We start from the raw sequence: 72089 nt of genomic DNA, 5'->3' as shown, positions 1-72089 counted from the left end.
CCTGTCAGCAACACAGTGCTTCAGCAGAAAAAAAAAAAAAAAAAAAAAAAAAAGCCATAGATTCTAGGGATTCCAGGGGTCTAACAACATAATACGATGACCAAAGATCCAGACAGTATCTTTCCTTTTACAGCAAGAACCCTCATTAGAGTATTGTGTAGTTTGTTCCCCAATCTTTAAAAAATGAAAAAAAAAAAAGGTTATCGAGCTAGAGAGAATTCAGAGACAAGCAACAATGATAACTAACTTTATTGCATAGGATCTACTTTCCCTCCTGTTACATTGAATCAAGGCTAGAAAAGGAATGGCTTGAGAACCTGATAGATTTGGGTGTCAAAAGTGAACTGAATGAGATGGATAAGATTTGAGATGTCAAAAAGAGATTTAGGTGTTCATAACAAAAAAAAAATGCCCTGGCCATCCTGATAACAATGCTCTGGAGAGGCCCACAGAGGAGATCTGGAATCTTCTTCAACCTGGAAGTACCTGTGCCCCCAAAGAGACACAAGAAGGCTGTGTCGGGGAAGGAGTGGAAGAGAGGGGTTCCCGGCTGCTCCATTTTCTGGGGCACCTATGGAGTCAGGCTCCAGAAGAGAACGACATGGCAGAGTCAGAGGAGCGAGGAGCTGCTCTCACAGGAGGACGGGGACTGATGAGGAAACTCACCTCTTGAGAGTTGATACTGATGATGGCTAGTGAACACTGTGAGGAACTGTGCCAGATGGCTTCGTTCCTGAGAGGAGAGACAGGAGGGGAAGGACAGAAAGAAAATGTGTGACCTGCAGACTGCAAATGCTGGAGCTAGACTAAGGTTCAAGACACTACCGCCTCTCAGCCCACATTCCTCCTCCTCAACAGAATCGTCGTGTGGCTTAGGGACTCTCCGGGTAACATCCAAAGCACACCAGAAAAGCACCGTCTGGGCCCTGCTAAAACATAGAAGAGGAAAACAAACATTTCAGTGTTCATATGACAGACCCTAAACCTAGTCCTCCAGTACTTGTTCCCTCATCTAACGCTCCCTTCAACCCTAGAAATAGAGTCTGCATCTTTATCTTTTACATGTGAAGCTTGGAGAGTTGGTCGCTTGACCAAAGTCAAAAAGTTGGGAAATGACAGAACTGAAATTTGAACTCGTTATTTGTCTGGCTCCAGATTCTATAGTCACTGAGATAATTAGCCAGATGGATTTTTAAGGCCCTGAACCATTCGCCTATGTTTACTACCAGAATATGTGTTTCTACGTGTTCTTTTCATTCGAGGCCCAAAAGAAAATAGGTAGCAAAGAGAAGACTGTTTTAGAAGATGAGATGCAAGGCTTTTTAACACAGACGGAACTTCTCGAAAGTGCTCAGATTTTTTAAGTTAGCTCTCTTGGGTGTTCTTTTTAATATGCATGTCACAGTTGATAAGGTGTCAGCAGGAAGGAATCATGTAATACTTACGGCAGACATCTGAAGAACATAATTGCTCCAGCTGACATGTGTGACTGCTCTTTCATTATCATGTCAAGAGGACAGTTCTGCTTATAAATTGTTTGCAGTGAAAATAAAATAGGAAGCCCTTGCTTAAAGTTTATTGTAGCCTTTTAGAGAACATAATTATAATTACAAAGTGTTCTTCCTTGGTGTGAATATTTTATTTGTTCTTCAGAGGACTTCTTTTAAGATCAGAAAAGACAATGTTTTTTCAGCAGAAGATGTTAAGGGTAAAAGTTCCATTCATGGAAACTTTACTTGAGTGTTCAACCAGATTTTCTGAAAGGCCTAAGTATACAGGGCTTGCTGTGCACCCTTGCAGAGATTAAGAATATCCTAGCATGTTGCCTTGCTGAAGTTCCCCTAGGATATCAAGGCCTCAAACTAATCTTCAGGACTGGCAACAGTCTACAGTAGAAATTAAAGTAGGGCCAGGCGTGGTGGCTCACGCCTGTAATCCCACCACTTTGGGAGGCTGAGGTGGGCGGATCACCAGGTCAGGAGATGGAGACCATCCTGGCTAACACAGTGAGACCCCATCTCTACTAAAAATACAAAAAATTAGCTGGGGTGGTGGTGGGCGCCTGTAGTCCCAGCTACTCAGGAGGCTGAGGCAGGAGAATGGAGTGAACCCGGGAGGAGGAGCTTGCTGTGAGCCGAGATTGCGCCACTGCACTCCAGCCTGGGCGACAGAGCAAGACTCCGTCCTAAAAAAAAAAAGAAAGAAAGAAAGAAAAGAAATTAAAGTTAAAAAATTTTATATTTATTATAGTCAGGACAAGGACTGCTCCAACTCCGCAGAAATAAAACAGTCAAGCCAGGGAGAGACTTTCACACCTGTTAGTGATCCCCGGAATAGTTAACCCCAAAGATCAGATGTTGGGTCCTCAGTGTGAATCGATTTAAGATTATGCTCAGTATTTATACAATCTTCGGAATTAGAAAGGGCTTGGAGGTTACCTTTTTCAATGCATCATCTTGTAAATGAAGTGACTAAGTTCTAAGAGATCATGTGCCTTGCCTGCAGTTAAACTGCCTACGAGGGACATAAACAGGAAGCAGACCCAGGGCTCCTAACTCTAGCTCCAATCATCTTTCATCTAAAGATCATGAAGCACTGGATATCTGGGAGAAGACAAAGGGGGAAACAGGAATCAGGAAAAATATGAAATATGTCTCTGAGACCCCTCACCTTTCTATTCTGTTCTCTGTGTTCAATAAAATGAGAAGATGGAAATGCATGTGGAGGATTTCTGTGGAACCAGCATTGTAGTGGTGTTTATCATACTGTTTGCATTATGGTAGGAAAGACCAAGTAGAAGCCTCTAAAACTGCCCCCGTCTTAGCCAAAACAGCAAGTCAGAAACAAACAATATTGTATCCCAAGAGGAATTTCAAAGATTCATATTACCCTGAAAGACTTAAATGAAATAGTGGCACTTTCCATCAAATCTCCTCTCAATGTTTTGGCACTTGAGAAAACCAGATGAAAAGTAGCAGAGGAGACTACCATGAGCCTAATCAGGTGTGAGCCCCAACTGCAGATGCTGTTTCCGGGTATGGTACCTTTATTAGAGCAAAACAATATGGCCTGAGGCACTTGCTATGTCACTATTATTCTGGTAAATATACTTTTCTCTATCTCCATCAACGGAAAGGATAAAAAGTAACTTGACTTCACATGGTAGGAACAGATTTATACTTTAACTATCCTGCCCAAGGGCCAACCTAACTCTTCTGCTCTCTGTCAAAACATTATCTACAGGAAACTTGATCATCTTGACATTACACAGAACGTATTAGTGTTCCTCCACATCAATAACAACACACTTAATAGATTAATGTAGCAAATACTTTGGATGCCCTGGAAAGATACATTATGGTGGACGGTGCAAGGAAAACCCTAGGAAGATACCACAGCTTGCCATATTAGTGAGGTTTTAAGGAGTGCAGTGGCCTGGGGTACACCATTACAAGCTGGGGGTAGTATATATCACATTCAAAAATATTATCAGTGTATTTCACAGCTGTCCCATGCATCAGGTGACTTGGAGACTGATAGTTTTGTGTGGGATGCAGACTGTGGTGCAAGTTACCTTACCACTCAGGTTGTATGACTAAGGTGCTAATGTTGCTAAAGATAACCACAGCAAGATATCACGGATGTCTAAAGTCTTTGGCAAGCCCAAATTGGAAAGGGAATGTACAAATTCCAAGTATTTCTGAGCTCAGTCATACCTTCTGCAGCAGAAAACTACTTATCATTTGAAAAATAGTTCTTGGTATGCTGCTGGGCCTTGGTAGAGATAGATAAGTCATGATAAAACAAGTTGAACAGAGTGCTTCCAAAATCCAAAGAGACCATCAGCTGTTTAGTATATGAGGTAAGCATTGAACAGAGTGCCTAGACTTGTATCGTTTTACTACAGTTTCTATTCCCTTCAAACTTTATATTCTATAAAAATTGAACTTGTCCATAATGAGAAGATATGTTTCAAGGTGCTCCCGCCCCCTCTTGCACTGCAGGGTAGTGGGAAGACCTCCTAGAAGTGGCAAAAGAAAGTAGCTGAGAACCATAATGGGTTGGCCAAAATCTTCAAACTATTATATACCTTGCTAATATCCTTCCCTTCAGAACTCATGCACCACTAATTGTCTAAATCAAACAAGATTACTTTTTATTTTATGGTATTCCATGATATTTTACTTATTTATACGGACACAAATATACACACTCCCACAAATACGTTTTGTCTTCCTGTCTAGACTGAAGGACCTACTCAAATGCCCCTTGTAGGGTCCTGATTCGGGCTGAGCAGGTATCGGTGTGTGATAAAAGTATGTTGCTTGACTGCTGGGCAGGTGAACCTTCTCATTGTTCCTTCTTGCCACACTCAGCTTGTTCATTTCACACAGCGAAGCATGAACTACTTCTCTCCAGTACTTTTTTCCCCCCACAGTTTCATGGACGCTTCTTCTCTAATCGAATCAGACTTTTCTTAGGTAGAGAAAACTACTGTTTTGTGAGGAAAAATGCAAAAGAGCCCCAGGTTCTCATGACTTCATGAGATAATCTGCTCTGCCCTGCAGCTGTCTTATCCACTCTGGCTAGCCTGGGCGCCCTGCCTTCCTCATAGATCTTTGTGTTATACACCTTGGGAGGAATCTGTGGTTGTGTGGGGTCAGGAAGGAAAACTATCAAAGTTGAGAAAAATGGTCAAAAAAAAAAAACCCCATACATATTTAATCCAGACATTCTATGTTCCACACCTAGCAACTGGGGTAAGCATTGATAGTTTACAAGTAAATGATATGGGGTAGGGGGAAAGTTTCTTCCACATGACTCCACATTTTCCTGTAATCAATATTCCTGGTCTATTTCAGCAGTGTTCATGTCACAGACTTCCTGCCTCCAAGAGTGGCTCTTGCTCTTGCTATATTTGCTCTCACCATTTTCAAAATTAAAGGGCTCTATTTTTATTCTAGACCTGCCTTCCTCCCCCTCTCACCAGATTGCTTGGAATATAATCTGTCAAGAGGGAAAAAAAAACCTGCTTTCTCCACCCTCAGTATCACTAAGCCTCTCATCATTGTTAACCTAAGTGGACAACAGGCTTGCTTTGCATATATTGAACTCTAGGCAGGATGAGGTCCCTGGGGCTCAGCACGTGTGGTACAGTTCGTTGCCAACTTTCTGGCTAACTTAGGTTCCCTTTAGTAAAGGATTCACCACCTAAATAGCCTCATCTTTGAGGACCTACAAAAAAACAATCACTCTCATGGGTTTCCTTTAACACCAGGTATTTTTAATCCTTGGAGAAAAAAATCTAAGAACTTCAGCTCTACTACTCTAAAAGCAATGGTAATTCTCAGAAATACTGTTTCAATCATTAGATAATAGATACAATTAGAGCTGTATTATTAAGTGTTAAAGGCACAATGTACAAAAATGCTCCCTACTCAACTAAAGAAAGTTCTGACTTTTGGCTGAAACCCAATACACCTACCTTTTGGTATGTTAGGACAATCAGCATCCACTGAAAAGGTACCTTGTTGTGGATGAATGGCAATAAATCTTGGATTCACTGGAACTCCAAATATGCCAGAATTTGGGGAGCCCAGAAACTTTTTCAGAAAAAAAGAAAATCACAGTGAAACATATCTCAGTTAGACACTCTACATAAGTCAAACACATTTTTTCTCTAACTGTGGTAGCAGGAAATAGAAACTCCCTCAAATTGCCTCAAGTAATACTGGACTCATGGAAAGAATAAACAAGCACAGGACCCCCAGCTGTGATGTGTTCACAAAACAGTAGACCTCTCCCTCTCTGTGCTCAGGATGCCACTAGATGCAGAGAGATGATTTTGACTTGCTCTATCTCAGAGCTTCTAGACCAATGAAATCCTGGAGTTGAGGGGAAAAAAAAAACACCTGTATTTAACTATATTTTAGAACTGAGGCAAGATAGTGCTCAGCAGTTAAGTACTTGGGTTTAGGAGTTATTCAGAACTGGACTCAAGTTTAGCTCTACTACTCACTAGCTGGTGGTTGTGGGCAATTAACTAAAATTCGTATTATTTCAATAGGTTTTTGGGAAACAGGCAGTGTTTGGTTACATGAATAAGTTGTTTAGTGGTGATTTCTGAGATTTTGGTGCACCCATCACCCAAGCAGTGTACACTGTACCCAATGTGTAGTCTTTTATCCCTCACCACCCCCAACCCTTTCAATTGAGTCCTCAAAGTCCAATGTATCATTCTTATGCTTTTGTGTCCTCATAGCTTACCTCCCACATATGAGTGAGAACATAAAATGTTTAGTTTTTCCATTCTTCAGTAACTTCACTTAGAACAATAGTCTCCAATTCCATCAAGAGTGCTGCAAATTCCATTATTTAGTTCCTTTTCTTGGCTGAGTAGTATTCCATGGTATATATGTACCACGTTGTCTTTATCCGCTGATTGATGGGCATTTGGGCTGGTTTTGTATTTTTGCAGTTGCAAATTGTGCTGCTATAAACATGCATGTGCAAGTATCTTTTTCATATAATGACTTCTTTTCCTCTGGGTAGATACCTAGTAGTGGGATTGATGGATCAAATGGCAGATCTACTTTTTTAGTTCTTTAAGGAATCTCCACACTCTTTTCCACCGTGGTTGTACTAGTTTACATTCCCACCAACAGTGTAAAAGTGTTCCCTTTTCATTACATCCATGCCAACATCTATTATCTTTTAATTTTTTAATTATGGCCATTCTTGCAGGAGTAAGGTGGTATCACATTATGGTTTTGATTTGCATTTTCCTGATAATTAGCAATGTTGAGCATTTTTCCATACGCTTGTTGGCCATTTATATATCTTCTTTTGAGAATTGCCTATTCATGTCCTTAGCCTACTTTTTGATGGGATTATTTGTTTTTTTCTTGCTGATTTGTTTGAGTTCTTTGTAGAATCTGGATAAGAGTCCTTTGTCAGATGTATAAATTGTGAAAATTTTTCTCCCACTCTGTGGGTTGTCTGTTAACTCTTTTGATTATTTCTTTTGCTATGCAGAAGCTCTTTAGTTTAATTAAGTCCCACCTATTTATCTTCGATTTTGTTGCATCTGTTTTTCAATTCTTGGTCATGAGGCCTTTGCCTAAGCCAATGTCTAGAAGGGTTTTCCTGATGTTATATTCTGGAATCTTTATGGTTTCAAGTCCTAGGTTTAAGTCTTTGATTCACCTTGAGTTGATTTTTGTATAAGGTGAGAGGATTCAGTTTCATTCTCCTACATGTGGCTTGCCAGTTATCCCAGCACCACTTGTTGAATAGGGCGTCCTTTCCCTACTTTATGTTTTTGTTTGCTTTGTCCATGATCAGTTGGCTGTAAGTATTTGACTTTATCTCTGTGTTCTCTATGTAGTTCCATTGGTCTACATGCCTATTTTTATACCAGTACCATGGTGTTTTGGTGACTATGGCCGTATAGCATAGTTTTAGGTTGGGTAATGTAATGCCTCCAGATTTCTTTTGCTTACTCTAGATTTGACTACGTGGGCTCTTTTTTCATATGAATGTTAGGATTGCTTTTTCTAGTTCTGTGAAGAATGATGGTGGTATTTTGATGGGAATTGCAATGAATTTGTAGATTGCTTTTGGCAGTATGGTCATTTTCACAACATTCATTCCACCCATCCATGAGCGTGGGATATGTTTCCATTTGTTTGTGTCATCCATCATTTCTCTCAGCAGTGTTTTGTAGTTTCCCTTGTAGAGGTCTTTCATGTCCTTGGTTAGCTATAGTCCTAAGGTTTGGGGTTTTTTGGCAGCTATTTTAAAAGGGGTTGAGTTCTTTATTTGATTCTCAGCTTGGTCTCTGTTGGTGTATAACAGGACTACTGATTTGTGAACATTAACTTTGTATCCTGAAATTTTGCTGAATTCATTTACCAGTTCTAGGACTTTTTTGGATGAGTCTTTAGGGTTTTTGAGGTATATGATCATGTCATCAGCAAATAGTGAGAGTTTAACTTCCTCTTTACTGATTTGGATGCCCTTTATTTCTTTCTCTTGTCTGGTTGCTCTGGCTAGGACTTCCAGTACTGTATTGAAGTAGTGAAAATGGGCATCTTTGTCTTGTTCTAGTTCTCAGGGGAAAATGCTTTCAACTATTCCCTGTTCAGTATAATGTTGGCTGTGGGTTTGTCATAGATGGTTTTTATTACCTAAAGATATGTCCCTTCTATGCCAATTTTGTTGAGGGCTTTCATCATAAAGGGATGCTGAATTTTGTCAAATGCTTTTTCTGCCTCTATTGAGATGATCATGTGATTTTTAACTCTATTTATGTGGTGTATCACATTTATTGATTTGTGGATGTTAAACCATCCCTGCATCCCTCGTATGAAACCCACCTGATCATGGTGGATTGTCCTTTCAATATGCTGTTGGATTTAGTTTGCTAGTATTTCGTTGAGGATTTTTGCATCCATGTTCAGCAGGGATATTGGTCTGTAGTTTTCTTTTCATGTTGTGTCCTTTCCTGGTTTTGGTGTTAGGGTGATACAGGCTTCATAGAATTATTTAGAAAGATTCTCTCTTTATCTTTGGAATAGTGTCAATAGAATTGGTACCAATTCTTCTTTGAATATTTGATAGTATTCAGCTATGAATTCATGTGGTCCTGGACTTTTTTTTTTTTTGGTAACTTTTAAATTACCATTTCAATCTTGCTTCTTGTTGTTGGTCTGTTCAGAATTTCTGTATCATCCTGGTTTAATCTAAAAGGGTTGTATATTTCCAGGAATTTATCCATCTCCTCTAGGTTTTCTAGTTTATGTCCATAAAGGTTTTCATAGTAGCCTTGAATGATCTTTTGTATTTCTGTGGTATTGGTTGTAACATCTCCCATTTTGTTTCTAATTGAGCTTATTTGGATCTTCTATCTTCTTTTCTTGGTTAACCTCACTAATGGTCTATGAATTTTATTTATTTTTTCAAAGAAGCACCTTTTTGTTTTGTTTTATTTATCTTTTGTATTTTTTTGTTTGTTTGATTGTTTCCATTTCATTTAGTTCTGCTCTGATCTTTGTTATTTCTTTTCTTCTGCTGTGTTTGAGTTTGGTTTGTTCTTGTTTCTCTAGCTCCTTAAGGTGTGACTTTAGATTGTCTATTTGTGCTCTTTCAGACTCTTTGATGTAGGCATTTAAGGTATAACTTTTCCTTTTAGCACCATTTTTGCTGTATCATGGAGGTTTTGATAGGTTGTGTCATTCAGCTCAAATAACTTTTTAATTTCCATCTTGATTTCATTGTCGACCCAATGATCATTCAGGAGGTTATTTAATTTCCATATATTTGCAAGGTTTTGAGGGTTCCTTTTGAAGTTGATTTCCAATTTTATTCCATTATGGTCTGACAGAGTACTTGATACAATTTTGATTTTCTCAAATTTACTGAGACTTGTTTTGTGGCCTATCACATGGTCTATCTTAGAAAGTGTTTCATGTACTGATGAATATAATGTATATTCTGCATTTGTTGGGGAGAATGTTCTGTAAATTTCTGTTAAGTCCATTTGTTCTAGGGTATTGTTTAAGTCCATTGTTTCTTTGTTGACTTTCTGTCTTGATGACTTGTCAGTGCTGTCAGTGGAGTATTGAAGTCCCCTACTATTATTGTGGTATCATCTATCTCATTTCTTAGATCTAATAGTACATTTGGGAGCTTCAGTGTTAGGTGCATATATATTTAGAATTGTGGATATTTTCCTGTTGGACTAGTCCCTTTATCATTATATAATGTCCCTCTTTGACTTTTTTACCTGCTGTTGCTTTAAAGTTTGTTTTGTCTGAGATAAAAATAGCTACTCCTGCTTACTTTTAGTGTCTATTTGCATAGAATATATTTTTCCACCTCTTTCCTTAAGTGTGTGTGAGTCCTATGTGTTAGGTGAGTCTCTTGAAGACAGTAGAAAGTTGGTTGGTGAATTAGGATCCATTCTGTATCTTTTAAGTGGAGCATTTAGGCCATTTACATTCAACATTAGTATTGAGATGTGATGTACTACTCTATTCATCATGCTATTTGTTGTCTGAATACCTTCATTTTCTTTTTCAGTGTGCTGCTATTTTATAGGTCCTGTGAGATTTATGCTTCAAGGAGGTTCTATTTTGGTGTTCAAGAATTTGTTTCAAGATTTAGAGCTTCTTTTAGCAATTCCTGTACTGATGGCTTGGTAGTGGCAAATTCTCTCAGCATTTGTCTGAAAAAGACTGTCTCTTTCATTCCTTTATGAAGCTTAGTTTCACTGGATATAAACTTTTTGGCTGATAATTGTTTTGTTTAACGAGGCTAAAAATAGGACTCCAATCCCTTCTAGCTTGTAGGGTTTCAGCTGAGAAATTTGCTGTTAACCTGATATGTTTTCCTCTATAGGTTACCTGATGCTTTTGCCTCACATATCTCAAGATTTTTTCCTTCATCTTGACTTTAGATAACCTGATGACTATGAGCCTAGGTGATAATCTTTCTGCAATGAATTTCCCGGGTGTTCTTTGAACTTCTTGCATTTGGATGTTGTTATGGTTTGCTGTGTCCACACCCAAATCTCATATTGAATTGTAGTTCCCATAATCCCCACGTGTAATGGAAGGGACCCAGTGGGAGGTAATTGAAGCATGGGGTAGTTTCCCCCATGCTATTTTTGTGATAGTAAGTTCTCATGAAATCTGTTGGTTTTATAAGGGTCTTCCTCCTTTGTTCAGTTCCCATTCTTCTCCTTCCTGCCACCATGTGAAGAAGGATGTGTTTGCTTCCCCTTCTGTCATAGTTATAAGTTTCCTGAGGCCTCCCCAGCCCTGCAGAACTGTGAGTCAATTAAATCTCTTTTCCTTATAAATTACCCAGTCTCAGACAGTTCTTTATAGCAGTGTGAGAATGGACTAATACAGTAAATTGATATCAGTAGAGTGGGGTGTTGCTTTAAGGATACCTCAAAATGCGCAAGTGACTTTGGAACTGAGTAACAAGCAGAAGTTGGAACAGTTTGGAGTGCTCAGAATAAGATGGGAAAATGTGGGAAAGTTTGGAATGTCCTAGAGACTTGGAGGGTTCAGAAGACAGGTGTGGGAAAGTTTGGAACTTCCTAGAGACTTGTTGAATGGCTTTAACCAAAATGCTTATAGTGATATGGACAATGAAGTCCAGGCTGAGGTCATCTCAGATAGAGATGAGGAACTTCTTGGGAACTGGAGTAAAGGTGACTTGCTATGCAAAGAGACTGGCAGCATTTTGCACCTGCCCTAGAGATCTGTGGAACTTTGAGAGAGATGATTTAGGGTATCTGGCAAGGAAATTTCTAAGTAGCAAAGTGTTCAAGAGGAAGCAGAGCATAAAAGTTTGAAAAATTTGCAGCCTGATGATGCAATAGAAAAGAAAAACACATTTTCTGGGAAGAAATTCAAGCCTGCTGCAGAAATTTGCGTAAGTAATGAGGAAAATGTCTCCAGGACATGTCAGAGACCTTCACAGCAGGTGTTGAGTGCCTGTGGCTTTTTCAGCCACATGGTGCAAGCTGTCAGTGAACCTACCATAATAGGGTCTGGAGGAATGTGGCCCAGAGACCTCGGAGGGAAAAATAATTTTGTGGGCCAGGCCAGGGCCCCGTGCTGTGTGCAGCCTCAGGACTTGGTGCCCTGCTATCCAGTCACTCCAGCCATGGCTAAAAGGGGCCAAAGTACAGCTCAGGCCATTGCTTCAGAGGGTACAAGCCCCAAGCCTTGGCAGCTTCCATATGGTGTTGAGCCTGCAGTACACAAAAGTCAAGAATTAGGTATGGGAACCTCCACCTAGATTTCAGAGGGTGTATGCAAACACCTGGATGTCCAGGCAGAAGTTTGCCGCAGGGGCAGAGTCCTCATAGACAGCCTCTGCTAGGCCAGTGTGGAAGAGAAAAATAGAGTTGGAGACCCCACAGAAAGTCCCCACTGGGGCACTGCCTAGTGGAGCTGTGAGAAGAGGGCCACCATTCTCCAGACCCCAGAATGGTAGATCCACCAACAGCTTGCACTATGCATCTGGAAAAACCACAGGCACTCTAGGCTAGCCTGTGAAAGCAGCTGAAAAGGGGGCTGTATCCTGCAAAGCCACAGAGACAGAGCTGCCCAAGGCTATGGGAGCCCACCTGTTGCATCAGCATGACCTAGATATGAGGCATGGAGTCAAAGGAGATCATTTTGGGTTTAATGACTGCCCTATTGAATTTTGGACTTGCATGGGGCCTGCAGCCCCTTTAGTTTTGGCCATTTTCTCCCATTTGAAATGGGTATATTTACCCAATGCCTGTGTCCCCATTGTATCAAAGAAGTAACTAATTTGCTTTTGATTTTACAGGCTCATAGGTGGAAGCAACTTGCCTTTCCTCAGATGAGACTTTGAACTTGGACTTCTGGGTTAATGCTGGAATGAGCTAAGATGTTGGGGGACTATTGGAAAGGCATGATTGTGTTTTAAAATGTGAGCACATGAGATTTTGGAGGGGCCAGGGGCAAAATGATATGGTTTGGCTGTGTTCTCACCCATATTTCATTTTGAATTATAGTTCCCATAATCCCCACATGTCATGAGAAGGACCTGGTGGAAGGTAATTGAAGCATGGGGGCAGTTTCCCCCAAGCTATTCTCATGATAGTAAGTTCTCATGAGATCTGATGGTTTTATAAGGGTCTTCCCCCTTCACTTGGCTCTCATACTTCTCCTTCCTGCCACCATGTGAAGAAGGATGTGCTTGTTTCCCCTTCTATCATGATCATAAGTTCCCTGAGGCCTCCCCAGCCCTAGGGAGCTATGAGCCAATTAAACTTCTTTTCCTTATAAATTACCCAGTCTCAGGCAGTTCTTTATAGCAGCAGGAGAATGGACTAACACAGATTTATAGATCTCTAGCAAGGCTGGGGAAGTTTTCCTCGATTATTCCCTCAAATATGTTTTCTAAATTTTAGATTTCTCTTCCCCTCAGGAACACCAATTATTCTTAGGTTTGATTGTTTCACGTAATTCCAAACTTCTTGGAGGCTTTGTTCTTTTTTTTTATTATTATTCTTTCTTTTTTGTCTTTGTGGGATTGGGTTAATTCGAAAGCCTCATTTTCAAGCTCTGAAGTTCTTTCTTCTACTTGTTTGACTCTATTGCCAAGACCTTCCAGTGAATTTTGCAATTCTGTAAGTGTGTCCTTCATTTCCAGAAGTTGTGATTGCTTTTTATTTATGCTATCTATTTTACTGACAAGTTCTCCATTCATATCCAGTTTTTTTTTTTTTTTTTTTATTTCTTTAGGTTGGACTTCACATTTCTCTGATGCCTCCTTGATCAGCTTAATAGCCAACTTTCTGAAGTCTTTCTCTGGCAATTCAGAGATTTTTGTCTTGGTTTGTATCCATTGCTGGTTAGCTAGTATGATCCTTTGGGAGTGTTAAAGAACTTTGTTTTGTCATATTACCAGAATTATTTTTCTTTTTCCTTCTCATTTGGCTAGACTGTGTCAGGATGAAGACCTGAGACTCAAGGGCTGCTGTTTAGATTCTTTTGTCCCACAAGGTGTTCCCTTGATGTGGTGCTCTCCCCTTTCTTCTAGGGATGGGGCTGTCTGAGAGCCAAACTGCAGTGATTGTTATTTACCTTCTGGATCTAGCCACCCAGTGGAGCTACTGGGCTCCAGGCTGGTACTGGGGAATGTCTACAAAGAGTCTTGTGATATGATCTGTCTTCAAGTCCCTCAGCTGTGAATACCAGCACCTGCTCCAGTGGAGGTAGCAGGGGACTGAAGTGGACTCTGTGAGGGTCCGTGGTTCTATTTTTGTTAAGTTATGCTGGTTTTGTGTTTGTTGGCCTCCAGCCAAGAAGTGGTGCTTTCAGGAGCATATCAGCTGCGGTTGTACAGGGAGATACAAGCTTGCCCTAGGGTCAGGCAGTAGGTGGGGCCATATAGCTCCCAGGAGATTATGTCCCTTGTCTTTGGCTACCAGGGCAGGTAGAGAAAGACTAATCAGGTGGGGCAGGGTTAGGTGTGTCTGAGCTCAGACTCTCCTTGGACAGGGCTTGCTGTGGCTATCGTGGGGGATGGGAGTGTGGTTTTCAGGCCAATGGACTTCTGTTCTCTGGGGATTATGACTGCCTCTGCTGCAACACACAGGTCACCAGGGAAGTGGGAGAAAGGCAGCAGTCACAGGCCTCACCTAGCTCCCACAGAGCCCACAGCCTGAAAGGCCAGTCTCACTCCCACCGTGCCCACCCAGTAGCACCAAGTTTATTTCCAGGCAGCCTGTGAGCAGAGCTGAGAACATGCCCGAGGCTACAAACCTCCAAGCTGAGAAAGCAAGCTGACTCACGGTTCCTCAGCTGTCCCACGGAGCCCGCAGTAGCCATCCACCTCCCTCAAAGGGTCTGTGGATTCTCTTGGCTTTCCTGGTATGTTTCTGTGGTAGTTCTTGGAGCAAAAGTTCATGATGTGAGTCTCCATATGTTGTTCTGTCCATCCAAGTGGGAGCTGCAAGTTAGTCTTGCCTCCTAGCTGCCGTTTTTCCTTGGTCCTCTTGCAACTAAAATTCTTTAAACCAATGCATCCTCTTCTAGAAAAAAATGAGAATTGAATAAAATTATTTAACCAAATGGCTCAGTCATAATAAATATTCAGTAAATGTTAGCTAATTTTGATTATAAAATCTAGTTTCCTAAATTTATGAATGAGAAATATAAGGTCAGAGAGGTAAAGTGAACCAGCTGAGGGTATATTACCTGCATACTCACATAGATAAGTCTTGAACTGTGAACAGTGAAACACAATAATTGAGTAAAGTCTTTCCTTTAAAAGATAAAACTCATTCCTTGTCCTATGTTATAGGCAAATAAATAGATGTTCCAAACAAGAAAAAGTAAACCACATCTATTGAGTGTTTTCTGTTTCCCAGACCCTGATCAGAGACAAACTGTCAAGCAAACATATGAATGAACCATAGACCTGTCTTAAAGCAGTTAAAATTTACCTGGACAGACAAGGGATAATCTTAATCAACTAATAAAGCATTTTCTAAGCAAATGCCAGATATGTGGAGCAGGTCAAAGGGTTGTCTAAAAATGAGGGAGTGAAACATCTAATTCCCCGGAACAGTCAGAGAAAGCTTCTTGACAAGACTGTTTCTGTTTTGGTTTTTTGTATTTTTTTTCTTTTTTTTAGATGGAGTTTCACTCCTGTTGCCCAGGCTGGAGTGCAATGGCACAATCTCAGCTCACCACAACCTCTGCCTCCCGGGTTCAAGTGATTTTCCTGCCATGGAGTTTCTGAGTGGGCAGCCAAGGAAAGAAGGAAGGAAAAAATATGAGCAAAAGCCTAGAAGCAGGAATGCATTTAGTTACTAGAGAGGAAGTCATCAAAGTCTTCATTTTCCATCTAATTCTGGGATTTCACAGACATGTCATCTTTGTATTGTAAAATCAACTTACATGACATATTTTGAGAAATAAAATTTTGTTTCATTCAAGGATATTTTAAGTCCTTTCATTACTTTTGGAACGTTAAACACTCTCATAAGTGAATGCAAAATGTAAATTATAAGTAACCCAGGGATAAAAAGTATATATGCAAATGTAGCAGTCTAGTGGTATCAGAAATATATTGTCCTTTATTGTCATTAAACATTCCCTTTTTAATGATTAATTTGTTTAATACACCTCCTCCTTTTGAAATAGATCAATTATAAAAATACATTTTAATCCGTCTTCCTAAATTCCAAATCAATAGAAGTTGGCTCCACTGGGACGATGGTATGGAGACAGAGGTGAAAAATGGGTTATTGGGGAACAACATATGTGAAAAGAAAAGAGCAAAAGTGGAATTGGTCTAGTGGAGGGGTCAGACAATGATATCTGTCAAAGTCTCTGCCAGCCTCATGGGAGCCCTAGCATCATGCATCGGGTAGAAATGGCAAGACCCTTGTGGCACAGTCTTGCTCTGTCACCCCCAGGGGCCACATTGAGAAGAGCATGACCTCAGCTCAAAAGCTGAGGTGAACTGGAAATAGTCAAGAGCTGGCCACTTCAGAGAACCACATTTCCCCCAGTTGGGATGTACGCCCTTTCTTGAAGAGAAATAGAACTAGCTCATTTCTATATCTGCCACTCTTCACCCCTTGTGTTGCATGGTTCCATTTCTCCAAACAAGTTGGAGAGGAAGTTCCTCCTGGGTTCTTGTAGGCCTCTTTACCCGAGGAGAAACGAAAAGGGATGTTAATGGGACAAACCACAACCTTGTTGCTGCAGTCAGACATAGGCCACAGCTGATAATTACTTCCTCCTCCACTGTGCGTTCCAAACTCCCTTCACCCTCAGCTACCAATATTGCTGGTCTTTGTGGCTTACCTGCTGGTGTGACCCAAACCCTCATTCCTAAGAGTAGATGTGGCATGGACCCCATGTGACAGTATCTTTCTCAGATCAGGTTTGCTGCACTTGTCTGTTTATAGACTACAATTGGGCAAGGGAGAACCAAGAGGCACCCAAGTGGATCACCTGCCCCTACTGTTTAACAACAGCCCCACCTCCTGTTATTCAGATTCAGTTACCCTGCCAAGACAGTGGCTATTCTCACCTACTTCTCTCTGAATATGAGGGTCCAATGGTCTCAGCAGTTAGCCATAGCTTACAGTTGAATGGGACTTTGTGTTTCTCCTGGCAAGTATGCCTTTTTTAAAAACAAGAGTTCCTTCTCTAATGTTTCAGAGCCTGGAGTTGCAGGGACAAGAAGCAAAAAGTCCCCTCATGGGTCACTTGAAATGGTGGTAAATGGGGCAAATTTTGCTCCCACCTCTTAGTTTCTGAACCCACGCATTCTTTCTTTTGGTAACACAGCACCATATAGAAGCCCCTAAGAATGTGTGTGTACTGCATCCTGGAGAATAGCACCACATCCTCAGAGTATTGCTCCAACACTTCAGCAACTGTTCCAACACTCTACTAGGCCACATGCTTCTGGATGATGCAATACATGAAATACCATAAGTTTACACTAAGAAAATGCTGCTTTCCTCAGTACAACGATGCTGAGTCTGGGCTATTTGCTCATGAAGGCTTTTTGTGCCCCCTGGTCTTGCTTGCTCTAAATCCTAGATGTACCGCTTCCAGCTTACAACAGGATGCTGCTGGGTACACCTGATTTTTTAAGTTGATGGTTCACCAAGACCTTATCCATCATAGGGAATTCTGAACTCATGGTCATTTAGTGCCCCATGACCAAGTATTCTGTCTTTACAAGGAACTATTCAGGTGCCAGGAGTTGTTTTTCAAATGGTATTATGGCCTCGCTGCATAAACTCAGGTATCTGCTTTTTTTCTCATACTAATAGGGTTTGCTGGATCAAATAACCCAGCTTGCATTGCTACCTGGACATCACAGATGCATTTCTTGTTTGGGGCCCAAACTCCATTTCTAGAATGGAAATATTGTACCTTCAAAACCCCACTGCTATCAACAAATTAAGTTGTGTGATAGCCCCTACCATCATCAGACCTGGTCTGCAAAGGATAGCCAACACTGAAATTTTTAATGATGCTGGTATGCCTTTAACCAGTGCCTTCCTGGTGGCTTTGGTAAATGTTATGTGTCTTCTGGCCCTCTCACGGAACATAAACCTCTAGTGGATTTTCTGGCCTCACATAGGCCATTCCAGCATGCCTGCTTCCCTGACACTTCCATTCTCTCCCACAGTATCTACAATGACAATTCTGGTATTACCACTTCACTCAGTATGGATTTTCATTTTTCTCCTGCTTCCTGAAGCCTCACTAGTCAGTTTGCCCTGTGCCCTGGAGTCTTTGCCAAGACATCAAATCCTTCATTCTAAGAGTGCCTCCAAGCCAGTAAACTCATCCTTACCCAGTCTTATGTTCAAGAACCCTCAAACTCTAGTACCTTGGGTGCTGTTGGTACATATTGGTACACGCTGACTAGGTCATGTAACTTTTTTGGAGTATAATACCTTTCTCCCCTTATCAGACCCAGGACATCCCAAACTGGGTCATGCTGTGACTTAACACTAATATAGGCCTGGCAGCCAAGAGAATAGGTGAGGCCTTATCTTGATGGGAATGCAGTAGGGCTATTACCTTGCAGAAGATGGGCTCCATATACATTACCTAGCCTACAATGGCTTCTCACATAACAGAGGAATGTATTACCTCTCTTTTTATTTTATTTTTTTCTTTTTGAGACGGAGTCTCACTCTGTCACCAGGCTGGAGTTCAGTGGCACCATCTCAGTTCACTGCAACCTCTGCCTCCTGGGTTCAAGCAATTCTCTTACCTCAGCCTCCCGAGTAGCTGGAATTAGAGGCACATGCCACCACACCCAGCTAATTTTTGTATTTTTAGTAGAGATGGGGTTTGACCATGTTGGCCAGGATGGTCTCGATCTCTTGACCTGGTGATCCACCCATCTCGGCCTCCCAAAGGGCTGGAATTACAGGGGTTAGCCACCACACCTGTATTACCTCTTAACAGGGGAAAAGGCAACCTCTGCAAATTCTAAGAGTCCAGAGGAGTCTGGGGAAGCTAACATCTGGGAGGCAGCCAGCAAGCTGTCCCTGTTCCACGCATTAGAATCTCAGTTTTCTTACCCAAAGCCACACCCTGGCATAACATCTCTGCCTCGGCTCTGTAACCAATGGTCTTTGAAGCTCAGAACTGTATTTAATCCTGAGTCTGGCCTTTTTCTTTTCTCTAAATGCCAAAGATAAAGGCCTCTTTGTAAGCTACCAAATAAGACTTGTGACTTTGTTAGTTTTCCATTTTTAACTGCCTTCAGCTTTTCATTATTCCTCTAACAGGCATTAATACAACTTAGTAACCATCAGCCAATTCTCATTTTTCTTGTATTAATTATTTCCCCTGTACTTTTCCAATGCCTAAATCATTGCACTGGAACATTCTCTCAATTCACCAGAGAAGGTTTTTGCAATCAGGCCAACACCTCATGCCAGAGACTATCTGTGCCCCCCTCATACCACCTGGGACAGTGATCTCATTGCCAGCCAGGCTGTGAGTGATCCAAGCCCAAAACCTCATCTTGCCACCTGTTTTCTTTGTGCATTCCTGGAACCACCATCAGTTAGTCCTCTGGGAACCAGATGCTGAGACAGAGTTAAGAATGCAAACAGTGGATTGAAGAGTAACACCTGTGAAAAGAGAAGGGAGGAAGGGGGACGAGGTAAGGGGAGACAGCAAACCATAATGTATATTAAACCAACTCTCGGTCAGCCCACTACAAATCTCTGAAGCAACAACTGTCCATTATGGCAGTCCCAGCTCTGAGACTGAAGTAGACTTGAAGAAGAAAACCACAGAAGGTTGCCAGGAAACCAGACTCCTTGCAACTAAGCATCGAGTCCTTTCTTAAAGAGGGATCTGAGCAATGCATCTGTATGTCTGCCATTGTGATATCTAAAATAATAAGACTTTAGCCCATATGTGGGCCTGAATATATATTAATCTAATTAAGGCTAGACTGCCCCTAGTGAGTATTTGGACAAACTCCGCATGACTTAGTGAGGGCCTGAACCCTCACTCATCACCAGAAGCTTCTCAGTTCCCCTCAGTTCTTTCCTAGGATGTGCCCAGATATCTTCTTGGTATCTCCATGTCAAAAGAGATTAGGCATAATCTTAGAGAGAGAAGCAAGTAAATACACCCCTACCTTTGAAACTATGTCTTCTGTTTTTAACTAGCCTGCTCTGAAAAATAAGTCAAATGGCCTACAACTGAGTCAACCAAAGAAACTAAGTCATGGCTACAAGTTCTCCAATCAGACTCCAAATGTAGAACAGCTCCCAAGTTGGCATCTTGCAGGTTACACTGCATTGGTTATAGTAGAAACTGCTGAAGATAAAATAGCCTAAACTCTGACTGTATCATGTTTGCAGAATTTCTGAGAGTGGATAGAAAATTCCACAATGCTGATACCAGAGTAGTGAAGACATTCATACTACAAGTTCCTGCTTAAGAGCTGTTGCTTGATGGAGTAGCTCCTTAGGAGCTAAAAACAACATCATTTTTCAAGAACTGCCCCATTTGTTGCCATTTTAGGAAGGCATTGGACAAACATTTCCCCCCCACCCTGTCGCCCACAAAAAAAAAGTGAATTTCTAGCCCATAAGGCTCAAATATCTTCTCCTAAGGAGAATTGTTGCTGATTTAAGAATGTGTTCAACCTGTATAGGAGGAGTACCTAGGTGTAACTGAGTTCAGTGCTACTATTAGCAAATAATGCTCTGGTCCAGAAGTGTCTGAAGGTATACCCCAGAAAATGAAGAAAGGTGTGGTGATCCCTGGAGGAGATGAAGGTGAAATAACTGACCAAAAAAATAGGAAACAACATGTTTAGGGATGCCGTTTGGCCCCACAAAGGAGCAGAAGTCAAGAAAAAGATGGGGAGAATCAGGAGTTGGCTAAATGCAGTGCCACTTAAGCTCAGAAGAACCACATAGGACACAGACCATGAACATTCCCTGAGTGTCTTCACCTCAGAAGTTGATGTTACCAACTAAGCTGACAATTCAAGGGACCGGGAGGAATCAGTTTTGTCTTAAGATGTGGTGAAATGAGTAGCCACTTCCCAAATTCCTAAAGACCACAGAAAGTGAGCTCACTAGGGCTCTGGGCATAGAAATAAGTCCAAATATCGAGGAAGACAGTGACCTCAAGTTTGTGGCAGAAAAAGCAGCCCAGGACTGGCCATATACCCTGTGCACAATGGAAGTGCAAAAATGAAAGAGCGAGGCTTCTTGTTCAAACCAGACTCCTTGCAACTGAGCAAGATGCAACAACAGGGCATTAAGCCAAGTGGGGGTCTTCTGGGCGCCCCTGAAGAAATTGGTTATATTAGTTATTTCTTGCTGAAGAAAGAGAATTAGGCTCTATCTTTGAAGAAAGGAACATCAGAGAATGTGTGGACATATTTTTAAACTTCCACAGCTGCCCTCTGGTTGGAAATTATTTACATTCCTCCCACATGCAGAATGAACTCACCTCCCAAGACCCCTCAGAACTCTCATCCCCTTATGCCATCAACTCAAAATGCAAAACCTTGCATCTAAATCAAGTTCAAGAGTGTGTGACCCAAATCTGTTTAATTATCTATTACTACATAACAAATTGCCCTAAAATTGAGTGGCTTCAAGCAATAAACAGTTACCAGCTCACAGCTTCTGTGGTCAGGAATCCAGCCGTAACTTAACTGGGTGGTCTAGCTCAGGAACTCTCATGAGGCTGCAGTCAAGATGTCTGTGAGGACCCCAGTCTTCAGAAGGCTTGACAGCAGCTGGACAATCTACTTCCAAGATGACTCATACACAGGACTGTTGGCAGGAGGCCTTAGTTCCTAGCCACACAGGTCTTTCCATAGAACTGCTTAAGTGGGGAAACAGGCTTTTCCCAAAGTGGATGATCCAGGAAAGAGAAAAAGAGAAAGTCAAAATGCCTTGTATGTCCTTATCTCAGGCATCACAGTCACTTCTGCCATATTCTACTTGTTAGAAGCAAATCGCTAAGTCCGCCCTCACTCAAAGGGAAGTAATTAAGTAAAGAAGGGCTATCAAAAAGTGTGAAGATTTATTTTAAAAACCACCACACTGGCCAATTCACTACGTAGAGCATTATTTAATTCAAGAATACTTTCCTATAAGAATATTATTCTGAGTTCATATCCTTTGCAGGGACATGGATGAAGCCGGAAGCCATCATTCTCAGCAAACTAACACAGGGACAGAAAACCAAACACCGCACGTTCTCACTCATAAGTGGGAGGTGAAGAGTGAGAACACATGGACACAGGGAGGTGAACATCACACACCAGGGCCTCTCAGGGGTCAGGGGAAAGGGGAGGGAAAGCATTAAGACAAATACCTAATGCATACAGGGCTTAATACCTAGATGATGGGTTGATGGGTGCAGCAAACCACCATGGCACATGTGTACCTATGTAACAAACCTGCACGTTCAGCACGTGTATCCCAGAACGTAAAGTAAAATAATAAAGGATGTAGACGAGGTTTTTAAAAATGATGAGATACAAAAGTGATACAATTTTGAGGCAATATCATCCTCCATATCTGGGTAATCATGTCTAATAGAGACTACAAAAGTCACAGACAGGCAATGTAGTATAGTGGAAAGAACACTAACCTTAAAATGAAGAATCTTGAGTTATAATTTTGGCTTAGCCATTTTCTACTCATGTAAAAATGGACAAAGAATTTTCCATGTATAATCTCCTTGTCGAAGAAAGAGACAGAGAGAAATTGTTATCTGTACTAAATTTCTCACAGGATATTCTAAGGAGCAAATAACATGTACCAAGAACCTAAACTGCATTTCTACAATGAATCCTAGAGATCTAGCAATGTGTTTCTAGGCACGTAGAAAAAGCATATACTTCGGGAGTTAAAATCTCCCAAGCAATCAGTAAAAAATACCTGTCAATGAACCCCTCAAGCCGTAATTGGATGGGGAAAGGCGAGATTTCCAATCAATCCCACAGCTTCACTACTGGAAAAGAACTTAATCCCCTCTGTCAGTTTTACTTGAAAAATCCTGGGGTGAAAACCAGAATCTTGAGTCTTGGGATTCTTGAATCTTAAGGCTACCCCTGGACCCAGTAACTGTGACCAGGTAGGCACAATTTTGTGATTTAAAATGTAGCCCCTTTAGATCATTTGGAGCCCAGGAGCCTATGATATATAAGGAATTGGTAGCCCCTACACACATTAGAACTATAGAAATGGAGAGACAAGTATTTCCGTAAGAAGAGCCTGTATATTTGAGAAGAAGAGGAAAAGAATTCCGGGCAAATAAAACAATAGTTGTACTTTTTAGAAAAAAATATAATGAAAGCTCAGGCAAAGTAAAAAGCTGAGGTCATTGAAAGGAACTGAACATATAAGGTCATTCCATCCCATGACCTAGTTTCGAGGTAAGAAAAATGCAAGAAGAATATGTTCTACCCACTGAAATTTGACCACAGATAAAGCAAAGCTGCTGCCATCCCAATATGGGGAACGTGGAGTGAAAAGTGTCTAGGGTAAGGAAGAATAACATCAAGCCATGGAAAGGGAGCCTCAGGGGTCAGGAACGCCCTGAGCTAGCCAGGTGACACAAGCATTCAGGGGCTCTCAGGGCGAGTCTCTGGATAAGATTGGACGTATTTAGGAGCAAAGACAGTAGAGACACCGCTGGTAACTGCTGTGAGTCATAACAAAATCCTTTAACATTGATTTATGCCTCAATTACATTGCCTAGGCCATTGTTGCTTGGGAAACCATTGACTACCGAAATAATAATGCCGAAGAGCTAAACAAATTAAAAGTATCCATTTTAAAAGTGATAGGGAACATCTATTAAAAGGAGGCAGGAGGGAATTAACATTTATAGAGCAACTACCATGTCCCAGCTCTGAACAAGGAGTTTTATGTTATATCTCATTTAATCTTCAGAAGCCATCTATGTGAGTGCAGAAAGTAAGCTCCTTGAGGGCTGAGTTTTTGTCTATTTGGTCACTGCTGTATCCCCAGCATCTAGAACAATGCCTGCAACTTAGAAAGCACTCAATAAATATTTGTTGAAAAATATGAATAAATATAATTATCTTTGTTTCTCAGATGGAAAAACTGAGATATAGATAATTAAATTGTTAAAAGAGACACAGCTTGCCAAGACTGTTTTTTTTTTCTTTTCTTTTTCTGAGACAGTCTCAATCCGTCACCCAGGCTGGAGTGCAGTGGCAAAATCTCAGCTCACTGCAAGCTCCACCTCCCGGTTTTACACCATTCTCCTGCCTCAGCCTCCCAAGTAGCTGGGACTAGGGGCGCCCACTAACATGCCCGGCTAATTTTTTGTATTTTTAGTAGAGACGAGGTTTCACCGTATTAAGGATGGTCTCGATCTCCTGACCTCGTGATCCGCCTGCCTCGGCCTTTGAAAGTGCTGGGATTTCAGGCTTGAGCCACTGTGCCCGGCCTAGCCAAGATTTTTTAAACCCAATCAATATATATCAAAGCCTACCTCCTTGGAAGTCATTTTCTGCTAAAAGAGAACTTGTGAAAAAATTCTGACTTCATTTATCTTTTAAAATCTGCACACTTCCAGAAAGAATTGGAAGGACTGAGTACATGACTTGCCACACTGTTTATTTCATCATTCAGAAAGTTAAGAAAATAGGTACTCCATATTTTGATCAATAAGAAAGTACTAGCTCATGAAACAGTTGTGATACAAATCTTAAGAACCATACTATATGCCATAACAAATGATGAGAAGTTTGGTATAACTGGATGTGTACCCTAGACACTTCCTGAATATAAGCCAAATCCTAGGGTTAGACTATCTAAAGGGGGTGGCGATTCTCAAAAAACAAAACAAACAAACAATCAAATAAAAACTACCAAGGCAAATTTACCCGGAGAGAGTTAAATGGGTAAGATAATTTGAAAAAAAAAACAACACTGAACTCTGCCCCAATCACAAGCAATTGCAGCCTAGCAAGGAGTAACAAGTAATAGCAGTTTGCCTCTGAGAAGGCGCTAGGGCATGAAGACAGACCCCAGGTACAGGCATGCAAGATTCAATGGAAGTTGACTGGACAGGAATTCTGGCCCTGAGGCCCAGAATTTATCAGCAGTTTAATAATGAAGAAATTTGAAGTCCACGGCGTACTGAACATAACTGTTGCAACAACCCAAAAAACAGCTGGAATGTTGGCTGGATTAACTCAAGCACCCCACACTAAAAGCCTAACATAAGAAAAGAACTGCCCATTTTCAGGCATGAATTTTGTTCTCTTCAGTCTCACTATTTTACACACAATGTCCAGGATTTGATTTTTAAAATATGAGATACACAGAAAAGAAACACACACACGCATATATTGTCCGGAAATAAAGCAATCAACCCAGCAAGAACCCAGCTGTTGGAACTATCAAATATGAATTTTAGCTAATAATTAATATGTTAAAAATATTTGTGGTAAGTGTGCACACTATGCATGAACGAATGAGGAATTCCAGGAAAAAGATTGCAACTATTTAAAAGAATCAAATGAAAATACAAATAAAAAACACATTAGATATGAAAACTTTCTTCAATAGTTTTATGAGTAGAATAGACACATTGAAATATGTGAATGAACTTGAATATAAAGAAAACATATCCAAATGGAAAACAAAGAGGAAAAGAGAGTGAAAAAAAGAACAGAGCACAGAACCTTTAAGAGCTATGGGGGGAAAAAAATCAAATGACCTAATATATGTAAAATTGCAGTCCCCCCCAAAAAAGGAGCAAGATAAAGAGAAAAAAATGTATTTGAAGAGTAATACCTGATAATTTCTCAAAAATAATGAAAGATAAACCACAGATAGTGAAATCTCAGAAAAAGTAAAACAGGATAAATTCTTTTAACAAAATTCTACATACATGATAGTCAACTTAATAAAAACCAAAGACAGAGAGAAGATCTTGAGGAAAATCAGAAAAAAAAACATTACACAGAGAGGAAAGATAGGAATTATGACAAATTTTATCAAAAATTATGCAAGCCATAAGACAAAGTGGAACCTTTAAATAAAGGAAAAATGAAAGGAAAATTTGGTCATTCCAAAATTCTGTGTGCAGCAAAATGTTCTTTCAAAAATGAAGGAGAGATAAAGACATTTTCACACAAACAAAAGATAAAATAATTTAGTTCCAGCAAATCTGCACTACAATAAATGCTAAAGGAAATTCTTCAGGCAGAAAGTGTATAGTAGCAGATGAAAATTTAGATTTATACAAATAAAGAAAGAGCATTGGATATGGCTTTTAAAAACGAGAGTAAATATAATTTTTCTTATTTTTTAATTTATTTAAAACAAATAGCTGTTCAAAGTAAAAAGAAAAGACATCTAAATATATTCTGAGGTTTATAGTATATATAAAAGTAAAACAATAGCAAAAAAGTGAGAGAGAAGAAATGAAAGTGTACTGTTGCAACGTCCTTACACTATATTATTTAAAGACAGATTGTAATAAGTTAAAGATAGATGTATATACACATATATAACATATATTTTAAATTCTCAAGCAACAAGTAAAAACTAAAACAAAGTAAAATTATATCTATATGCATATATATAGTGTGTATACACATACATGTGTATAGGAATATACACATGAGATTAATAGATTAGATAGATGACTGATTGATAGATAGATGATAGAAAAACTATATCTCTGTAATGGAGATAAAATGGAATCCTAAAAAAAGCTCAATTAAAACAAAAGTAGGATAGAAAAGAGAAGGCAAAGGAGCAAAGTAAAGATGAAACAAATAGAAAACAACTAGCAAAAGAGCAGACTTAAATCCAACCATATAAATAATTGCATTAAATATAAATGCTTTAGGGGCTGGACACGATGGCATGCCTATAATCCCAGCACTTTGGAAGGCCAAGGTAGGAAGATCACTTGAGGCCACAAGTTCAAGACCAGCCTGGGCAACATAGTGAGACCCATCTCTAAAAACATTTGTTTACACTAGCCATGCATGGTGGCATGAACCTGGAGTCCTAGCTGTTCAGAGGCTGAGACCAGAAGATCACTTGAGCCCAACGGTTTGTGGTTAGAGTGAGCTATGATTGTGCCCTGTACTCCAGCCTAAATGACAGAGCAAGACTCTGTCTCTTAAAATATATGTGTGTGTAAGCAAAACCCAACTATATTCTATCTATAATAAACTTGCTTTAAATATATAGATCAGTTAGAAGTAAGCTGATGGACAAAGATATACCATACATACAACAAGCATAAAAGAGCTGGAGTAGTTATATCAATATAAGACAAAAGAAACCTTGGAAAAGGACTATTACAAGGGATGAACAGGCACAGTACATGATGCTAAAAGGGTCAATTTGAAAATTTCCTCCTTCCCCTTTTTTTGCTATTTTTTTCATACATTTAACTTACATGTATGTTATAAACCTCACAATTCCTTTTCTTTTTTTCATTTATCTAGCTTTTCTTATACATATAATACCATGGAGTAACCAAATAGTCATATGATGGGATGCATTTTTTATCTAAATATTTTAACTAATAAGTAAAGAATAAAGAGTAAAATATAACTACCTTGCTACTCCCAATAAACTAATGGATCTGGATACTGAATATCAACCACTGGTAGTATCAAAAAAATATAATCAGACATTATATGCCTTTTGATGAAAGATCAAACAACCTCCTATAGTCTTGCCAGAGAGGTTGATCATAAATCGGATAAATACTTTGCATCAGCTGCCAACTTGCAGGAAATTCAAAGTAAAGGGGAACACGACGAACTGCACCCTAAGTATGCAATCAACAGAATCGACACTATGGGTAATGCTACAGGTCAAATGCCCCAGGTTTTTCAAATGACAAATGATACAGAAAATAAAGTTATGAAGAGTGCACTGTAAATCAAAAGAGACTTAAAAGCAAATAAAAAATTGGCAAGACTAAATTACAGTATCTAGGAATACAAGAAAAGTCCAGTGGGTGACCATTTTTGAGAGAGGAGGAGGCTGGATATTGTAACAGGCACATGGAATACTTCCGGGGTCTGGGTGATAGTTACAAGAGAACTTGTCTCATAAATAAGTCATTAAGCCACACATTTGCATTGTGTGGCTTTCATAATCTGTGCTTTCATTTACAATAAAAAGGTTAACAAAAAAAGCAATGTGATTTCAGAGCTAGAAATGAAAAATATTTATATAAATGTTGGAAAATGAGGATTGACAAATGATAGATCCTGAAGAAAGACTAAAATCTCTCAGGATAGTGTGTAATAAATTCAAATCAAAAATATAAACAAGAAAAAACAGACTCACTACTTGGGGCACAAGAATTAATGTTACAGGTTTTCTATGATAATAGAAATGAGAGGCATTCTACCTACTATCTTCACTTAAGGGGTGGGGTCTTTGGTTCTACTTAACCACAACTGTTCTGTCTGTTTAGTTCAAAGTTCAAAACTAGTAAAAAATACTCCCTCAGAATTAAAATAAACCTAAGAAAAGAGGTTTATTTGACTCACAGTTCTGCAGGCTGTACAAGAAGCGTGGTGTCAGCATCTGCCTCTGGTCAGGACCTCAGGAAGCTTCCAATCATGGGAAAAGGCAAAGGGGGAGCAGGTGTTTCACGTGACAAGAAAGAGAGCAAGAGAGAGAGCGCAAGAGAGATGCCAGGTTCTCTTAAACAACCAGCTCTCACGTGAACTAACAGAGCAAGGACTCACTCTTGGCTCTAGTCTTGGGACCACACCAAGCCATTTATGAAGAATTCACCCCCATGACCCAAACACCTCCCACTTTACAAAGAATTAGGGAGTATTTTTACTAGTACTACTTACTCCCTAAATATTCATATTTCCAGATTTAAATAAATTACATCTCAGGGTACAAAAGTAAAGTGATCGAAGGAATGCTGTCAACCAGCTCTGAGGAATCACAGAAAGGGACTCACTCTCCTGTTTACAGTGACTTGTTTAGAATCCACAAAACTAGGTTAAATTGGAAATTAGGAAGGTCTTTGGAAACTGCTTAAACTATGCAACCAAACTTCCTGTTATACATATTTATATATACACAATAGCGACACATGAAGCTTTCTTGTTGAGAGCCAAAGTGTCATAGTCACTTTCGCTAAAACAAGAGAACTAACCATTTTTATCTTTTTCATTGTTGTAGCCACAGTATTTGATTCATTACATGCTAAATGGTGACATGAATACATACATTGTAATTCTTCAAATACTAAGGATTTAGTCCTTTTAGTTTTCATTTTCTCTATTTGACTTAAGAAACTTGATGATTCCAAAGGGTTAGCTAACACCAACATTTGTAGCTGTAATTATGATTATTTTTAAATATTATTTATATTCTCACAGTGTAGAGTAAGAGAGTAGAAGTCAGAAAACCTGGTTTCAGATTGAACGCTGTCATTAACTCGTTCTTTGACCCTGGTCGAAGCACTCTCTAGAAAGAATTCAGTTTTCCCATTGTAAAACATAGATCCTGGATTATATCTGAGGCTCAAAGAGAGTATTTTCACTTCAATAGAGGGCTCTGGGTTTTAACAGCTTCCCAGATTTCCAAGGAAACACGTTTCTAATGGTGCCATTTTGGGGTTTGTGATTGGTATTTGGCATAGGAGACCACATCCAGTTTTCTTCTCTGCTTCTGAGTTCAGGGCTCCTAACCCATACAAGTCAAACCCAGCCTCCTAACAGCATGGGTTAGGAATAGATAGATCCACCAAGAGAAAGCTGTAAGGAATCACGGATATGGGAACTCTCCCTTTGAAAGTGGTTTATTTAAAGCCCACATGTTCATTTTTCACCTATCAACGTGGCAAAATTACAAAGAAGAACAATGCCAGGGACTGATACAGCAATGGCTGATGATGCACTGTCATATACTGTTGGTGGGAGAGCAAATTGGTAAAATTATTTTGGATATCAATTTGGCAGTATCTATTGAAAGTTTACATGTCATGTCTTCTGACTCAGCAATTTCGATTATAGGAATTTACCCTATTTTGAAAAGCTATATGTGGACATAAAAATATGTATGTGAGAGTAGGTTTTCTGGCCTGTATATAATAGTGAAAAGCTGAAAGTAACTCAAATGCAAATCAACGGAGGATGAGTTAAATAAAATTCAGTACAGCTAAATAATAAAATTCCATTCAATCATCAAAAATAATGAGAAGAATCTACACATACTATATTAGTCTGTCTGTGTTGCTATAAAAGAATACCTGAGGCCAGATAATTTCTAAAGAAAAGAGGTTTATTTGGCTCACAGTTCTGCAGGCTGTACAAAAAGCATGGTGCCAGCATCTGCCTCTGGTCAGGACCTCAAGAATCTTCCAGTCATGGAAGAAGGCAAAAAGGGAGCCGGTATGTCACATGGCAAGAAAGACAGCAAGAAAGAGACAGCAAGAGAGATACCAGGCTCTTTTAAACAACTAGCTTTCATGTGAATTAATAGAGCAAGAACTCACTCTTTGTTCTAGTCTTGGGACAAAACCAAGCCATTCATGAGGGACCCGTCCTCATGACCCAAACATCTCCCACTATGCCCCACCTCCAACACCGGGATCAATTTTCAACATGAGATTTGGAGGAGACAAATATCCAAACCATATCATATACTGATATGACGTTCACAAGAAATTATTATTAAATGAAAATCGCAAGTTGCCAAACAAAATGTAAAGCATGGCTCCATCCATAAAACTGTGTTTATGTAGATTTCTATACATATTCATGCACATATATGTGTGTGTGTGTGATATAAAAGATTACATAGACATAGGGAAAATCTAAAAGACTAAGCACTGCAGCAGCCATGACCATGCAAGGCTGATCTCAGCCAATGAATAAATGCAGTAAGGATATGAAAGCAGATCCATTTCTGGGAGAGGCACAACTCCTGACACAAGACTTTGCCTCAAAGTCTGTGTGTTTCTCAGCGAAACTTTCTCAAAACTGCGTTACTATCTAAGAGCTTCCTTCCTTCCCTCTCTCTTCATAGGCCTCAGATCTGCATTTCAGTCAGATGACTCTCCTCCTCTCCCCTGACTCATGCTTCATTGTCCTTACAGGTGTTTTTGTTAATAAATCTCTTGCATGTCTAACCAGATTGGCAACTGCTTCTTGGAGAACCCAGACTAAAACCAAGCTGACAGTGGTTGCCTCAGAGAAGTGAAAGAATATGTAAATGTTTGCTGCAAGCATTATTACTTTTGCAAACTATTTTCTTAAAGATCCAGAAATAATAGGAACAGCGATATAAAACGTGTGTGTTTAAGGTGAGTCCCTTTTTGTCATGAGCACACAGGAACATATGCACAGACTCACATACAGGTATTCTGGTACTCTATCAACAGAAGAGGTAATGACTCCATCTAATGTTTGAACAACACTTTATAGTTTTTATTAGACCTCTCCCATGACCTTGGCAAATAGGTAGATCTTTGTGTTATGAACCTCTTTTTACAGCAGAAGAACTTCAGCTCTCTGAATCTTAGACCTCCTAATCCGACTCACTCTTGGTTCTAGTCTTGGAACAGCACCAAGCCATTCATGAGAGATCCACCCCCATGACCCAAACATCTCCCACTAGGCCAGTGTCCTGTCCTATTCACTAGGTTGCCTCTCCGTCCTGAAGAGCCCAGGGAACCTGGATGTGAAGCTACACCCCTAATGAACCAGCATGCAGCAGCTACACCCCTAATGAGCCACCAGGCTGTACACAAAGCTCACTTTGACTTGGCAGCTCTGGCCAAATGTCCTGCATCAGGCCCAGCCTTCTTGTCTGCTTGGGTCTGTTTGTGTTAGAGGATGTACTAACCACGGGGACCATCACAGCTCTGTAGAGTTTTGCAAAGTGTAATTATTAGACAAGATGAATTTTTAGCAAGTGGGTTCTCATAGCTCTGTTGAAAAGTACTGGTACTTTATACCTTTTCTTAAACTATTCCTCTCCAGATGGTTAGCACCAAGCTGAAAGAAAGCCAGGCTGGAATTCCTTTCTTGAGCACACAGTAAACAGACATCACACCGTCCTCTATGTACCAGGGCAGGGATTGCCGACTGACTGTGGCCTGCAAACCTCATCTGCTTTGTCCCCTTCCCATTGCCCCAGCATTTGCAGAAGAAGAATAAACTTCTAGGTTCCTGGACTTGCCTGAGAACCAGGTCTGTAAAGATGCACCTCCAGCTCCAGATTACTCTAGGCATTGATTTGTGAATATTGTTATCATTGTTATGGTCATTTTAACATTGGCAAATTTGGTCCAAAAATGTATGGCTTTTTAAAAATTAATGTTTGTTGAGTAGTTACTATGTGTCAAGCACTGTTCTCAACACTTGAAACTTGAATTCTCACAACCTCCCGAAAATTGGATATTATTGTCCTTATTGTACAGATTAAAAACCTGAGGCCAGAGAGGTTAAGTGACTTGTCCAAAGTCACACAGCAATAAGTAGTAGAGGCAAAGTTTGAACCAAGGTCATGTGATTTCAAGTAAACTCATTTCATAAAACTATTTATTGTCCAAGAAAAGCCAGCTCTTAAAAAAGTAGTTTTCTCCCATGTATGTTTTCTGATTTCTCTCTCTTCTCCACCCCAAGAGAGGCATCCATTCATCTTCTTTTCCCATTACCTCTTTCCCAGATGATTTTTTTTTACTCTATGGGAATCTTATTTTCAAGGCATAATTGAGTTAAGACATAATCTACAGTCTGACTGTACCCTGAGAAAGGGAGACAGGTGTTGACTTGCCATTGAGGGCAGACCTGATTCAGACAAGGCAAAAGGAGAGACCTAATGACTTAGGAGGAAACAGAAAGCATTCCACAACGGCACAGAGCCTGGGACGAGCTGGACCAGGTTATGACAAGGTAAGTACCTGTAAGTTCTCCTAGTGCTGTTTTAAACTAATAACTCAAGATTTTAAAACTGTTTTGAGATCTATGTGCTATCATCTCTAGAAGTGGTCTAGGAAAATGGACATAAGAAGTTGGAGAGTGGGCTGGGTGTGGTGGCTCACGCCTGTAATCCCAGCACTTTGGGAGGCTGAGATGGATGGATCACCTGAGGTTAGGAGTTCAAGACCAGCCTGGCCAACATGATGAAACCCTGTCTCTACTAAAAATACAAAAAATTAGCCGAGCATGGTGGCGGGCACCTATAATCTCAGCTACTCAGGAGGCTGAGGCAGGAGAATTGCTTGAACCCAGAAGGTGGAGGTTGCAGTGAGCCAAAATCATGCCACTGCACTCCAGCCTGGGCAACAAGAACAAAACTCTGTCTCAAAAAATAAAGAAAGAAAGAAGCTGGGGAGTGGAACATGGGGAGATGGAAAACTATAGCACCATAAATGAGAAGTAGAAGATAATTTCCGTGTGGGAAATGGAAGTTTTCTTTACTGGAAAGTAGAAGATTTTTCAAAAATTACAGGCATTATAAGTAGAATCAAGAGCTAGTACCACCAAATCAATCACACACCTATTCAGAAGGCTGCACTAATTTTCCCCAGCCACCCTTCTTGGAGAAGACCAAACATCTGATGTCTCCTGCCAAGGAGACATAGAAAAGGAAATACTCCCTGCACCAATACGTGCCACCCCCAACCTAAGAAATTCTTTAAGTCAGAATCCCAAGGGGTGAATAATCATCAGGTTTTGATGTTAGTTCTCCATTCTTTCCAGAGCAAGGAACCATTTGAGAGAGGAGGGGTCATTCCTCTGATCAGGAGGACAAGAAGTCAAGCAGAAGCTGAAGAATGTTCTCTAAGAACTCTGAGACCAGCGGATGGCCCAGCTAGCACGATCCTAACTCCCTGTGCACTTACTCACGTAGCATCGGCTATGAGCATGGCTTCAGAATGTTGGGACAAGCTAAGCACTTGGAGCAAATAGTTTCAGCTGCTGGCCTGAGCACCCACAGGAAAAGAGCAAGAAGAATGCCAGGTAACATTGCACCCAGGCTTTGATGGGTCACTAGGGTCAGTAGCCCAGGAGGAAGCAGTTAAAGAAGGGAGACATGAAAGTCAGTGCTAACGTGGAGATAGCCACTTCATTTCTTCTCCTCCCAAAGCCACAAACCTGGGAGGAGGTTTGTGATAACTCCTAGGGACTGTTTTTGATATTTAGTGTGCTAACCTTCTTGGCTCTGCTCTGCACTAAAATGGCACCCCTGGGTGACTAGAAGAAAAGAAGTGTGTACAAGGGAAATTCAGTGATAGCCTAGAGAAGCCAAGGACCAGGGTTGAGTGGTTCAAAATTTTGCAAGTTCCTAAATGACCCAAGAAATTAATAAGAAGAAAATCATTTCAAATGACCACTCCTGCCCCTTCAGCTTTGGTTTGTTTTGGTTTGTTTTTCTCAGATGGGGTTAACAGTATTATCTCTAATTTGGTTATCCATAATAAAATCATTTGTGTTCTTTTAAAGGCCAGGGTCTCTCTGGAGGAGACAACTCCCTTCACAGCCTGAATAGTGGAAATTTGGCCTACATGGGGACAGAAGCCAACTTGTGAACAGTTTTAGGGGCTACAGTGGGATATGTGCAACATAAGCATTTCATATAACAACTGATTCACCTGCCCATGCCTGCACTTCCCAGACAATGTCACATCTGAAAGTCTCCTTCCTTCCCTCCCTTTCACCATCCTTGCCTCAGAATGTCCACTCCTTTACTGCTGTGGACCCAGCTAAGCCAGCATACTTTCTTAACCATGAAATTTTTCAGGGCAGTCTTCATTTTAAATGTTCAATTTTTCCTATAAATCATAAAATTATGCTGGAAATTGCATTATGTCCATATCTAAATTTTGTCTCTTGTATTCCCTCTTAGACCCAGAAACAACAAAAAAATCTTGCCAGACTTTTTGTCCCAATTTTTATTTAAAAATAAACCATTCATCCATCACCAAAATATCTAGGTCTTATGCACCAAAAATTCACCTGAATGCCATACTTTCTTCTCTCCAAACCCAAGACAGATACTCTTAGTGGAAGACAGAACTCAGAATCCTCAAAGCAATATAATCTTCAAGGCTAAGAGTCATTGCCCATCAATTATTCATTTGTTCTAACTTTTGAAAATTTATTTATACTAAGATTTTATTGTCTGACAGATTAATGTCTCTTACCTTGCAGGTGTCTCTTACCTAGATATCTGTATGTCAAGATATCTGTATTTTAAATCTCATCCTGCACAGTAAATGCATTTTAAAAAGAAGACACCTGTGTGGATGTGGATAGTCTATCCAAATACTGCACCTCTAACTATAAAATTTCAGAAGTTCAAGTAGATAGGCAAAACAGAGCTGAGGGCTCTCCTGGGTCTTCAAATGGAATCAAGTGGGGAACCCCAATTCCACATGTGCCCAAGACAATCTCAGTGTGTAAGTAAAAAAAGTTCCTCAAATTGGGACATTGTATGTCTCAGATAAATAAAGTTACTAATTCATGAATCCACCTCTTATCTATTATAGAATACCAAAGATGTAAGGTACTCGATATTCACCAGGACTGCCTAGTTTTTTTGGTGCCTAGTTTTTTGGTGCCTAGTATTTCTGGTGGCCAGAAATGTTCAGAAAGAATGGAAATGTACTCCTACTCCGTACATCTTATCGCACTGTCAAAAATGTGTGCACACATGAATCATACCCATAAAAGATGATTTGCAGATGTATTTATTATAACTGAGCTATTTCAGAAAATGTTTGGTGTCTGGGGGATTATTTTAAGGATGATAATTAGCATGCATGCACCACCTTCAGAAGTACTTCTGTATTAGAAATGCTGTTTAATTTCTGAATTTATAATGTCACATTTTATGACTTCAAATAAAGATTGAGACAAGACTCAAAGTTGGCTGCCACTTCTAAAAAGCATCACTGAACTGTCTGAGGACAGTTTAAAGGGATAATAATAGTAACATGAAACTTTTTGATCAATTGCTGTAATTTTCCATTACAGCCCCAATTTCAAATATTGAATTTCAGGCTACAGAGGGTAGCCTGGTTTCTTAGTAAACTTATAGAGTGGGTGATTTTTGGAATTTAAATAAAAAGTGTAGTGGACTATTTTCCTTTGAACATAGACAAAAAGTCAGTTTGCCAATTCCAGACTATATTAAATGACTGTAAGCCATCAAGATGGTGTATTCATAAGTTTTTTCATTTTCATCATAATAATGAGAGGTGAAGCCAGCTGGACTTCCTGGGTCGAGTGGGGACTTGGAGAACCTTCCTGTCTTACAAGAGGTTTGTAAAATGCACCAATCAGTGCTCTGCAAAAACACACCAATGAGCACTCTGTAGCTAGCTAGAGGTTTGTAAAATGGACCAATCAGCACACTGTAAAATGGACCAATTAGCAATCTATAAAATGGACCAATCAGCACTCTGTAAAATGGAGCTATCAGCAGGACATGGGTGGGGACAAATGGGGAAATAAAAGCTGGCCACCCCAGCCAGCAGTGGCAACCCACTCAGATCCCCTTCCATGGTGTAGCATCTTTGTTCTTTTGCTCCTCATAATAAATCTTGCTGCTGCTCACTGTTTGGGTCCATGCCACCTTTAACAGCTATAACACTCACCATGAAGGTCCGCGGCTTCATTCTTGAAGTCAGAAAGACCACAAACCCACTGGAAGGAACAAACCCCAGACACAATAAGAGTATAAAAATGTAAAGCAAACTCTTTTTTCCTTTGACTCCCAACTTGGAAGTATAAAGCTAATTGCAGAATCTAGGTCCTATTGCTCAGCACACAGAAAGCCAATCACTGAGACGATGAGTATTGCCATGGAAGAAGGATTTATTTGGGTGCTACAACTGAGGAGAATAGGGTAGCAGTCTCAAATCCATCTCCCTGACTGACTAAAACTGGGTGTTTATATAGCAGGGAAGAACTGTAACTGCACGCAGGTAAACAGGAATTAGGGAGGAGTAAGGAAATCATGAGGAATGAGGGCTTTGGCTTCTGGTTATCTGGATGTGGTCGTCTGGTGCATTTCAGTTCCTGGATACTATCTGGGAGGACTGATGATTGGTTTCCTGAGAAAAGAACTCAGACAAGACAAATGCAACTTTCTCAAGTTTTAAGACTGGGTGGAGGGGGTCAATTTCTATGTTTATTCAAAAGAAACCATAAACATCAGTTCTGTGGGACAACTGAGCTGGTTTCAATTTTATTTTTTTTTAAATGTTTCAGTTAAATGAATGCTTGAGGAAGGAACTGGACCTCCAAGGAAAATCAATGGTTTGCTAAAGTTCGCCCAGCTAGCTAGAGTAGAACTTGGACTTCAATTCAGGCTTGTGAATCTTTTTTTTTTTTTTTTTTTTTTTTTTTTTGAGACGGAGTCTCGCTCTGTCGCCCAGGCTGGAGTGCAGTGGCCGGATCTCAGCTCACTGCAAGCTCCGCCTCCCAGGTTTACGCCATTCTCCTGCCTCAGCCTCCGGAGTAGCTGGGACTACAGGCGCCCGCCACCTCGCCCGGCTAGTTTTTTGTATTTTTTAGTAGAGACAGGGTTTCACTGGGTTAGTCAGGATGGTCTCGATCTCCTGACCTCGTGATCCGCCCGTCTCGGCCTCCCAAAGTTCTGGGATTACAGGCTTGAGCCACCACGCCCGGCCAGGCTTGTGAATCTTAAAAAAGATTGCCAAAGAGTTGCAAATGTTAATATTTTAGCAACACAAGAAAGACATTTTTTTCTATGTTCTAAGCCATCTTCACACATTGAGTCCCAGAACTAATGGCCTCCCTGAGTCAAGAATAATTTCATAGGCTAGGTACAAAGATCTTTTTTGCTCTTTTTAAAGAGAGGTTTTTGGGTTTGTTTTTGGCTCATTGCTTCTTTTTATGCCTTCTCAAGGACTAGGTTGAAGAACTCCTCCACAGGATCTAGGAGCCAGGGCACCTTTGTTTAAAACCTTACTGTGGAGGAAATAAAACTAGGGGTGCTACCAGATGCTCTCAAGTTATGCCTCTCAAAATACATGATCTGTTTCCACAGAGCTCAGCTCACCGCTTTGCAGAACAATTTGGTACTTTCATCGGGAAGAGTGATTACTACATTAGTAGTTGCTGGAAACAGCTTCTATTGTCCTGATTATTCATTGTCAAGAATTCCTTGTAATCAGATCTGTGAAACACTGTTATCCTAGAGCAGTCCCCTCAGGGTCACTCACCCTGCTATCTGTGAGCTCGTGCAGAGGCAGGTTTAGCCTATACTGTCTGAACACAGAAACACAAGTCATCCAAATTGCTTCAGCTGTTCCTGCTGAAAATGACATCCTTGTACCCATTTCCTCCACCTACTGAACCCAACTATCAGCTGAACAATATTGAAGTGCGAAGTCGGTGGGCCATGTAGTTGGGTTAATATGTACATGTTCGGTTAGATAAGCAAGCCGCATGCCCAGGAAACCTAAATATACCTTTCCTTCACAAACAGCAATGGTAACAAAGAGGATGGTTAGAGGAGAAAAAAGTTATTAAGTTATCAGAGGTTGTTGTTCAGAAAGGCTGTGCTTCCTCAGTAGCCAAAGATTACCCATGTGACTCAAATGAAACAAAGAGAAGCAGCATTTCAGAACACTTCTAAGACTTCCTGGAGAGCCAAATAAGGACAAAAGGCCAAGGATAGGCTAGGTCATCAGAACTGAGATTTGGGTCCTAAATTCCACACTTTGATACTGTGTTTGCCTAACGCATACTTGTATCTGTGCACTACTTGTCTTTCAGCATGCCATGAGAGATGTCCACCTTGTTCCATTCGTGACATCCTCAAGACCACAGTCTAGCAGGGTTTTTTGTACTCTAAAAGCCTGCATGGGGAATATGTTGTTTTGTTAAGACTTGCCTTTGGAGGGTGGAGGAGGTCAAAGGAAAGTGAGTTCAGTTTCCAGGCCAAGGCCAGAGGGAAGAGCTTCTCACTTAGAAACAGCAAAGGAAGAATCCCTGGCTGGGCCACCAGAGCCTTACCCAGTGAATTAATGTCAAGGTCTGAGGAGGCCAAGGCCAGTGAACCAGCCGTCTCTCACATGTTGGTGATCCAGTTAGTTCCATCCATCACACTATTTGTTCGCTCCAGAGAAATGTTCGGCAACTCTTTGTTGTATAGTTGGGCATCCTCCTGCCAAAAAAGAACATGAACTTGACTCTGTAATCCAAATCATTCAAATTGCAGAGGCACTGGCTTTACCCATCAGATGTGCGTGAGCAGGTTAACCGTGACTGGCTTGGATCCCTGAAAAATGCCAACAATGATAATAGTAAGAATAATAGTAGTGAACACTTATTTGGCATTTATTAGATGTCAGGCAGTGTTCTAAGCACTTCATATATTAACCTCTCTGGGCCTCACTGATCTCATATGTAAAATGAGACTGATAATAGTACCTGTGCCCTTGAGTTATTATAAGGAGTAAATGGGTTATAATATGTGCCCTGCTTAATACCTTTCTCAGGCCCATCATATGGTGGGTGGGGGTGTTATTACTGTTTTTGTTTTGTTTTTTTTTTTTTTGAAGACGGAGTCTTACTCTGCTGCCCAGGCTGGAGTGCAGTGGTATGATCTTGGCTCACTGCAATCTCCTCCTCCCAGGTTCAAGCAGTTCTCCTCCCTCAGCCTCCCGAGTAGGTGGGACTACAGGTGCACACCACCACGCCTGGCTAATTTTTTGTATTTTAGTAGAGACGGAGTTTCACCACATTGCCCAGAGCTGGTCTTGAACTCCTGAGCTCAGGCAATCTGCCTGCCTCGACCTCCCAAAGTACTGGGATTTCAGACATGAGCCACCACACTAGGCCATTATTACATATTAAGAAATCAAGCAGTTTGATTCTAGAATGTTGGCTTTTAGCCACTTGTATTAACCACACGCCTAACTTCTGTGAACTTGATATTTTCGTATCTGTCCTACATGCATATGTCAAACACACCTCATTCTAGACAACCCAATAACATGTCTGAGTCATGTTGCCTCGTCCTCCTGCCTCCCTTGTCAACTGACACCCCCACTCCCTTTATCTGGAGAAGTCCCCCTCCCAGGTTATGCTTTTCAAATAAAAACCAACCAACCCAGAGCTCACAGCCCCAAACCACCTCTCTTACTGGTCTCTCACACTCCAAGCTACTACACCCCCGCCCTAATTACCCTATGGCCAAATACCAAACAGGCAGGGATAGTCTCTAACCCTCAGAGTCCATTGAAATTATTAAACTAGCCAATCCTAAGTCAGTTCACCTTGCCTCATCCAAGCTTTTCCCAAGGAATATACAACAAAGGCTCTTGGCCACTGTTCTCTCCTCTTCCTCTGCCTCCTGACTCATCCCAGGGCTTCCCTATGAGGTCCCCATGGTGTGGCATGTCCCCTCCTCTTGGGAACTGTGAGTGATAAACTATCTTTTCTTTTTTTTTTTTTTTTTTTTTTTTTGAGATGGTGTCTCGCTCTTGTTGCCCTAGCTAGAGCGCATGGAGTGCAATGACGTGATCTCAGCTCACTGCAACCTTTGCCTCCCGTGTTCAAGTGATTCTCCTGCCTCAGCCTTCCGAGTAGCTGGAATTACAGGCACCCACCACCATGCCCTGCTAATTTTTTGTATTTTTAGTAGAGTCAGGTTTTCACCATGTTGGTCAGGCTGGTCTTGAACTCCTGACTTCAGGTGATCCCCTCACTTCAACCTCCCAAAGTGCTGGGATTACAGGCGTGAGCCACCATGCCCAGTCATGAACTATCTTTTCAATGGCAAATGCCTCTTGATCTGTTGGCCTTACTATACCTCAAATTTTCTATTGATACACATGTTGAAAAACACCACTGTACCCAGCAAATAAGTCCCTATGTATCAGGAATGCCTGCTAGGTACTCAGTTCATCTCTGAAGCCTTTCTTGCTTCCCATGATTACTGGGTGGAATGCCAAAGAATCTACTTTTGTATGAGAAGATCCTGAAGGTACTTCCCTAAACAGAGGTCTACATCCTTGGCCTCATCTTATAATGGTGTTTCCTTCTCACAGAGCAGGTAGGACCCCTGCTTTTAAGTACAGTACTACTAAGGTTGCTGTACATCTTCAAAATATACAAAGATATAAAACAGGCAAACATGCCTGTTCTAGGAGATGAAACTATTAAAATTTTGAGATTTCCCACTGGATGTATTTGGGTTAGAAATTCTTCTTGCTTGACACTTACCTGGATGGGTAGAAATGAATCTAAAAACTAGAGGGAAAAACCCTTTTCCTTGGTATCCTACATAAGGCAAAGGAAAGTCATGATTGAATAGATGAAAAGCCTAAGGACGGTATGAAACAGGGTCAGAATGTTACTCCGCTTTCTGCTAGCATAACCATCGGACAGCCCCCACAAAGGCTGGGCCTCCACAATGGGCTACAGACAAAATCCCCAGAGTAGATGCCAATATGCAAGCCAGCTCAAAATCCCAGAAGTGCTAGAGCCACATTCTGAATTCTGAGAACCTAGCTGTATACGGAATTATCTGACAAAACAGATAATATCTGAAGATAATGTGACACAGTATTTGATAGGAAACAAAACCTGAATAAAATCCTTTGGCTACTCTCTGACTCTAGATGTCTTAAAATGTACATCTCCTTGTAATCAGAAGAATCAAAGCACAGTCACGCCTAAGGAGGGAGGTCCTCCTTGTATTGACAGTCATTGAGACAGCCTGCCCATGGACACCTGGTGCAGAATGACACACTAGCAAATTTTAAAATCATAGTATCACTTCAAGGCAATTTGCTAAAATGAAACATTGAGACCCCACCACATCTAACTCGCTTCCTCATTTAAGTAAATTGTATTCACGAGAAAATGCTTTATTTGCATCAACGGCATATGCATTGGATGCCAGGTTTATCTCAATTCAAATATGCATTTTCACGTTGTAAACATATGGTTACAATTTCTGTGGAGCTGTTTAGGAACTTTTTATGGATCAAATCCTTAGTCCTGACATCCCAACCAGGTTCAGAGACTTTTTTTAACTGCTGCAAAGCTCTTTACTTCCTAAAGTCTCATTTATAACAGGAATTGGCTTTGGAAGTGTTTATATGCTCTTTGGTGTTGTCTATAATTACTTTCTCAGCTGCAGTGGTAGTAAGGAGGGAGATCTAGATGGAGAAAGGAGATGAGAAGAGGCTGCATAAATAAATAAAAGTGTCTTACGGGGAATCTCTTTCATCTCTCTGGTCTTGTAATTTTCTTTTTTCTTTCCCCAACTATAATTGAAAAAATGAAGGCCCAAGTTCTACCACAGATATTAAAAGGAACATGGCTGGGTTTTGTTACGTGGATGTCCTAGGCTTGAGGTTCAAGTAACCACTATGTAAAGGGCAGTGTCCAGATAAAGATTGGAAACAGTGATAACTGAGTTCTGTCTCCATGGTCATTTAGACACACTTGAGAAAACCATTTCACTTTATCCCAGAGATTATGAAAAACAGTTTTTTTAGCCTTCCATTATGTGTATGTTGTATGAGTGAGTTCAAGATAGGGTACCTGAACGCCTGTAATCCCAGCACTTTGGGAGACCGAGGCGGGTGGATCACGAGGTCAGGAGATCAAGACCATCCTGGCTAACACGGTGAAATCCCGTCTCTACTAAAAATACAAAACATTAGCCGGGCATGGTGGCGGGCACCTGTAGTCCCAGCTACTCAGGAGGCTGAGGCAGGAGAATGACGTGAACCCAGGAGGCGGAGCTTGCAGTGAGCCAAGATTACACCACTGCACTCCAGCCTGGGCAACAGAGTGAGACTCTGTCTCAAAAAAAAAAAAAAGAAAAGATAGGGTACTTGAAAGTAAAATTGCTATTCTAAGGGTTACTGAGGTAATACTCAAAACTTGTACTATATGATGTACCTTCACGAGGAAAAGCTTCATATAATCCAGAAAAACTCTGAGCTCACACTTAAGTGATATTTGGCTAAAAATTCACCAAACTTGAAATCAGTGAAGACTTCTGGGACAGTGGTCTGTCTGTCTTTCTTTTCTTTTTTTTCTTTCTTTTCTTTCTCTTTCTTTCTCTTTCTTTCCTTCTTTCCTCCTTCCTTCCTTCTTTCTTTTCTTTTCTTTCTTTCTCTTCTTTCTTTTCTCAGAACATTCCATTCTGCCTGACAGAGCTCAGATTGCTTACTCCTCTCACTAAATTTTCCTACCCACTGGACTGCATCTACCTACAAGGAGCAGAAACACAGTGACACACTTGCCCAGAACAGCAAATGGGCAGACAGGAACCACCAGGCAGCAATCTCTAGAGGACACGCTGCATTAAAATGTGGCTACCGCTTACAATAACCACACAGCACTTCTTCATTCACTCATCCGTGATGCTTATCAAGGTATGATTAACATTTTTAATAATGCAAATTTTTATATATTGTATATAAACTATGTATTACTATAGAGGATTTTCAGGTATGTTTTTAAATTTTAAAAGCAAGCTTCTGAACCATGGATATAATACCCTACCCTTTTTTTTTTTTTTTTAAGGCTAGGAGTTACTTATACATACGTTTTCTTTGTATCCACTATTACTGGAAGCATACACAAGAAACTGATAACATGGTTGCATCAGGGAAAGAGAACTGGGCAACTCATGGTCAGAGATGGGAGGGAGGCTTACTTTTCAGGGCATACCATTTTGTCCTGTTCATCATCTACACATATATTCATAAACCAGAAATTAATAAAATACAAATACAAATAAAACAGTAATTCATATAGTCTAGTCTCAGAACAGGATCATCTCCAAAAACCACAGCGGACAAAAACAGTGATTTTGGAAACACTCACGTGTTTTATTTGTATTTCTTGAATACATAGAGGAGGCCTGTTTCTCTGGTCCACTTCCCTTCACACACTAGTTGTCTTTATCCCCCCTTTTTTTTTTTAATTCTCTGCAAAACTCTACTCCCAAGCCTAGAGCCTGCACCTCTTATCCTTTCCCTCCTTCTCTTTTCTCCAGATTTTACATGATAAAGCCACAATAAGCTGGACTGTGCACTCAGGATCCCACTCACAGGGCAGGGAGGGGAGAAAACTGGACAAACCCGGAAACCTATTTAATGGGGCAGGGAATGGAACAGCAGAGGCACAGCTGACTGGTTAACTTTTAATCTCATTGCACAATGTTTATTGACCAGTCAGGAGAATTTCAGTACTGCAGCACTGGAAAGCTGGAGTCAGGATACCTGGGCACAACCTGCATGGTCTTCCCTTGAGGAATGGCCTTGCCGCTAGTGTGTCTAGGTGAAGGACCAGGAGAGCCTTGTGTTCATAAATATGTCCTTAAATGCTATACACAAAAAATGGTGAGACATAAACATACATACTTATGTCTATATATTATGACATTGTGATGCATTGTAAGAAATGTGTATTTTGGCTTTCATCCCCAATTCCCAAAATGGAGCTCCTAAACCTTTGTAATTTGCTGAGTGAGAGGGGTACAAGATGCATCTTTTGTTCTAACGTTTGGTCTTTGACCCAGGTTCCTGACATAATGCTCCTGGCCCCTCGGAATTTCCTGGGAGACAGGAGCATCTTTTGTTCTAATGAGGTGACTCTCGGTGGAGTCCTGGATGGGGGCTGATCACCAGAAGAACCAAGCCAGGTTTAGAAGCTTGGAGCTTTCAGCCCCACCCCCAATCCTCTAGAAAGGGGAGAAAAGCTGAAGAATGAATTAATAATCATTCCTGCCTACATGATGAAGCCTCCAAATGAGATGGGAGAGTTCCCTTGACCCCTTCATGAGACTTGTGACAGGGACGTAGCTCACTGACTCGGCTGCCGCCCTGCTCAAGCCCCTTGTGGGAGTGGGAGTAGGCAGGTGAGCGGGTGCCTAGGCTGGGCAAATGTTTTCGGGCTCCGGCCCCAAAGCAGCATCTAGGGCTGTGTTACAATGAATGCTCTTTTAACAGGTGCCATCTGCAGATGGCTGAGCGTGAGCCAGCTCAGTGGAGAGTGCGTGTGACAGTCTTTCACACCCTGCCCTCTTGGTACTCAGGCTCTTGTTCGGCATCCGGGAAGAATCAGGTCACACGAACAGTTTGAAAGGTGATGAACGTGGAGGATTGTATTAAGTGGTGGAAGTGGCTCTCAGCAGAAGGTGAGCTGCGAAGGGGTTTGTGTGGGAAGAACGTGGTCTTTCGCTGAAGCCCAGCCATGTCCGGCCAGGCTCCTGTCTGAGGTCATGCCATCTGAGCTTAAGTCGCATCTCTCCCGAGTCTCGCATGCTCAGTTGCTTCTTCTCTCAACGTTCAGCTGCTTGTCTCTTTGCCAGCTGAGGTCTGGGGTTTATATGAACACAGGATAGCGGGGCAGGGAGGGCCAAAAAAGGCAACATTTGGGCAGGAAAACAGGGATAACTGTTCTCACCTAGGGCTGCAGTTTCCAGACTTGAGGTTGGGGCCTTTCCCAGGGAACCACCCTCTTCTACCCAATATTTCCCTGCCTTCTGTCCATATCACAAAGAAATCCTGACGTATGGGGTTCAGAGAGCCTCTGCGCTCGTAAATAAGAAGGCATCCCTGTGCTGGGAGGGTGGCACATCCCAAATCCACAGGGAGGAAATGTGCTCTGCTCAGGACCCTTCCAAATCTCATCATGTGTGCCTCTTACCTATCCCTTATCACATCCTTGATTAAGTAATAAACCAGTAAATGTACGTGTTTCCCAGAGTTCCGTGAACCGTTGCGGCAAATGATCAATCCCAAAGAGAGGCTTGTAAGACCCCTCCCCGAGTTTATAGCCAATGGGTCAGAATTTCCAAAGGTCTGGGCTTGTGACTTGCATCTGAAATGGGGGACAGTTTTGTGGGACTGAGCCCTTAACCTGTGGGATCTGACTTCTTAACTCCAGGTAGACAGTGTCAGAATTGAATTGAATTGCAGGACATCCAGCTGGTGTCTGCTGGAGAACTGGTCAGGATATAGGGAAAACACACACACACACGCGCGCACACACACACACATACACACACACACACATACACACACACACATACACATACACACACACACATACACACACGCATATACATACACACACACACACATACATGTACACACACACACACATATACATATTTTGGTGACCACAGTGTTCTGCGTTGTGCAGAGTATTGAGTACAGTAGGAGAAAACAGACAGTTTGCTTCATTTGGTTTTTTCTCCCATTATACACACACACATGATATATATAAGCCCCAAGTGTAAAGAGGACTCTGTTGCAACTGAAAATTACACTTCTCAGATCTGGGAAGACGCACTTTAGGTGGACAACATCACTATCAGCCACACATCCTCCCACGGGGGGTTGCAAGGTCTGAGGAAGTTGGGTTGAGAAACAGGATGTATGCTCTGATTCTGTGTGGCCTGACCCTCCCTCTAGCTAATTTTCGTATCCTTTATTAAATACCTTGATAATATGATTTACTGTAGAATGTGTACAGGTCTGTGTCTGCCAATATGAACCCTACCTGAAACACTGTACATGAAGAAAGGTGATCATCACAAAGTCAATGAAAGTTTAAAAAATATACATCAAGGCAAACTTTGGCAATACCACTTCAATCTCAGTCCAGATAGTGAGACTCTACTTATCTAGGCCTGGTGGCATGTCTGTTCCTACTATGGACCAAACTGCCTCATGCAATTAAAACTTGATGCAATAAAACATTAAAGTCTTATAATCAACACTCTTAGTTCTGATTCCCTACTCACAGGACAATATTGTTTATAATATAGTTTTCCACACAATAAGCTACAGAGAAAAAAAATTTAGCCTGAGAACACAAGTGTTTGGTTCTTTCTACAGTTCTATTTCTTATTGCAAATTAATTCACTGGGGTTCTGGTTTTATATATCAGTCTCTATAAGCTTTGTTAAATGTGAGTCTGCCTCCCTGATAAATTTTTCTGCATTTAGTGAGCTGGGAAAAGAAATGGGATTCTCAGTCTGAAAGGCTGGGGCCTGGATAATAACAAATTCTCACTTTGGGAGGATTCTCAGAAGACAGCCTATAAGTCATTTTAAAACTTATTATTTGCAAAGAGTGCATCTTTTAAACATTTTTTTTTTTTTTTTTGAGATGAAGTCTTACTCTTGTCCTCCAGGCTGGAGTGCAATGGCGCAATCGCAGCTCACTGCAACCTCTGTCTCCCAGGTTCAAGCGATTCTCCTGTCTCAGCCTCCAGAGTAGCTGACATTACAGGCGCTTGCGACCACGCCCGGCTAATTTTTGTATTTTTGGTAGAGATGGGGTTTCACCATGTTGACCAGGCTGGTCTCAAACTCCAGATGCCAGGTGATCCACCTGCCTCAGCCTCCCAAAGTGCTGGGATTACAGGCGTGAGCCACCGTACCGGGCCCAAACTTTTTAAAACACATATTTATAGGCCGGGTGCGGTGGCTCACGCCTGTAATCTCAGCACTCCAGGAGGACAAGGCAGGAGTTTTGACACCAGCCTGGCCAACATGGTGAAACCCTGTCTCTACTAAAAAATACAAAAATTAGCTAGGTGTGGTAGCACGCACCTGTTATTCCAGCTATTCGGGAGGCTGAGGCTGGAGAATCACTTGACGTGGGAGGCGGAGGTTGCAGTGAGCTGAGATGGCACCATTATACTCCAGCCTGGGGGACAGAGTGAGACTCAGTCCCAAAAAAAAAAAAAAAAGAAAGAAAGAAAGAAAATTTAATAAAAATTTAATAAAATATATATTTATAAATAATGGACGCTTATAGAAAGTTTAGAGAAAACATAAAAGTTAAAGGAAGATAAAAATCAGTCATACAACCAACTTTAGATAACCACTATTAAATACTTGATATATTTCTTCCTACTTTTAATTTTGTACGTGTATCTCTGTAAATACATGCAAAATTTAAATCATACTAGAAATAGCTTTGTAACCTGTTAATTTCACTAAACACAATATTCTGAACCTTTCCTATGTCATAAACGTGTTTTAAAAATACCTTTAATCAATACCCTTTTGGATATTTAATTCCAATATTTTGTTAGAATAAAACATCCATTGATGAATATTTCATCTTCATATATAATTCTTTACTCACATCTCAGAATATTTATTTAGTGTAAATGTCTAGAGGGAATTATTGACTCAAAAGGTATGAACATTTTTGGTGCTTTCATCTCTATTGCCAGATTACACCCAAAAACTTGCTGACCTGATTTTTAATAACATCAGCAGTTTTCCTTTCGGTACCAGCATGAGAATTTTGCTAGTCTTTCATTAAGAATGAATGAACAATTGCTATTTTTTAATTTTTCACCAATGTGAAAGGCAAAATTTTATATTTGCTTTGTAATAATTTGCACTTCTTTTATACTTCGTGCGTCTGAGTATTTATTCCAATATTTGTGGCCACTGCAATTCTTGTTGTGTGGCTTTGCTCCTTCCTGCCCTTGGCACATTGTCTTCTTGAGATATTCACCATTTTATATACTGATTTATAAAATCACTTGTATATTAATCCCACGCCGCATGTCGAATCCTCTACCCAGTTTATTTCAATCAGATTAGTCATGCTTGTGGGAATTGCTTCTGGATAGATGGAACTTTTAGATTTTTTTCTTTGGTTTAGAGATCTCAGTCAGCACCTACCTATCCCCACTTTCTTCTGAGTGAGTCTGCAGTCCATGGCTCCTGCTGCCAAGCACTGGTGGTTCACACCAATGACACCCCTTCCCTACGGGTCACAACTGGTGGAGGAGGGGCATGCACTTGGCCCGCGGACAGCTTCTCCATAGGGTGACCTGCAGCCTATGCCTATCACACAGCCCAACATAATAGCACAGATGTGATTATACATGGAGATAAATTTCTGTCTCTCACAGCTAGCAGTAGGGCAAGATCTGAAAGTAACAGATTCCGTGAAGAAGGGTTGGCAAGCCAAAGGACCGTGCAAGCAGAGGGAGGCATGATCAGAAACAAACAGAGGAAACAAGCAACCACAGAGAGGATAAAGGATAAATGTGAGGGTAGAGGCAGTGCTGCCCTGAGAGAAACCCCACAAACCCTACCAGGGAGACACAGAAACCAAAGTGGGCCCTTTGTCTGCTTTGTTTCTTTGGAATTTTATCTTTCTAGAATGAGGCCCTGTGTAAGTATATGATTCAAGCCCACAACTTGAATGTGAGGTGGCTTTTTATTTCCCCCTTGCATACAAAACAATCATTCTAGAACAGTGGCTCCCAGCCAGTGGCAATATTGTCCCCTAGGGAAACTTTGACAACACCTGAACATTTTTGATTGTCATGACTGGAGGGCTGCTATTAATATCTAAGAAGCAGACACCGGGAATGATACTAAACATTCTGCAATGCTCAGGCCCCCACAACAAAGAATGATTTAGCCCAAAATAGGGGTAGTTGACAAACTCTGTTTTAGAGCAAGTGTTCAGATTTTTTTATGGTTTTCCTCTTTGCGTTTGTGCTTAGAAAGTCCTTTCCTACTCTGTGATAAGACAAATACAGTAAGTCCTCACTGAACATCCCTTGATAGATCAGTTCTTGGAAACTGTGACTTTAAGTGGCACAATGTATGCCAAAGCCAAATTTACCATAGGCTAATTGATATAAACAAAAGTTCAGTTCCTATGGTTTATTTCTGGTTACGAAAACATCACCAAACTTCTAAGACCCAAAACACTTCTAATGTTAAACACTGAAATAAATGTGAGCTATACATATATTTAAGAAAGATTAATTAAAAAAAAAAAAAGTAAGGTAATTATTTACCCCCTTACCAGGGTTTTGAGTGGCTGGAACCTAGGCTGGATGCAAGGCAGGAACCTATCCTGAACAGGATACCATTCCATCGCAGGGCGCACTCACACACAGCCACGCTCGCTCAGACCGGGACAACGTAGACATGCCAATGAACCTCACATCTTTGGGATGTGGGAGGAAACTGGAGTATCTGGAGAAAACCCAGCAGACATAGGGAGAATGTACAAACTCCACACAGATAATGGCTCCAGCCAGGAATCGATTTTTTTATCTCATCAGCATTATAACAAAATGACTATTCAAGGACATACTGTATCGACCTATATTATCTTCCATTTCTATGATTTAATTTTTCATGTTTCTTTTTGTTCAAAATTTCTAGTAACAAGAAAGCCTTGTTAATGGCCGGGAGATCAGAAAACTAACTAAACTTACAAAACAGGTCACAGTGTCTTCATGCCTATGATTAGCATATATCACCAGAAGACCGTGTGGCAGAGAGTCTCACCACTTTTTATTATTATTATTAAATCTACTCTTCTGAGAAGGCGAACTGGAGAATGTGAAACTCTACATTCCCCCTAAATAGAGAGGCAAAGGCTAATAAGTTCCTTAGCATTGTACTGAAAATATAGAGCCTACTTACTACAAAGTTGGTGACTCACAGGATGCTGTCTTCACTCTGCCAACTAGAAGTTCAAAGCTGAAACAGTGGGATAGGCTTAAGATGGTGGTACTTATGGAACTGGTGTCAGTACACTAGTCATCAGGCTTGCTGGGCAGAAGTCTCTTACTCCATGGGATTTTTAGAGAGGACACAAAGGCATCAAACTAGGAGGATGCTCCGAAATAACGCCATGAAGAGGGGGGTGGAATGTGCATAAGCCTTGGTAAAAGTTTACTCTTTTGAGCTGGTCTTCAGATGTCACATCCTCTGCTCCTTTCTCGTTGCCAACATTATGGGGTATTGGGGACCGTGCCAGGGGTGGTGGAGAATGAACAGACACAAAAGACAAAGACAAACAGAGAACATGGCGGCCGCACCCAGAGCCTCCGCCTCACTTTATTTATACTCCATAAACCCCACGTCAGCAGAAGGAAACAATGCAAAACAAACTTTCTTTACCCAGATGTAACCTTCTGCTTAGTTCCTTATCTCTATGCTCTTCCTTATTTGTCCGCCTTCTTGGCGCCTACGGGAGTTCATTAAAAGTTCAACTCGAGATACTGTCCTTGAGCCCTATCTATTCTCAGCATACTGTTTTCAAGGGCCCCTGCAATGGGGTCCATAAAGTTTCCCAAGATTCTGCAGGGCACATGGCTTCCATCCTCACATCACCATAACGATCCATATTCCATAGTAAGTAACAGCATGATTGAGAAAACAGATGCAATGAGCCTGCCAATGCAATATATGCCCCTCAACCTAGAATTCTTTGTCCTGGGAGGAGTTCTCATCTGGAAATTTAGTTGGTAGCTTGTAACAGACTGCACACATGTGTTAGCCTTGCTCTTCCAGAACTCAGATTCTCTTCTCTGCATCTACCCTCAATCAAAGATTAAATCATTTTATCTTTCATTGATCTGGAAAGTGGGAAAAAATAAGGCAATTTCTGTTCAGTTACTTCAGCTTCCATCCCCATTGCAATGTAAACTGCAACCTAAGCAGTTCTCTGAAATCTCAAATAGCAGCATTTTTCTGATCTGCACTTGCCAACAAATTATCACCGTGACTCTATTAGGACTTCTGTCTCCTTTTCCCAGCCCCTTAGAACTCTGCATTCTTGTGTTCAATCTTTCTTTTGAGCATTCCTTCCTTGAACACCAATACCTTTAAGCCTAAGCACACTCACTTCCCTAGTGCCTAAGAGCTATGTTAACACACATAAACTTGGGTATGTGCAAAACATCCACAAGAAGAAAAATGAATAACTGGGATATGGAATACAACATTTTTCACACAAATAGTAACTACCAATGCCATAATTGGAAAATGTATCTCTAAACAAAAAATAAGTGGAAGGAAAGAAGATTAAGGCCGACCCTGGATCTATCTATAAGACAAAATATGCTGATTCCGAAATACTTGCCCTGAGAAAATTATTAGAATAAGTGAATAAGTGTTCACTAGCAAGCAGTCATAATTCAATGAGATTATTTATTAAGAGCAGAGGTTCCTTTTTTTTTTTTTTTTTTTTTTTGAGATGGAGTCTCAATCTGTCACCCAGGCTGCAGTGCAGTGGTGCAATATCAACCTCTACCTCCCGGGTTCAAATGATTCCCCTGCCTCAGCCTCCCAAGTAGCTGGGACTACAGGCATGCACCATCACACCTGACTCATTTTTGTATTTTTAGTAGAAATGGGGTTTTGCCATGTTGGCCAGGCTGGTCTCCTGACCTCAGGTGATCCACCCACCTCAGCTTCCCAAAGTGCTGGGATTACAGGCATATGCCCAGCCGAGAACAGAGGTTCTTAACTTTTTCCTTGTGCAACACTATCATATAGACCAAGGGTTGGCTAACCAGTTCTATAAAGTGCCAGAGGGTAAACATTTTAACCTTTGTGGCTTATTAGGTTTCTTTTTTAACTACTCACTTCTACCATTATAACACAAAACAGCCACAGACAATATGGAAATGAAAGAGTGTGGCTATGTTCTAACAAAACTTTTTATGGACATTGAAATTTGGATTTTGCATAATTTTCACATCGCATGAAATATTATTCTTGTTTTGATTTTTTCCAATGATTTAAAAATCTAAACACCATTCGTAGCCCAGGGGACATACAAAACTGGCAGGAAGATAGATTCAGAACATATGCCATGGTTTGCTGTAGTTTGATGTAGACTAACATCTATTGTTCACAAAGTGATTCTCCAAATGCCTCATTGAGAAACACTGCTTAATAATGTCCAATTTTCCTTGCTCGGTTTACTGAGCAACCTTCTGATCAGTTTACATGTGATGCTTCCTTCTGGTAAATTGGTTCAATCAGAAAACCAAAGAATTAATTCTAGAGGCAGAGTTCTCTCTAGTCTTAATAGTTTATCCCTTGTTCCCATGAGTTCATATAGCCATTCAAAGGTCTGGAATCTCATAGCTGAAGGAACAAAGGGTGCCATGTGGAGGTAATAGCAATTATTAAATCCCCAGACAAAGCAGAATCACTCAACATCATTACTGTAAATTCTAGCACATCACTGTCAACTCAAAGTCTAAATTAAGACACTGAGCATTGAATCAATTGCTATTCTGATTAGTAATGATTATAGAGACGTAAATTATAACCACGAAACTTATGGACCCCAAACAGCTAAACAGATGCACAGAGTCAACATGTGCTGAGAAGGTACCTCTAGGAGAAAGGGAGAATTCCAGCACCCACATTGCCACAGTAGAGACAAAATGGAAAATAAACATCTAATAAGCAAATAGCTAATGATACAAACATACAAGGATAAGTCTCATAAAATTAATGGAAGCACAGTTATCCCCCAAATAACTGTATACTAAATAAGAACCTAGTTTAATCTGTGCCACCTTGTCCCTACTGCATAGTTGATGAATCATGGAATAATATGAAGACCATCATGCCCCTGACCTCACCTTCTGGATGGTAAAAATGGGTTCCATTACTAGTTTTTTCTCATTTTGGTCCTCCTGTTCAGTCCAACCAAACTTATATGAGTCTCACTTATTAAGATAAAATATTTTTATGAGGCTTCTGGGAGCCTCATTCAAATGAATGTACAGTGTATCCCATCAGCCCTTCAGACACGGCATGCTGGAATCCTGACACAGTGGGAAAAAGGAAATAAAACGAGCAAAATTCTGAAAGTGATGGCAAAGCTGAGGTTCAAACTTAAGCCACCGAATCTAATTAGTTCTATACATTTGGGACAAATTATTTTACCTCCCTGTGCCAGGAAGCAATAGAGAGACCTACAGCTTATCCAGTTCAGCAATTTTTAAGCTCCTCTAAAGCAAAAGAATGTGTGTTGAAAATGTGGTTTACAATGAGATACCATCTTACACCAGTCAGAATGGCTTTTGTTAAAAAGTCAAAACATGACATGTTGACAAGACTTTGGAGAAAAGAGAACACATACAGTATTGATATGAATGAAGATTAGTTCAGCCTCTGTGGAGAGCAATTTGGAAATTTCTCAAAGAACTGAGAGTTGAACTACCATTCAACCCAGCAACCCGTCTATTGGGGTGATATGGTTTGGATATCTGTCCCACCCAAATCTCATGTTGAAATGTGATCCCCAATATTGGAGGTGGGGCCGGATGGGAGGTGACTGGGTCATGGGGGCGGATCCCTCATGGATGCCTTAGTACCATCCGCTTGGTGATTCACTGTGAGTTCACATGAGATCTGGATGTTTAAACGTGTATGGCACTTCCTCCTCTCCCTCTCACTCCTGGTCTTACCATGTGATGTGTCTGCTCCCACTTCACCTTCTGCTATGAGGAAAAACTCTCTGAGGCCCCCGCAGAAGCTGAGCAGATGCTGGCATCATGTCAGTATTTCTTCATAGCAATGCAAGCATGTCCTTCTACCTGGGTATATACCCCAAGGGAAATAAATAGTTCTACAAAAAAAAAAAATTGTGCCCATATGTTCATCGCAGCACTATTCACAATGGCAAAGACACAAAATCAACCTAAATGCCTGCCAGTGGTGGTGGATTGAATAAAGAAAATGTGGTACATATATACCATGGAATACTACACAGCAATGAAAAAGGATGAAGTCATGTCCTTCGCCCCAACATGGATGCAGCTAGAAACCATTATCCTAACCAAACTAACACAGAAACAGAAAATCAAATACCACATGTTCTCACTTTTAAGTGGGTACACATGGACATAAAAGTGGGAACAACAGACATTGGGGAATACAAGAGAGGGGAAGAAAGGAAGGGAGGATGGGCTGGAAACAGCCTACCTATCGAGTGCTATGCTCACTATCTGGGTGGCAGTTTCATTGGTATTCCAAACCTCAGCATCACACGATATACCCATGTAACAAACCTGCACATGTACCCCCAATTCTAAAATAAAGGTTTAAAAGATAAACAAAATGTGGTTTAACACAGAACCCCAAAAGGTAAAACTGGAAAAGCATACCTGCTCTGTTGAGAGAGGAGCAAGAGGGCCAACAGCCCTGCCCACTCTGCCTCCCCATGGTATCTACAGTGGCCCCCAAAGCTCCTAGACCTTTGGGGAGCAGTTTGAAATCACTGTTCTTACGCAGTCCTCTCGTTTTACAAATGAGGAAGCTTCTAAGAAAATTAAAAATGGCCCCACCAGCAGCCAGACAATGATGTTCCCAACTGAATATAAACAGTGAATCTGAACAATGCTCAGACAACGCCGCTGCTGCTGTGTTTGGAAAAAGACAGAGACATGGCCACTCCACAACCTCAACAATCACAAAACATCTCCTCCTCTGACTAACACAAGTAACTTCTCCTAGCCCAGCGTTCATCCATAAGCCTCTTTGATAAAATGTATTAAGACACCTGGTCACGAAATTGACCCTCCCTCTTGACACAACCCAACCCGAAACTAGCCTCTGCTCTCCTAACCCCTCGTGAAAATCATCCTGCGTCAGCCTGAAACCTGTAAGGAGGCCCCCACAGTTCATCTCCAATGTGTTCTTCCTTGCTACCCCATAAACCCACCTTTTTGTTTTCACTCCAGGTGTGTTTCTGATGGTCCTTGGCTTTAATACTACCCAGTTAGCATTCTAAGCTATGTCCTCAAGAAAAGAAGAATAGCTCCAAGATTTGGCTGAGAGAAAAACAAATAGATAGGCTCCTAGAGTGGTAAATTAACATGATAGAAACAAATAGAAGCAAATTCTGACCCTTAACAGACAAACTGTTACTGATCTCTGCACATTTAGCCAGGGACGACTGCTTGACGGTGACCCTTGGTGGAAGGAGATCCACCCAGCAACTCTGTCTGAATGTTTTGTGCCACTCACAAGAGCCAGCACAGCACCCAGTGAACAGAATCCCCTCAGGAGTGCAAAAACACAGAGAGGAGCCAGGCACCTGGAAAGGGCTGTCATTATTTAATCCACATTAGCTTCACAGAAATTCAAAGATATGTCAATCATTCGCCTCTACAAACAAAGCATATTGTGATAAGCATCATTCTGGGTTGGATATCAGCACACAGCACCTGCAGAATTGTCAAGGCTGCCCCAACACAAACACAAAGTTGTAGCAGTTTCCATGCTGGTCCTGAAATGAAGGCTGCGATTTTCTTTGGGCCTCACACATAGTGTAGATTCAATAAACATTCCTTGAGTTGGATTTCATTCAGCAGAATCCTCCTTAAAGTAACTGCAGTTGAGCTGGAATCAATCTTGGGTTCAATATGCGGTGTCCATGGACTAAAAGGGCAGGTTTTGCCCCATACTACTTTGCCAGTGGTATTGATGGTAGTGGCTGCTGTCATCACACCAGCTACAGCAGGGAGGCACAGCTGGGGCTGCACACTCCCTGGAGCCAGTGGGAGCCCCATCCCTTCTGAGTTGAGACAGGAGCTCCCCATGCCACTGCAGCTGCTCAAACCTCAGCTGCAGACCCAGGCCTCCTGCTCTAGGGAGCAGGCAGGAGCCACCCAACCTGCAGTTGTGGATCACAGCCTCCCTGTGCTCTTGGGGGCACTGGGAACAGGCAAGATCTGCACTTCCAGGTGCAGCTGCAGCCACAGCACCTGCAGCCTGCAGACCTGGGCCTCCAGCTCCAGGAAGGCGGCAGGAACTGAGGACAAGCAGGAGCCCTGCCCCTTCCGAGTTGGCCAGGTGAGAGCTCCAGGGTGCAGCTGCACCCACCCTCCTGGGCACAGGACAGGGGTGTCTCTGCAGCCTGCACCCTCTGGTGCCCCGGGAAGGATCCCCCACCTCCCAGTCCCTGCAGGTTCGGGGGTGTCTGCTCCCACTGCCTGGCCTCCCTCTGCTCCTAGCACCTGCTCCAATCTCAGAGCGGGGTTGGGGCCAAGCCCCGGAGCCGTGAATAGGAGTCAGAGGCAGATACAGCCCTGGGTGGAAGGGGGCAGAGTCCCCAGTAAGGCCCCACTTTCAGACCAGGGAGGGCCTGAAAGCTGAAGACTAGACTACCAGTCCTGTTAACCGGAGTGGGAACTCCTGGTGCCTCTTCCAACCCACCCATGGCCACCCATGGACCAATCCGCATGCACTTCCTTCCCTCTGAGGTTCATAAAAGCCCTGGGCTTAGCCAGAGGGCAGCCAGAGGATGAAGAGACAGAGAGACTACGAGACAGGACGACCAGCTGTAGACTGGAGTATCCTCACTGCTGACAGCTGGAGACGATGGGACGGCCAGCTGCAGAGAGGAGCTACCCTCTCTGCGGAGAGCTTCAGAGACTTGCAGAGACTCTGACTTGCTTGTGGAGAAGAGCCACCCTCCCCAGGGCCTCCTCCCTGCTAAGAGCTGAATGCTGAACAGACAACCTGCCTACAGAGAGGAGCTACCCACTCCTCTGAGCTATTCTAACACTAAATAAAACTCTCCTTCTTCACCCCTCACTTGTCTGTGCACCTCATACCTCATTCTTCCTGGATGCAGGACAAGAACTCGGGCAAAGGCCTCATGGCCACAGAGGTTTCTGGCCAGAAAAATTGATACCCCAGAGATCCTGTAACAGTATTGGTAGTCCATGAATATTGGAATTTGTTTAAATGTTTACATTCTTCATAAGTGAGTAATGACTAAGGTTAAAGATGTGGAAGAGAGACTGAAGGCAGCAACTATACTAGGGAAAGCACTGGAAGTGAAGAACTGCTTCAAATCCCAAAACAGGCCCAAGACCTTGCAGTGAATCTGTGGCTGCCAACTCTCTGACCCTCAACTAGTTTCCTTACTTGTTCACTGACAGGTTGAAATGCATGACCCCAAGTGAGGTCTCTTCTAGTCCAATAGTTCAAGTTTATGCCTCCAAATATTGAATGTATTTCTTAGGACTAAATTCCCCAAACAGAGCTGCGTACTTCAGTCCTGTTTGGGCATCATCAGTTTTTAATTGAGACGGAGTCTCGCTCTGTCGCCCAGGCTGGAGCACAGTGGCACAATCTCAGCTCACTGCAACCTCCGCCTCCTTGGTTGACTCCATTCTCCTGCCTCAGCCTCCCGAGTAGCTGGGACTACAGGAATCCGCCACCAAGCCTGGCTAATTTTTTTGTATTTTTAGTAGAGATGGGGTTTCACCGTGTTAGCCAGGATGGTCTTGATCTCCTGACCTTGTGAGCCGCCTGTGTCGGCTTCCCAAAGTGCTGGGATTACAGGTGTGAGCCACCACACCTGGCCGCATCATCAGTTTTCAGTCCCTCTGTTACTGTGCTTCTTTCCAGTGCTGCCACCTGCCGTGAGTCTCTGCTCATCCTTCAAGGCCAGCACTGATGCACCCTCCTCTGTGCCCCCTCTGTCTACCTCCTCCCCAAATACAGTCCACAGAAGCAGCAACTGCTCTCCTAGGTTTCCAAAAACTCATTGGTGCTGGGTGCGGTGGCTCATAACTGTAATCCTAGCACTTTAGAAGGCTGAGGTGGGTGGATTGCCTGAACTCAGGAGTTTGAGACCAGCCCGGGCAACATAGTGAAACCCTGTCTCTACTAAAAATACAAAAGGTCAGCCAGAAGTACTGGCACACAATTGTAATCCCAGCTACTTGGGAGGCTGACACACGAGAATTGCTTGAACCCAAGAGGCAGAGGTTGCAATGAGCCCAGATTTCACCACTGCACGTCTCCAAAAGAAAAAAACAACAACAACAAAAAATACCTTATGTACGCATTGGACTAGACTTACTTATTTTACATATCATCTCCATGACCTGGCTATGTTTTTCTTGAGAGTAGAGCACTATATGCCTCTTTGATCTCCAGATATATGGAAATAAATTTTGTAAACATTCTATGTGTTAGATCAAATTGCCTTCCAAATTTGTGCTTTGGCATACATTGAATGACTTCCCCTTCAAAGAAACAGAGTGATTGTGTATAAAGATACTCATATGCTGCTATTTCAACCCTAAGATGTAGTGTTTTTATACATGGCAGAGACAACTATGGGCTTCATAGCCAGCCATCCCATCTCAGCAAAAAGGGCTCAGGAACAACCTCCAAACTTGCCAAAGAGCAAGTGTGGCTTCCCAGGCCAGTTACAGGCTGTTCAGTCTGAAATATTTAGAGTGACTTTCACACAGTAGGATTCTCCTCCAGATGCCCTCTAAGAGAAAAACACTTGTAAATCTAAACCTGGTGCAAACAGCCAAAGCTGTTCAGTGAGATTCTGCACCCCCTCTGCCACTTCACACCAACACCTGCTTCCTAGAACTTGGAGTCTGCACACTTTGCCTACCAGTTAGGTCCTGACAAAGTCTATCTCCTCCAGCTTCACTTTAAGCAAAGTGAAGTCTGTTTCCCAAAGAAGCAGTTAACTTTGAAACGTAGCAGTGAGGCAATGGAAACTTACCAGCTGCATTTGGACTTGATACTGCACAATGCCACCTATCCTCCATAACCACCCTCAACCCATCTCACTCTGTAAAGTGTTTTTTTCTAAAACTCACAGGATATTAAAGGAATATACTCCCACACCCTAACTAGACAGCAGCCTTGAGAAGTCAGTCTATTCCCACATGGTTATCACCTATATCCCAATAGCCTGTACTCACAAGCTGGAGCTGATTCCCTAAAACAGAAGCACAATATATAAGTCACACTGTTAGTTTGTGTTGGTATATACTGGAAGCTCAATGAATGTTCTCCATATGACATTCTCCATAGTCTCACATGACAAGAGAAGTTCTCAAAACTTCTATTAGAGTTACTTAAAATTTAGTAGTACAGTTTAATTATTTGTCTCGACTAACAGACAGAATACTCTAGAAGATCAGAGAATCAGTTCATACAATCAACATGTATTTGCATCCCAAGTGCCTGCATGTGTGCACCTGTTCTTGGCCAGTCCTGAGGACACTTCAGAAGACAGAAGAGTACATTCCTACCCTGGAAAAGCTTATTGAGAAGCAGTAAATTCCTTAAGGCCAGAGTTCTATACTTTGGAGCCCCAGTGCCTAGGGCAGACTAGGCATTCAAGAAATATTTACTGAAATAAAACATTATTAGTTTGAATGCAAATTAAGGATCAAGTAAGAATCTCTCTCTGGAACAGTAACAAAGCTATTCTACCTAATATAAGCAACAGTCATCAAGTCACTTGTCTTGACATTTGTTTAATGTCAAGTCCAGGAGACATTTTCATTCCATATCCTTCTTGACCCCTGACCACCATCCTTTGATGCTCTTGTCCCTTTGGCCTCTGTCACGCTCTCTCTTCTCATTTTCTACTTTCCTTCCTGGCTACTTCTTCAGTTTGAAAATGGCACTCCTCTCTTCATCTCATCTTAAAATGATTTATTTCACATGCTAACCTTGCTACTTTTCTGATTATTTACCCTCTCTCTGGAAGTGTTCCTGTTAGTTCCAATCTCTGTCTTTGATTATGTTTTTATTTAATGATTCTAAAATCATATATCTAGCTCAGATCATTCTTCTGAGTTTGATATCCAACTACATCCTGGATCCACACTTGTTCATCCTACAAGCAACTTAAACTCATCATGTAAAAGATGTGGCCCATCTTATCCCCTTTCCTCCTTTTTTTACTCCCACCCCAAGACAGTTCTTTCTTCTATGTTTACACATTGTCTTAGTCCATTTGTGCTGCTATAACAATGTACCATAGACTAGGTAATTTATAAAGAACAGAAATTTATTGGCTCAGAGTTCTGGAGGCTGGGAAATCCAATATCAAGGCACTGGCATCTTTAAAGGGTCTTGCTGTATCATCTCATGGTAGAAGGCAGAAGCGTAAAGAAAAAAAGAGTGCCAAATTCAAACTTCTATAATGACGTTAATCCCAATAATGAGGGTACAGCCCTCAAGACTCCCACCTCTTAATACTATTACAATGTCAAATAAATTTCAACGGGAAATTTGTTTTTGTCCTTTTCTGATGTAGGCACTTACAGCTATAAAATTACCTCTTAGTACTGCTTTTGCTGCATCCCATAGGCTTTGGTATGTTGTGTCTCCATTATCATTTGTTTCAAGAAATTTTTCAATTTCCTTCTTAATTTCTTCATTGACCCACTGGTCATTCAGGAGCATATTGTTTAATGTATATGTATTTGCATAGTTTCCAAAATTCCTCTTATTTATTTCTAGTTTTATTCCATTGTGGTCAGAGAAGATGCTTGATATTATTCTAGTTTTCTAATGTTTTAGGATTTGTTTTGTGACCTAACATATGATCACAAAACAAATGATCCATGAAAATGATCCATCTGCTGAGGAATGATCCATGTGCTGAGGAAAAGAATTTGTATTCTGCAGCCATCGGATGGAATATTCTATAAATATCTGTTAGATTCATTGGGTCTGTAGTGCAGATTAAGTCCAGTGTTTCCTTGTTGATTTTCTGTTTGGAAGATCTGTCCACAGAAAGTGGGGTGTTGAAGTCTTCAGCTATTATTGTGTTGGGGCCTTTCTCTCTCTTTAGCTCTAATAGTGTTTGCTTTATGGATCTGGGTGGTCCAGTGTTGGGTGCATATATATTTAAATTTCCATATCCTCTGGCTGAATGGACTCCCTAATCATTATATAGGTACCTTCTGATATGGTTTGGCTGTGTCCCCACCCAAATCTCATTTTGAATTTCCACGTGTTGTGGGAAGGACCCAGTGGGAAGTAATTGAATCATGGGGGGCAAGTCTTTCCCATGCTGTTCTCATGATAGTGAATCCATGAGATCTGATGGTTTTAAAAAGAGAAGTTCCCCTGCTCAGGCCCTCTCTCTTTGCCTGCTGCCATCCATGTAAGACATGATTTGCTCCCCTCTGCCTTCTACCATGATTGTGAGGCTTCCCCAGCCACATGGAACTGTAAATCCATTAAACTTCTTTCTTTTGTAAATTGCCCAGTCTTAGGTATGTCTTTTCTTTCTTGAGACAGAGTCTTGCTCTGTCACCCAAGCTAGAGTGCAGTGGCATGATCTCAGCTCACTGCAAACTCTGCCTCCTGGGTTCACACCATTCCTCTGCCTCAGCCTCCCGAGTAGCTGGGGCTACAGGTGCCTGCCACCACGCCCAGCTAATTTTTTGTATTTTTCTTTTTTTTTAGCTGAGATGGAATTTCACCGTGTTAGCCAGGATGGTCTTGATCTCCTGACCTCATGATCTGCCAATCTCGGCCTCCCAAAGTGCTGGGATTACAGGTGCAAACCACCATGCCCAGCCGGGTATGTCTTTATTAGCAGTGTGAAAACAGGCTAATACAGTAAATTGGTACCAGTAGAGTGGGGTGTTGCTGAAAATATACCCAAAAATGTGGAAGTGACTTTGGAACTGGGTAACAGGCAGAGGTTGGAACAGTTTGGAGGGCTCAGAAGAAGACAGGAAAATGTGGGATCGTTTGGAACTTCCTAGAGACTTGCTGAATGGCTCTGACAAAAATGCTGATAATGATAAGAACAATAAGGTCCAGACTGAGGTGGTATCAGATGGAGATGAGGAACTTGTTAGGAACTGAAGCAAAGGTGACTCTTGTTATGTTTTAGCAAAGAGACTGGTGGCATTTTGCCCCTGCCCTAAAGATTTGTGGAACTTTGATCTTGAGAGAGATGATTTAGGGTATGTGGTGGAAGAAATTTCTAAGCAGCCAAGCATTCAATAGGTGACTTGGGTGCTGTTAAAGGCATTCCATTTTAAAAGGGAAGCAGAACATAAAAGTTTGGAAAATTTTCAGCCTGACAATGCAATAGGAAAGAAAACCCCATTTTCTGGGAAGAAATTCAAGCTGCCTGCAGAAATTTGCATAAGTAACAAGGAGCTGAATTTTAATCACCAAGACAATGGGGAAAATGTCGCCAGGGCATGTCAGAGACCTTTGTAGCAGCTGCCCTTATCACAGGCCTGAAGATTTAGGAGGAAAAAATGGTTTAATGGGCCAGGCCCAGGGTCCCTCTGCTGTGTGCAGCCTAAAAAGTTGGTGCCCTTCATCCCAGTCACTCCAGCCATGACTAAAATGGGCCAAGGTACAGCTCAGGCTTTTGCTTCAGACGGTGGAAGCCCCAAGTCTTGACAGCTTCCACATGGTATTGAGTCTATGAGTGCACAGAAGTCAAGAATTGAGGTTTGGGAACCTCCACCTAGATTTCAGAAGACGTATGGAAATGCCTGGATGCCCAGGCAAAAGTTTGCTGCAGGGGCAGAAGCCTCATGGAGAACCTCTGCTAGGGCAGTGCAGAAGGGAAATGTGAGGTAGGAGCCCCCACACAGAGTCCCTACTGGGGCACCACGTAGTGGAGCTGTGAGAAGAGGGCCACCATCCTTCAGATCCCAGAACAGTAGATCCACTGTACTAACAGTAGTACATAGTAGTTGTACCCAGTGCCTGTAAAAGCCACAGACACTCAACATCAGCTTATGATAACAGCCAGAAGGGGGCCTATACCCTGCAAAGCCACAGGAGTGGAGCTGTCCAAGGCTGTGGGAGCCCATCTCTTGCATCAGCATGACCTGGATATGAGACATGGAGTCAAAGGAGATCATTTTGGAGCTTTAAGATTTGACTGCCCCACTGGATTTTGGACTTGCATGGGGCCTGTAGCCCCTTTGTTCTGGCCAATTTCTCCCATTTGGAATGGCTGTATTATCCAATGCCTATACCCCACTATAACTAGGAAGTAACTAATCTGCTTTTGATTTTACAGGTTCATAGATGGAAGGAACTTGCCTTGTCTCAAATGAGACTTTGGACTATGGACTTTTGAGTTAATGCTGAAATGAGTTAAGACTTTGGGGGACTGTTGGGAGGCATGATTGGTTTTGGAATGTGAGATTTGGGAGGGGCAGGAGTAGAATGATATGGTTTGGCTGTGTCCCTACCCAAATCTCATCTTGAATTCCCATGTGCTATGGGAAGGGCCCAGTGGGAGGTAACTGAATCATGGGGACAAGTCTTTCCTGTGCTGTTCTCATGATAGTGAATAAGTCTCACAAGATAGGATGGCTTTACAAAGAGGAGTTCCCCTACACAAGTTCTCTCTCTTTGCCTGCTGCCATCCATGTAAGACGTGACTTGATCCTCCTTGCCTTCTGCCATGATTGTGAGACTTCCCCAGCCACGTGGACCTGTAAGTACATTAAACCTTTTGTAAATTGCCCAGTCTTGGGTATGTCTTTATTAGCAGCGTGAAAACAGACTAATATACTTTTTTATCCCTTCTTAGAGTTTTTGTCTTGAAATCCATTTTGTCTGATATAAGTATAGTGACTTCTGTTCTTGTTTGGTTTCCCTTGGCATAGAAAATCTTTTCCCATTCCTTTATTTTCAGTCTATGTGTATCTTTATAGGTGAAGTGTGTTTATTGTAGGCAAATGATCATTGGGTCTTGCTTTTTTATCCATACAGCCACTCTACATCTTCTGATTGGAGAGTTTAGTCCATTTAGAGTCAATGTAATCATTGATAAGTAAGGACTTATTCCTGCCATTTTGTTATTTGTTTTCTGGTTGTTTTGTAGTCTGTCTTTCTTAATCTTCCTTTAGTGCAGTTGATTTTCTCTGATTATATAATTTAGTTTCTTGCTTTTTATTTTTTGTGTATCTGTTATATGTTTTTTGGTTTCAGATTACCATGAGGCTTACAAATACTATCTTATAACCCATTATTTTAACCTGATAACTACTTAACACTGTTTGCATGAGCAAACAAGCACATGATGAAGATGGCAGATAGGAGGCAGGACTAACTTGAAGCTCCCATTCAAATGGACAGAACAGCAAGTGGAGACTCAAATCATAAACTTTTGCTCCAAGAACTACCACAGGAACATACCAGGAAAGCCAAGATAATCCACAGACTCTTCAAAGGAACTGGATCACTGCTGCAGGCTCCCTGAGATGCCAAAAACCTATGAGTCTGCTTGCTTTCTCAGCAGGGAGGCTCATGGTCTGAGGCAAGTTTTCAGCCCCGGTCAAAGGCTGCCTGGAAATAGACTTGGTGCTGTGGTGGGGAGGCATGGTGGGAATTAGACCAGCCTGCAGGCTATATGGAAGTGGGACTGCAGGCTTCATGGAAGTGGGGTGAGGCCTGTAACCTCCTGTTTTCCCCCACTTCCCTGGCAATCTGTATGACTCGGTAGAGACAGCCATAATCCCTCTGGAATATAGCTTCACTGAACTGGGAACCACACTCCCATTCCCCACAGCAGCTGGGAGCTCTATAACCCTGCCCACTACTTAAGAAACCTGAATACTTCACTAGGTGTCCGTAAGGCAAATTTGCATCCTCCCTATAGGACCACAATTGATGCACTCGAAAGCACCACCTCCTGGCTGGAGGCCAACCAACACAAAACCAGCACACTAAACAAAACACAACCAAGGACCCTCACAGAGCCCACTTGACTCCACTGCTACCTCCACCAGAGCAGGTGCTAGTACCCATGGCTGCAAGACCTGAAGATAGAACATATCACAGGACTCTCTGCAGACACAACCCAGTACCAGCCCGGAGCCTGGTAATCGAGCCCTAGTTCGACTGGGTGGGTACACCCAGAAAAGCAAAAACAATTACTACAGTTCAGCTTTCAGGAAGCCCCATTCCTAGGAGAAGTGGGAGAACACCACATCAAGGGGGCACCACGTGGGACAAACAGCCGCCAGGTACAGTGGCTCTTGCATGTAATCCCAGCACTTTGGGAGGCCAAGGTGAGTGGATCACCTAAGGTCAGGAGTATGAGACCAGCCTGGCCAACATGGTGAAACCCTGTCTCTACTAAAAATACAAAAAAACTATCTGGGTATTGTGGCAGGCACTTGTAATCTCAGCTACTCAGGAGGCTGGGGCAAGAGAATCACTTGAACCTGGGAGGCAGAGGTTGCAGTGAGCCAAGATTACGCCACTGCACTTCAACCTGGGCAACAGAACAAGACTTCATCTCAAAAAAAAAAAAAAAACAAAAAACACAACAACAAAAACACAAGGTATTCAGGCAACAAACAGTGCAATGAATACAAGAGCACCTCACATCTCAATACTAACATTAAATGTAAATGGCCTAAATGCTCCACTTAAAAGATACAGAATGGCAGAGTGGATAAGAATTCACTAACTAATTTTCACATGAAAAAATGCTCATCATCACTGGTCATCAGAGAAATGCAAATCAAAACCACAATGAGGTACCATCTCATACCAGTTAGAATGGCAATCATTAAAAAGTCAGGAAACAACAGGTGCTGGAGAGGATGTGGAGAAACAGGAACACTTTTACACTGTTGGTGTGAGTGTCAATTAGTTCAACCATTGTGAAAGACAGTGTGGCAATTCCTCAAGGATCTAGAACTACAAATACCATTTGACCCAGCGATCCCATTACTGGGTATATACTGGGTATATAAATCATGCTACTATAAAGACACATGCACACGTATGTTTATTGTGTCATAATAGCAAAGACTTGGAACCAACCCAAATGTCCATCAATGATAGACTGGATTCAGAAAATGTGGCACATATACACCATGGAATACTATGCAGCCATAAAAAAGGATGAGTTCGTGTCCTTTGTAGTGACATGGATGAAGCTGGAAACCATCATTCTGAGCAAACTATTGCAAGGACAGAAAACCAAACACTACATGTTCTCACTCATAGGTGGGAATTGAACGATGAGAACATTTGGACACAGGGCGGGGAACATCACACACCAGGGCCTGTTGTGGGGTCAGGGGATGGGGGAGGGATAGCATTAGGAGAAATACCTAATGTAAATGACGAGTTAATGGGTGCAGCAAACCAACACGGCACATGTATGCATATGTAGCAAACCTGACTGCTATGCACATCTACCCTAGAACTTAAAGTATAATTTAAAAAAAGAAAAAACATTACAAAAAAAAGATAATAAAGAATTCACGAACCAACTTTCTGCTGTCTTCAGGAGACCTAACACAAGGACTCACGTACACTTAAGGTAAAGGGGCAGAAAAAGATGTTCCATGCAAATGGACACCAAAAGTGAGCAGGAGTAGCTAACTATTCTTATATCAGACAAAAGAAACTTTAAAACCCAACAGCAGTTAAAAAAGATAAAGATGGACATTATATAATGATAAAAGGACTAATCCAAGGAAAATATCACTATTCTAAATGTATATGCACCTAACACTGGAGCTCTTAAATGTATAAAACAATTACTACTAAACCTAAAACATGAGATAACAGCAACACAATAGTGAGGGACTTTAATACTTCACTGACAGCACTAACAGATCATCAAGACAGAAAGTCAACAAAGAAACAATGGACTTAAACTATACCCTACAACAAATGGATTAAACAGATATTTACAGAACATTCTACCCAACAACTGCAGAATATACATTCTATTCATCAGCACATGAAACATTCTCCAAGACAGACCATATTATAGACCACAAAACAAGTCTCAATAAATTTTTAAAAATCAAAATTATATCCAGTACTCTCTTAGACCCCAATGGAATAAAATTGGAAATCAACTCCAAAAGAAACCCTCAAAACCATGCAAATACATGGAAATTAAGTAACCTGCTCCTGAATGATTGCTGAGTCAACAATAAAATCAAAATGAAAATTTAAGAATTCTTTGAACTGAATGATAATAGTGACACAACCTATCAAAACCTCTGGGATACAGCAAAAGCAGTGCTAAGAGAAAAGTTTATAGCATTAAATGCATACATCAAAAAGTCTGAAAGAGCACAAATAGACAATCTAAGGTCAAACCTCACAGAACTGGAGAAACAAGAACAATCCAAACCCAAACCCAGCAGAAGACAAGAAAGAAAGATCGGAACAAAACTAAATGAAATGAAAACAAACAAACAAAAATACAAAAGATAAATGACACAAAAATCTGATTCTTTGAAAAGATAAATAAAATTGATAGGCCATTAGTGAGATTAACCACGAAAAGGAGAAGATCCACATAAGCCCAATTAGAAACAAAATGGGAGATGTTATAACCGATACCACAGAAATACAAAAGATTATTCAAGACTGCTATGAACACCTTTATGGGCATAACTAGAAAACCTAGAGGAGCTGGATAAATTCATGGAAATATACAACCCTCCTACATTAAACCAGGAAGTTATAAAATCTCTGAACAGACCAATAATAAACAGCTGGATTGAAATGGTATTTTTTTTAATTGCCAACAAAAGGAAGTCCAGGACCAGACAGATTCACTGCTGACATCTATCAGACATTCAAACAAAAATCGGTACCAATCCTACTGACACTATTCCAAAAGATAAAGAAAGAGGGAATTCTCCCTAAATCATTCTATGAAGCCAGTAACACCCTAATACCAAAACCAGGGGAGGACATGACAAAAACTGAAAACTACAGACCAATATCCCTGATGACCATAGATGCAAAAATCCTCAACAAAATACTAGTTAACCGAATCCAACAGCATATCAAAGAGATAATTCAACATGATCAAGTGGGTTTCATACCAGGGATGCAGGGATGGTTTAACATACGTAAGTCAAAAAATGTGATACACTACATAAGCAGAATTAAAAACAAAAATCACATGATCATCTCAGTAGATGCAAACAAAGCATTTGACAAAATCCAGGATCCCTTTATAATTAAAACCCTCAGCAAAACTGGCTTAGAAGGGACATACCTTCAGGTAATAAAAGCCACATATGACAAACCCACAGCCAACATTATACTGAACAGGGAAAACTTGAAAGCATTCCCCCTGAGAACTGGAACAAGACAAAGATGGCCACTTTCACTACTTCTATTAAACATAGTACTGGAAGTCCTAGCCAGAGCAATCAGACAAAAGAAAGAAATAAAGGGCATCCAAATAGGTAAAAACTGTCACTATATGTTGAGGATATGATCATATACCTAGAAAACCCTAAAGACTCATCCAAAAAGTTTCTAATACTGGTGAAGGGATTCAACAAAATTTCAGGATACAAAATTAATATACACAAATCAGTAGCTCTGCTATATACCAACAGCAACCAAGCTGAGAATCAAATCAAGAACTAAACCCCTTTCACAATAGCTGCAAAAAAATTTTTAAATACTTTAAAAACTTAGAAATATACCTAACCAAGGACGTGAAACACCTCTACAGGGAAAACTACATAACACTCCTGAATGAAATCATAGATAATGGAAACACATCCCATGCTCGTGGATGGGTAGAATCAAAATTGTGAAAATGACCATACTGCCAAAAGCAATCTACAAATTCAATGGAATTCCCACTAAAATACCACATCATTCTTCACAGAACTAGGAAAGAAAATCCTAAAATTCATATGGAACCAAAAAAGAGCTTACATAGCCAAAGCAAGACTAAGCAAAAAGAACAAAGCAAGACTAAGCAAGAAGGAATCACATTACCCAACTAAGGCCATAGTCACCAAAACAGCATGGTACTAGTATAAAAATAGGCACATAGACCAATGGGACAAAATAGAGAACCCAGAAATAAACCCAAATACTTGCAGTCAACTGATCTTTGACAAGCAAACAAAAACATAAAGTGGTGAAAAACACCCTATTCAATAAATGGTGCTGGGATAACTGGGAAGCCACGTGTAGGAAAATGAACTGGATCCTCATCCCTCACCTTATACAAAAATCAACTCAAGGTGAATCAAAGACTTAAACCTAAGACCTGAAACCATAAAGATTCTAGAAGATAACATCAGAAAAACCCTTCTAGATGTTGACTTAGGCAAAGGCTTCATGACCAAGAACCCAAAAACAGATGCAACAAAAACAAAGATAAATAGATGGGACTTAATTAAACTAGAAAGCTTCTGCACAGCAAAAGAAATAAACAGCAGAGTTAACAGACAAACTACAGAGTGGGAGAAAATCATCACAATATACACATTCGACAAAGGACTAATATCCAGAATCTACAAATAATTCTGTCACAGCCCCAATTCCTGTTGGACTGAACAAAGGGGGATGAATGTGGGAATAAAGATAAAGACAAAAGAGTATATTTGGAAGAAGGGGTCAGGGAGCTTCTTGCTTCTAGTGAACAAGGGCCCTGAGCTTTTAGAGCCCTTCATATTTATTGAGTAAAGGAGATAGGGAGAAGCGGGGTGGTTGTCAGTCAGCTGCTTGACTCGGTGCAGGCTTGCATGACTACATTCTCTGAACAGTAGTCCCCAGATGTTCCAGTAGATAACCTCAAGGAGCATGGCGCCAGGGAGTGATTGCACTCTGCACACCTTCCAGCAGCAGGTGCAGATGTGAGTTTGCCCACATCCTGCATTCATGATAAACAGTTTGCTGTTTGATTGCTGTTTGATCATATAGCCCTCATGGAATGCTGAGTTGGTCACAATCCGACTTAATTAAATTAGAAAACTTCTGCACAGCACAAGCAATAATCAGCAGAGTTAACAGACAAACCACAGAGTGAGAGAAAATCATCACAATATATACATCTGACAAAGGACTAATGTCCAGAATCTACAAATAACTCAAACAAATCAGCAAGAAAAAAAATCCCATTAAAAAGTGGGCTAAGGATATTAATAGATAATTCTCCAAAGAAGATATACAAATGGCCCACAAGCATATGGAAAAATGCTCAACATCACTAAGTATCAGGGAAATGTAAATCAAAACCACAATGCAATACCACCTTACTCCTGCAAGGATGGCCATAATAAGGAAAAAATAAATAAAAAATAAGAGATGTTGGTTGGGCTGTGGTGAAAAGGGAACACTTTTAGACTGTTGATGGGAATGTAAACTAGTACAACCACTATGGAAAAGAGTATGGCAGTTCCTTAAAGAACTAAAAGTAGATCTACCATTTGACCCCCCACTCCTGGGTATCTACCCAGAGGAAAATAAGTCCTTATACACAAAAGATACCTGCACATGCATGTTTATAGCAGCACAATTTGCAATTGCAAAAATATGGCACCAGCTCAAATGCCCATCAATCAAAGAGTAGATAAAGAAAATATGGTGTATATGATACCATGGAATACTACTCAGCCATAAAAAGGGATAAAATAATGGTATTCACAGCAACCTGGATGGAACTAGAGACTATTATTCTAAGTAAAGTCACTTAGGAATGGAAAACCAAACATCATATGGTATCACTCATAAGTGGGAGCTAAGTTATGAGGACACAAAGGCATAAAAATGATACATTGGACTTTGGGGATTCGGGGGAAAGGGTTGGGGGTGGTGAGAAATAAAAGACTACACACTGGGTACACGGTACACTGCTCGAATGATGAGTGCAGCAAAATCTCAGAATCACCACCAAAGGACTTATTCATGTAGCCAAATATCACTTGTTCACCAAAAAACTATTGAAATAAAAAAAAAAAATTTCAAAAAAAAGAAAACAAGCAAAAAGAAAACTAATAAAAGCTTTGTCCCCCCACTCTTTAACTTTTTGGTGTTTCTCTATATATATCTTATATAAACACTTTTTGGTGTTTCTATACATATATCTTACTGTACTGTCTATGTCTTGAAAAGTTTTTTGTTATTATTTTTGATTGGTTTATCATTTAGTCTTTCTACTTAGGATAAGAGTAGTTTCTACACCACAGTTACAGTGTTATAATATTCTGTGTTTTTCTGTGTACTTACTATTACCAGTGAGTTTTGTACCATCAGGTGATTATTTATTGCTTGTTAACATCATTTTCTTTCTGATTGAAGTACTCCCTTTAGTATTTCTTGCAGGACATGTCTGGTATTGGTGAAACCCCTCATCTTTTGTTTATCTGGGAAAGTCTTTATTTCTCCTTCACGTTTGAAGGATATTTTTGCCAGCTATACTATTCTAGGGTAAAAGTTTTTTTCCTTCAGCACTTTAAACATGTCATGCCACTCTCTCCTGGTCTGTAAGGTTTCCAATGAAAAGTCTGCTGCCAGACATACTGGAGCTTCGTTACATGTTATTTGATTCTTTTTTCCTGCTGCTTTTAGGATCCTTTTTATATCCTTGATCTTTGGGAGTTACACTATTAATGCCTTGAGGTAGTCTTCTTTGGTTTAAATTTGCTTGGCCTTCTATAACCTTCTTGTACTTGGATATTGATATCTTTCTATTGGTCTGGGAAGTTCTTCATTAACATCCCTTTGAATAAATTTTCTACCCCTATCTCTTTCTCTACTACCTCTTTAAGGTAAATACCTCTTAGATTTGCCCTTTTGAGGCAATTTTCTAGATCCTGTAGGCATGCTTCATTCTCTTTTATTGTTTTTTTTTTCTTTTGTCTCTTCTGATTGTGTATTTTCAAATAGCCTATCTTCAAGCTCACTAATTCCTTCTTCTGCTTGATCATTTCTGCTACTAGAAGTATCTGTTGCATGCTTCAGTAAACCAATTGCATCTTTCAGCTCCAGAATTTCTGCTTGATTTTTTAAATCATTTCAGTCTCTGTTAAATGTATCTGATAGAATTCTGAATTCCTTCTCTGTTTTATCTTGAATCTCTGAGTTTCTTTAACAAAGCTATTTTGAATTATTTGTCTGAAAGGTCACACATCTCTGTTTTTCCAGGATTGGTCCCTGG

At 41.1% G+C, this 72089-nt stretch overlaps 1 long non-coding RNA gene across 1 annotated transcript; it reads right to left on the bottom strand.

The window, feature by feature from the left end:
- Positions 1-13983: 13983 nt before the first annotated feature.
- LOC103245689 (uncharacterized) lies at positions 13984-50642 on the bottom strand. Its single transcript, XR_502037.3, has 3 exons — positions 50030-50642; positions 38584-38734; positions 13984-14590 (listed from the first exon to the last, which is right to left on the bottom strand). It is a non-coding gene; the product is annotated as an uncharacterized lncRNA (long non-coding RNA).
- Between the last annotated feature and the right edge of the window lie 21447 nt (positions 50643-72089).

Source organism: Chlorocebus sabaeus, chromosome 26 (assembly GCF_047675955.1).
Source record: "Chlorocebus sabaeus isolate Y175 chromosome 26, mChlSab1.0.hap1, whole genome shotgun sequence".
NCBI classification, from domain to species: Eukaryota; Metazoa; Chordata; class Mammalia; order Primates; family Cercopithecidae; genus Chlorocebus; species Chlorocebus sabaeus.
Note: the sequence above shows the minus strand (reverse complement) of the source record. Positions and strands in the feature narration are given on the sequence as shown.